The following is a 58,489-nucleotide window of genomic DNA, read 5'->3' on the forward strand; positions in this document are numbered from 1 at the left end:
TGGAGGTGTGCTTTGGATCATTGTCCTGTTGCAGGATGAAATTGGCTCCAATCAAGCACTGTCCACAGGGTATGGCATGGTGTTGCAAAATGGAGTGATAGCCTTCCTTATTCAAATCCCTTTTACCTTGTTCAAATCTCCCACTTTACCAGCACCAAAGCAACCCCAGACCATCACATTACCTCCACCATGTTTGACAGATGGTGTCAGGCACTCTTCCAGCATCTTTTCAGTTGTTCTGTGTCTCACAAATGTTCGTCTGTGTGATCCAAACACCTCAAACTTTGATTCATCTGTCCATAACACTTTTTTCCAATCTTCCTCTGTCCAATGTCTGTGTTCTTTTGCCCATATTAATCTATTTCTTTTATTAGCCAGATATGGCTTTTTCTTTGCCACTCTGCCCTGAAGGCCAGCATCCTGGAGTCGCCTCTTCACTGCAGACGTTGACACTGGCGTTTTGCGGGTACTATTTAATGAAGCTGCCAGTTGAGGACCTGTGAGGCGTCGATTTCTCAAACTGGAGACTCTAATGTACTTGTCTTCTTGCTCAGTTGTGCAGCGGGGCCTTCCACTTCTCCTTCTACTCTGGTTAGAGCCTGTCTGTGCTCTCCTCTGAAGGGAGTAGTACACACCATTGTAGGAAATCTTCAGTTTCTTGGCAATGTCTCGCATGGAATAGACTTCATTTCTCAGAACAAGAATAGACTGTCGAGTTTCAATTGAAAGTTGTTTTTTTTTCTGGCCATTTTGTGAGTTTAATCAAACCAACAATTGTAATGCTCCAGATTCTCAACTAGCTCAAAGGAAGGTCAGTTTTATACCTTCTCTAATCAGCAAACTGTTTTCAGCTAGGCAAAACTACTTGCACAAGGGTTTTCAAGGGTTTTCTAAATATCCAATAGTCTCCTTACAGAGTTAGCAAACACAATGTACCATTAAAACACTGGAGTGATGGTTGTTGGAAATGGGTCTCCATACATTATGTAGATATTGCATTAAAAACCAGATGTTTACAGCTAGAATAGTCATTTACCACATTAATAATGTATAGAATGTATTTTTGATGCATTTAATGTTAGCTAAATTGAAAAAAAAACTGCTTTTCTTTCAAAAATAAGAACATTTCTAAGTGACCCCAAACTTTTGAACGGTAGTGTGTATATATATATATATATATATATATATATATATATATATATATATATATATATATATATATACATACATGCAGCATAGGACAGTGGATGTTTGCCAGCACACTGTATGTTTTTGGCTCAAATGCAGATTCCTGATGTGCTAAATTTAAATTTCAGATTGAGAAACTTTATATTGGGCTCGCCAAATGAAACTGGGGGATCCTTTTATGCACACACACACACACACGTGTGGTGTGTGTATGTATACAAACATATACGCTCATAGAAAAGAAAAACAAAATAAAAGTCATTTTCACGCATCCAAACAAAATACGTATATACTACACTCTAACACTAAAGCTGCCTGGAGCGACCCACCAACTGAGTAAAAATATAATTTTGCTGAGCTATTTCCTTTATTGCCATTGTGATCTGCTATGCCAAATAGACCTCTGCTTGGGTGGTTTGTAATGTAGTTGTGTAAGGTTTCCTTGCAAGAATGATGAGCTGAAAGGACTAAACATGCCTTTGAAAGAAAGGGTCAAAGTACGCAGGCATCGAGTGACCCTCTCCAACACCTTTGGTTCATGATCTTTCCCATTCCTGTCACTGTGTGTTCAAACATGGTAGTAGTCGAGGGCAGCCAGCCGAGGACGTTGCTTGGGTGACCACCACCCTCCTCCCCATGACCCCCCCCCTCCCCTCCTGCTTCAGACACTGCAGACAAAATAAACTGTGAATCGAAAGAAAGAAAATTCAAATCTGAGATGACCTAAGAACAAGACCCTTCTTCATGCAACTATACCCAGACTTGATTCTTCCTGTAAGTGGAAGAATAGTTTGTTGCCTGAAAGGAAAGGAAATACTGTGTCTCATTGCCTTGTTCTTAGTGTTTAGAAAAAGAGTGATGCTCAAGGCACTCGCACTATTAGAGCATAAAAGAAAATAATTTGATATTGGCAAATGAAAAGTTCACAGAACACAGGAACAATTTGTAGCATTGTGCAAAAGGAAACATGTGTTTGGTTTGGTCTTGTGTGTGGTTGAAATCACCAGGGTGAAACAAATGTTAGTGAGTTTTGTAAAATAGATGCCTTAGACTTTATGTGGGTTTCATTTGTTTCAAACTGACTGACCTTTCTGGGGATTTGTACTCATTTGTGGGTCTCCAGGCTAGAGCAGTAAGTAAATATGTCATTTTAATGAAAGGAAAATGCATGTATTTGTGAAGAAAGTCTGACTAATCAAATGTATCTAAATTTGGCCATTTAAATTATCTTTCATTTAAGTATTAAATAAATATACAGCTTTGCATGAATATGGTGATGTTGCTGGTGACGGTAGATGAGGCCCTCATCTTTGTTTCTAACATTCCTACCATTAAAGTAATGTTAAAGTAATATAATATGAATCTGTTTCTCACTGAATCCAGTGTTAAGGCCTTGAGCAAGAAAGGAACTGTATCTGAAACATTGTTTCTTTGTGATTGGAAAAGTTGTGTTTACTTCTGTTGGTGCTGTGCTTTTTGGCAGTGAACTCTGGCTGTATTTGGATTATGCTGTTGGATCTCTTGTCACAAAAAATAGATTTGATATATATTAGATTTTTCATCAATTCATTTATTGATAACAATGTCTTATCAATACAGAAGGCTATGGGTTCGTATTAATATACTTTAGTTTTCAGATTCATAGTGGATTTTATGATAATTAAAATTTAACATTTACATTTTAGGGGTAAGGCCTATAATAATTATGATTAATCAGGTTAATGCTCCATTTACAAAAAAAAATGCTAATTAATTAAAACTTAAGTGTGTTTTAGTCATAAACATCATTAGCAAGGTGTTTATTTTTCTTTTTTAGGTAGCTGACACAATTTAAGCCAGCCTAATTCAGAGCTGCAAGTAAACAAAGCACTTACCCACATGTTGGTCTCCATTACATCACCTGACTGTAGTCACTCAAAAATTCTTGAAATAAACCACAAAAATGTCCCAGCAAGCCTTTACCTACCACCTGGGTTACAGATTTAACCCAGCGTGTTTGAGTGTAAGCTTGAAGGGAAGCCACAAGGTTTCAGTTTTAAAGAACGTGAAACAAGCCAGATATTGGGTAATATACCGCCATAATGGCCCTTCATCTCCTCTAACAAGGCACTGTATATTTTACTTCTTGCAGTCATAAATTGTATAAATGGCAGTGAAGGCAAGGATCTGCAAAATACCAAAAATTCATGTCGAACAAAGAAAAGCTAATTTATGCTGGCACATCCAGCTGAATTATTCCACAAGGTATTTGCACGTGACCACCAGGTTACTCTAAAAGTAAGGTAATTGAATTTCCAGACAGCATTTCTTGGGCTCATAGAAACCTTTGCAGGGGTTCCACTGCAGTGAATTGCAAGGATGCTAGAATTACAGGCCTCCCCCAAGTCCCTGTTGAGATATTCCTGTAGGAGATGACTCCCAGAACAGAGACCTTGTTCTCCAAACAGCAATGCCCATACAGCCTTGCAAAGAACCACATATACTTCCCAAGCACAATTGCTTTACATGCATCTTGAAACACAAATGAAAGAAATGCACAAAAATGTCAGTTCGTCCTGCACACCACTGCAATCTGCCACACCACATTTATGAAGTAAGTTAAATATAGCATGATATTGCAAATTAGGACCTTATTATTTTGATCAGACACAGAAAAGAATGGTGTGAACAGAATAATAACATGGTTTGATTACAGTGCCAGAGGCCAGTTGGTTTGTGACTGGTTGCCTATTTAATTGCATTCTGGCAAATCTCCCAGCAAGGGATCTAGGTTCCCAAGGTCAGAGGGCAACTGGACATTTAAATTCAGAAATGTAGAGTGAATGTAGAGATCCCCTAAAGTCTAATTGACTTTGAAGGGTCAGCTGGGCTTGTCTTTTAGAATTAGCACACAACATACATTACCCACAACTGAAGCTGAAAGACAAGAGGATTAGTTAAAGTTAAAATATTGTAACTGAGTAAAGCAGTTACTTAGTTATTCTACCAAGGTTGTGAAAAAATGTTACGGTGTAGGATAAACACAAAATATTAACATGGAAACAAGAGATTCTTGGACTGATATTCATCTCACTCAACATTTTACAGTTAAAGTCCCCTACACAGTACCAAAGCTCTGTAAAATATAATCCCTTTCTGAGGTTCAGATTACATTTCTAAATTTGGGTAATTAAGAAAAGAATAATTGATAACACTGAGACGGCACACAATAGTATCTGTCATACTTTAAAGAACCTAAAATAACAAGGCTGGTCTTTATGCAAGGAACAAATTCTATAGCCTGAAGTTAGGATGTTATTTTTATAGGTGGAAATTCACAGAGGTCAAAACACCTCGATCATAAACATTAGTCTAGGTTTGCCACTGTGGAATAGATTTTTTCTCCTTTTTTTGCTTAATATCATGTTGAGTCTGGTGTCTTCCTGCAAGTCCATCTTACTAAAGATACATCTGCTTCATATTAACCTATCCTCCTGAGGCTTCTCCCTGTTCAAGATATACATATCTAATCAGATCCATACTCTCTCCAGTAAGGAAAGTAAATCCATGTAAGTGAGCCTGAGTATTTTAAAAAACTGTTTATAGTCATGGGTAATGAGAAATTTGTACAGCCTACAGCTTTTCAACTGTTTGTAAACTCACAAAGAGCCCACAGTGACCTCTCTGCAACCACCACTTAAATCAGTTAAACAGTCGAAAATAAAATGTGATGTAGCTTGATGTGCAGTACATTTTCTGGACTAACTAAATCCTAAATTTACATGCATTGCTACATTGCTGTTGTTAAATAGATTGAAATTTTAAATCCTAAAGTTTTATTTAATAATAAAACATAAAATGTAGGAAAAATAGGAACAAAAATTATTTACTCCAATTTATAATGAGTAAATAAACATAAAAAAGCAAAGAATAGATAGGAATAGACCTTCAGATTCATCAAATAGTTCCATCCACCTGTTTTTGACCATCTCTTGATGCCCAAATATTATGTACTCAGACTATAAAGGACATATTCAAAGAGAGCAATACATTGTACAGTTCAGGTTACAGTGACAAACACCAGCTTACGTGGACATGTTTGCCATTTCTAAACACCACAATCATGTGAGGAGTGCTGGCTATAAACATTAAGCACCATATTATGTTGGCAATAGCATGGCAACCAGCTTTCCAAAGCAATTGTGATCATATTAACCCAACCCAAGTCACACGCTCATTTAGCAAATGCACGTATCCAGAGCAACTTACAAAGTGCACACTAGTGATCACTAGGGGGCTGTGGTACCCTACCCCATTGGCAGAGGAGCAGCTGGGGTTAAGTGCCTTGCACAAGAGCACTTCAGTCATGGCCTTGGGCCTGGGAATCAAACCCACAGGTCACAAGACCAGTTCCCTAACCACCAGACCATGAATGCACTCATGTCATGCTGAGTTCTGGCTGCAGAAAGAGCAGCTATGTTAGGCTAATACAGGTACTGGTTATGCGGCCCTGTTTAAAACACTAGGGTCCAGGTACAAGTGGTTGGAAATGTTCCTTTTCTCTATCATTTTTGGAAATCTGTATGTCTTTCCATCCTAAGGTCAAGTGTAAGAACAAGCAGCTCTTAATGAGAACTAACCAAGTTGGTAATATGATGAACTATGAAGCATTCCCAGGGACCTTCTGACTTACAGGTACGTTTTGCACTCCTCATGATACATTGACTGGTGTCTGTGTAGAACACAGAGTGCTGTAATATCAGTTTACCTTACCTTGCGTTGTTGATTATGGGATGTCCACCAAACATTCAAAACAATGCTTTGCGCACATCATAAGTTAAACTGATGAGGGGGTGCAGTAGGACTATGATGTGCAATTCTGAAATTTTCCTTTCCTGCACTGTGCTAGCATTTAAATTAAGAACTGCTGAACAATGGCATGATTGAGGATTTAGGCTTCTAAAAACTCCTCATTGTCTATTAATCTATGTGTAAAAATGTCTGTCTAGACAGTTAATGCACAGAAATATTTTTATTTCTCAAATGTCTATGGATTTTAGATGCTTAATGTTGAATAACAAAACACAATAACAAAAAATACTTAAAGTATGTCACTTCAAATACTGTTTCTACCAGGAAAAAAATCTTTAGTTTCCTGGTGTCTCCACAAACATGCTGAGTGAGTCATGTCGCAGTTCACCATTTCACCATCACTTTGCTGTGCTCTGAACCTATAGGAATAATAAGGGCTTAGGGACTGACGCTAGCTGGGGAAATGCAGTGTAAAGGTGGAAAGCTGAAGTGTTCTGTGAGCTTGGAGGGGGTGGAGCTGATATGCCAAACCTCACTGTTGAACAATCTATAGGTGTCATGGGTTTAATTCAGAGAAATGCAGACAAAGTGAGGTGCCTGTTTGATGACCCCTGTGAAGCGCTTGCAATGTTGTGGTTTCTGGTAAGACGTGAGTGGGTTGGGCCCGATGTGAAGCTCTAATGGTTTGGCACAGGATATTGGATATTTTATCCTGTGTATAATTATAATCTAGGAATCGGATTATTCAAAATGCTGACATATTTCTGCTACGTGTTTAGAGAGTGACTCACTTCTCATGCTTAAATTAAAATTAATGCAACCTTGCTCCGCAAGCAAATGTTTGGTACTGATCTTTATCCAAGACAAATGAAATTAAACTTTTGCTTCCAGGCGAATTGACAAGAAACACAGCTGAGCAAAAGATTGGATTTGGTGTGATTATCATGAGAATTATGGGAAGGAGCAGTACCAGTTCCCACCTGTCAGAGTGAACACAAGAATGGGATTTTCAAAACAGTGTGATCTCTACCAGCATATCCATGGCCAGTTTTTTGAAAAGGGACCCCAATCCAAGTGACCGTACTCTATGAATCTACATGATGTGCAAAAGAGTTCAAACTAACACTGGTGCCCCTTCCTCAAAACTAGTGCCAGATATATAAATCCCATGGTCTAAATCTGCAGGGTTCATTTTAACCTCATTCTTCCCCTCTGTGCAACAATGGAAATATTATGATTAAATCTAAATATTAAAGCAGACATGTTCTGAAGTGTGTGGGTTCTTCTCTGTTGGATCAGTTAGATCATGGTTCTAGTAACACCAGGGTCATGGGTTCAGTTCCCAAGGAGTGTGTGTACTATCCCTCTGATAAATACGTAAGTCAGTCTGGATAAGAGAGTCTGCCAAATGCTGTAAATGTAAACACCCAACTTGGAGAGGCAGTACTCTTCCAGAAGTACCCAAGGGCCTGGCAAAGGTTCACATGGTAAATGGATGCTGGTACAGGCAGGAGGCCTTATTTAGTTCAAATGAGAAGTTGTTAGATGTTCCCACGATAAAACACAAAGGAACAAATAGGAAAAGCACAAGACAGCTGGCATAGATAAACTCTGCTCTACACCCCCCAAAGACACACACACAGCATTTTTAGGCTACCCTTTGAACCTTAATTCTGGTAATGTACAATTATTTAAGTGAAGCAAGGCAAGTAGTTTCTGCCTATAGCAATATACGTGAAAACTTTATCGTCAGTTATTACTTGGTTATAAGTTATTACTACTGCTATGTTACATGGAATCTCACAAATTTATAACTTAAGACATTTGCAACTTAAATCCTTGAAACTCAGTCAAGAAGACATAATGGGATGTCTTTGCCAATAGCAATGACTTTTTCTTTTTCTTATGGAAGATTTTTTAAGCATTTCTAATGTTTTCTCAGAAGGAAGGAACATACAAAAACTATTCTCTGTTCTTTTCTTCCTTCTTTGAAACTGCCTGGTGTCTGTGAGTTTCTGGCACAGATGAATCATTGTACTTTTTTATTTCTCACTGGAAAAATACCCCAGTGTTTGTATAATATGCCACATAGTAATCAATCGTGTCTGTCCTCAGTTACGGTTTAGCTATAATAAAACCGTGCTGCAAACTTAATGACAGTCGTGTAAGCAGGTGCAAAGGCACCCAGGTAAACTCAGAAAGGAAGTTTGCTTTGAGTAAACTTTCCTTTCCTCTTCCCATCAGCCTGGTATCTGGGAGGATATGGCACAGATGAATGCTGAGCATTCCCATGTTGAACAGGAAGTCCAGTGTCTATTTCCCCCCTCCTTTTTTCTCTATTCATTTCCTTTCGTCTTTTGCCCCTTTTGCTTTAGTTTATGTGTCCTAATTAGCTAGATGCTTCAGGCTGAAGAAGCACTTATCTGTATTTCCTCTGTTCAGTCATCTCTCAACACCTCCTCACAGCCCTCAAATAAAAACACAGGCTGCATAAGCATTCTGTGGTTTTAAGGTCCTGGTCATGGAAAGTGTATCGCACATTGAGGTTAAGGACAACAATAAGAACAGGCTCTAGTTGTCACGGTGAATGACCCCCAGCTGAGACAGGAAAGGAGCAAGGGACAAAAATCACAAGGCTGAAATGGTGCCTTCTCCTCAAAGAGTGCTTTTAACAGAATTCAGCCTTTGAAACGCACACAATGTCCCACAAGTATGTCGATGGAGCAATGAAGTGTCCTTCAGCCTGACAAACTGAGACTGTAGACTCTTTCAAGTGATTTATTAATTAAGTGATTTTTTTTTCTTTCACTTTTTGACACTTTCATGAGAAAAGAGAAACTGCGGACTAGTGGAGGTCAGGATAGTGAAAGACATGGGTTATTCTATCAATATACTTCTGACCAGTGCATGACTGCAGCATGAATGTGACTTACAAGAACATTTCCAGACTAGCCCTGCTAATTCCATGTCCTCACCTGCTTTTATGGTTTGTTGTTATTCCAGTAGGAGAATGGTCAGCATTCCTCTTCACAACACAGGAGAATAATGACAACATTTGTTTTTATGCTTTTCTGCTTTTCACTCTGTAAACATCCATGTCCTTACCTGTATACATTAATTCTTGGGTTACACCACAGCTGTCTTGAGTTTAATCTTTTTTTAAAAGCACATTAGAGCACCTCTCAACCTACCAACTCATGTTAAGGATCACCAGATGCATAGGGTAAACTTTAATATTGTGTTTCAGTACATAATGACGTAGCAATTACTTATTTTGCAGTATGTTCTATATTTTAGCACTTATCTGAAGATTGGCGACAATCCATGGGAGATGCCAAACGTCTGGCCAAGAAATGGTGGTGGAGAAAGATAAACAGATTCATGGCATCAAAATGGATTGTAAAGAAAGTACATGTAAACAGATGTTAATTTTGCATGTCAATATCTTCCCAGTGGTCAAATATTTCACTGTATCCACAGAGCAGACAGCTTGGCTTACTGGATTAAACAGTCGGTTAATTGTTATGAAAAAAAGAAACATGAAATAGTGGGAGAGGTTGCACAACTGTAGAAGTCTGTGGGAAAGCTTCAAAATACGGGATTGTCCCAGAAAAATTTGGCAAAAACGCTGAAGAGCCTCAGACAGAAGTAGATGTGAGCTTATGACAAACTAGTGGAGACAGATGGCATCTCTATGATTATACTGCCCCCTATTGGCATGTGATCAGTCTAGTTGTGACAGTGACTTGGGATGAAAGCAATGGCTCAGTGAGCCCTCATGACTGTGGTCACCTCCAGGCCCCTCCCTTCAGTTATGCTGCTATAGATAAGCCTGCTGGAGCCACATGCTAATCACTGGCACGTGAGTCATCCAATCAATGGTTGTCTAAATTGATGTTCACATACTCAACCTGTATTTTATATCTTGGTTGCACGCTTCTACCAAAGACAATTCCATACAGGCACCTCAGAGATGGTCTGGCTTGCCAGTGGATGTGCCGATGTCGTGGTTGGATTGATTGCAGCAAGAGGACACATTGATGCCAACTCCTTCCTGAGGCTCACCATCTGCATTGAAGGGACTGTGACTACTTGGCCTGGATTTAGAACTACAACTATAGAACTATATTTGAACTATTAATATGTACTTCTGCTACCGGGCTGCCCAATGGAGGATGGGTTCCTTTTTGAGTCTTGGTCCTCCCAAGGTTTCTTCCTAATCCTTGCCATCTTAGGCAGTTTTTCCTTGCCACTTGTCACCTTTGGCTTGCTAATTAGGGATCTGGACCCATACGATTGTAAAGCTGCTTTGTGACAACATGTGTTGTAAAAAGCATTATATAAATAAATTTGACTTTCACTTTGACTATTAGCTGGTTTAAAAAAACCATTACTCATCACACAAGATTTTGAAATTTTTCAATATGAGAAAACCAAATGGTGAATCATCCCCAACCATAGCTTGTGGTGTCTGGTAGCACTTCATTCAAAGGCCATGCAGTTGGTCCTTAGGAATAAGATCTAGGTGTCTAGACCTTGGTTCTTAGGGAGCTAAAGAATTCATGGAGCCACTGAGACTTTATGTGGTTAAAACATAGTGTTGTAATCTCTATCTCCATTGCCCATTTTCCCCTCTTCAGACCATTTTTGCAAGAATGGGAGTGACTGAATTTTTAGCTCTGAAAATGTCCCTTTATTTTAATGTTCTAGTCATGCTTTATGGTTGTAGTAAAAGAATCACAAACTGCATACACAGAGTATATGGGTTAAGCATTTCTAGTGTCTGGGTTATATGGGTTAAGCATATGTGTTTGGGGGGGGGGGGGTTGGTGACAGCATGTATTTGTTTATGTATATGCCTTCTAAATGCACTGATTTGTTTAGTGCTTGTGCTTGTTGAGCCACCATGGCTTCGGTCCAAGAGAATGTGTGTGGCGCAGTTTGTGGTGGGAAACAGCGGCTCTTGTCTACTCCTGACATCAATGCTACAAACACATTCTAGAACTCTGTATCTTATTTGAATCCACTCAGTTCTATTTCTTTCTTAGTGTCTCTTGATTTTGCAGCAAAACAGTCTGTAAGCATTTATATTACGTCTTTCATCTGGGATATATTCCAGGCGAGATTTAATAGACACAAACAGTAATGGGCATCCAGATAATTAGAAATCCCAATGGATTTAGACCACATTTAATGTTCGAAGTTTCACTAATTAATGACGTATACCTGGAGCCCTATTACTTACCATTGGAATTAAATCTATGCAGTGTCGTGTTCTATCATTGGCTTGGTGTCAAAAATATTTCCCAAACTCTCATCCAAAGATAAAGCTGGAAGGACATGTTTGTTCCTGTCACTAAGCAACATTACAAGCTTTGTGTTGACATTTTGCAGCAATATCTTTAAAATGAACTTGGGTTAAAGTCTTGGACTGTGACAAGCCTTGACAAGAGCAAAGCCAAAACATTGCACAAATTGAGCGAACCTAGACAGAAAAAGGGAATACGCTCAGCCCGAAAAGCCCAAGCTCTCGGCAGTCTAGTGGTCAGTGTCTCTCTGCTGATGCATCCTGCATAACATTAACTCTAATGGGGCTTGCAGACATCTTGCTAGATGGCAGGAGAGAGAGAGAGAGAAACAGAGCAAGGGAGACAGGGAGAGGTCTAAATCTCCGGAGACCTCTCAAAGCACATTGATTCTTTCAGAAGAGACTCTGCCACTCTGCACGTACACCCAAAGCCCCTCCAGCTGTCTGGCCTCAGATTGGGAAGAGGAGAAGAAAGGGAATGATAGTGAAGACATGGGGGGGGGGGGGGGGGGGGGGTGAAATAAAAGGGATGAAAAGGAAACGTTTGTTGGTACACAGGTGGGTGAAATTTCATGTGAATACACATTGTGGATATTATGAATCCTATCATTATGTATCTTGCAATCTGAATTTGAATCAAACGGATATCTATGAACAGGCCTTTTCTGCTCAGCTAGGTCTGTAGCACACTGAGGTATGTGCCTGTGTGTGTGCATGTGCATGTTGGTTCCTTGCATGAAACATAAACAACTGCATTCATATGACTTCCCTGAGTGTACTTCCGGGGTGCAGACTTCCCTGTGTGGAGACTTCCCTATGTGAAGAATTCCCTGTGTGGAGACTTCCCTGTGTGGAGATTTCACTGTATGAAGACTTCCTTTGTTGAGACGTCCCTGTGTGAAAATCGTCTTGTGCGAAAACTTCTTGTGTGAAGATGTCCTTGTGTGGAGACTTCCCTGTAAGGAAATTTCCCTGTGTGAAGACTTCTCTGTGCGAAGGCGTCCTTTGTGACCACTTCCTAGACAAAAAATATATATACTGACACATTAATGTCTAAGGCATTATTCAATCAGCTATAAACAAATAGTCACCCTTCCAAATGATCAGAATCAGGTGTTCCAATCACTTCCATGGCCACAGGTGTATAAAATTAAGCACCTAGACATGCAGACAAACATTTGTGAAATAATGAGTCGCTTTCAGGAGCTCAGTGAATTCCTAGCATGTGGATGGCCTTCCCAGAAGAGTTGAAGCTGTTCTAGCTGCAAATGGTGGAACAACGTCATATTGAACTCTATGGATTAGGAATGGGATGTCACTTAAGCTGATATGTGAGTCAAGGAAGGTGAGTGAATACTTTTGAAAATATTGTGTATATACTGAAACATTAATGTCATTTTGTTATGTATATTTGACTGACATGATGGTGTTTCTTTCCAATTACCTGTTTTGTCCACTTCTGTGACGTGTCTCTGCCTTTCACACACAAAACATCTCGGCATGACCCTAAATCAACATGTAGCCATTGTCCACTGTTTCTGGTAATGTCAGAGGTGCTCTTTTCTTCAGATGAAATGCTGATCTGATTTACACTCTGCCAGCTTGCCCTGAGCTCAGCCGGTTTGTTCAGATCCACATTTCATTTGAATATCAACGCTTCTTTACAATGTGGCCAGTCAATTTAAATACCAGTTCTGGGGGCATTCTTTTGTGTAATAATGTGTAGCATGACAATGCGTGCTTTGTGGAGCATCCAACATGCCTAAAAACGTAGAGGCTAACACGGTATGTGTCAATAATAAAAGTTAAAAGTAAACCTTTTGATGAAATGTAGTAGCTGGCTTTCACATTCCAGTTTCGGATCTTAGGAAACTAGAGAATGTTTGAGAATGTGTAGCTACTTTTCTGGCTTGCGTCCAGCAGCCCTGAATATCTGGCAGGCATCCCTAGTCCCTGCATAAACATACATGCTGCTTAGAACATCCCGCGGTTTAGCCTGAAGTGTCAGAATCTATAAATCGAATCATTACAACCATAATGAGTAGTGACAAAAAAAGACTTCAATTACTCAATGTTTGTGGTAGCCTTCCAATTAGCCTTTAAGTAGTAAGGCTAAAAATATATGTTTTTGCATCACAGGACAGTGGTTTTGAGCACTTGTTACATAAAAATTTTAATGACTTCAGATTTGATGTGTGGTGACACATTTTGAATATAAATAAGGAAATATATAGAAAATAAGAGTCCTACGAAGCTTGTTACATGAAACTGTAAAAATGTCAAATTCCTAGATGCACTCTCTTTTGAAGTGGCCCTGAAATTATTTAATTCTCAGAATACCTTTCTTCATCTTGGGGGACATTCTAACTTCTCTTAGAAACCTACTAAATCACTTGCACCTGTAAATTAAGAAAGAGCAGTTGTGGCATTCAAACAGCCTTCGTCTTCATCATCATCAAATCACAGAGCAAATCTGACTAAATCAGAATGCACAAATTTACAGGACAACTGTCTTCACCATGCTGCCCTTTTAACATCAGCCCTTCTTACTACACAAGTTGTCTGAACGAACTGTGTAATTCACACTTTATCTGATGGGATGAATCAAAGAGTATTCAATGTTAATTGTTCTCTTCCAAGACACATAACAAAGCTTCCATTTACTACAAAGAGAGGCTTGGTTACAACAAAAATCAAAAGACAATACAATCAAACTTTTGATATCTTGATAGCTTTCCCAGGATTTTTTCTTTTGTTAGTCTTCCTTTCTTTTCTTAATCAAACATCCTTCATTTTGTGCCTTGAAGTGGAAGGTGAAGGTAAAACAAAGAGTCATGAAATGCTTGTCGGGCCCACTAACAACATGCCCGCATCTTCTCTCGGTGTCAAGTAGTGTTCTCTTAACCAGGATACCAAACCCAACACAAAGCCCCAGTTAGGAAATTCACAGCTCATCTATACAGCATAGACCCTTATGCAACAACAATAACTGAACATTACTAGAACTTTGCTTTGGGTAAGATGTCTTTAGAGAACATAAACTCTGTGTTATAGAATTACTTACAACTTGGCAGCTGAGAACATTCTAGATATTTGGGATTTCTTTCTTTTCAATGCGTGTACAAATCATGAAGCTTTACACAAAGTGAAATCCAGGAACCATCTGGGGAGGAAAGGTTACTTTGAACTACTCATAAATTCTGAGAAACTACACAAAGATGCAGGAAGTCTTAGCTCATTCCCCAAACCAGTTGAATCTGACCGTACTACCAGTTCAGCATTCAATGTAGAATGACTAAAGATGAAAAAGAAATGGAGGGGGAAAAAATAAATGGTTGTGTCATGACAACTACAGAGCCAAGACTATTCCAATAACAAGCTTTCATTTGTGCTATTTACTGCTTCCTTTGGAGTGGTTTTAGGTTCTCACAATCAAGTTAATGTTGGAGAATGGCACAGAAAATAAAGACTGCAACATATTTCAAAATGAAAGATAACAATCACCACTAAATGTCATAATACTTCCTGGTTGAGAAATGATTTTAAAATGTTATCAAGAACAAGAAAGAATAATTACATTTTTCTATTGATACATGATCAAGTTAAGGGACATATACCTTTTAGTACATAAATCACCACTTCCATTTTTGCACTCCAAATGGTTATTTCATTGAGACCACATTAAACAGAAATGTATATCACCACTAGATAATCTTGTTAAATATTCTTTGCCACATAGGTATTCAACTAAACCCGTGGCTTTATTCTGATCATTTTATGTATTTAACATGTGTTGAATTTGGATTAAAGAACAAGTAAAGTAAATAATACATGAATTCTCTTTCGACATGCCTGCGTACTGATATATGTTTTCCAGGGACATGGCCCTGTCTGTATACTATAAAATGCTACACAGTGATTATGTAGTCACTGTCTTTAGATAAATGTGACTAAAGGTGGAATTTAAATTATTGCATATAAGGATTACTTCAAAGACATATGCCCCTTAGGTGCATAATTATTGTAATTTAACACTTCTATCTTTGCACACCTGGAGAAGTTTATAACTCAAAGTTAATTATATGATCCAGTGATCTACAGGCTATTTCTTTAATCAATCAGGTGTTCAGAACCTATGATATATATTATAATTAGTTCCCAGAGGCCTGTGCTCTGTTATGCAGCAAATGTTGAAAATAAAATTACTTTATCATATAGGCCTTATATATGGGGTAAGATGATCCAACAGCTCCAGGATGTCTTGCTATAGCTCATTTTACCCTTCCATAGCCATTTTGAAGAAAAAAAACACCAAAACATCTAAGACTATACTGGTTTTCTTTAGATCTTGCATCACAGTTTATGAGAAGAACTACAGTATAACTTCTGAAATCCGAAACATCTGAAATCCATCTACTTCTTTAGGGGAGGTGGGGTAAGGTGTTGACTACCAAAGTCACAGGTTCTGTTATCTGGGTCCACACATGTACATGATAAATACACTGGATAGGAGGATTTACCAAGGGTTGAAGGTGTAAATGCAGTCATAATATACTCTTTTTTTTCTACCATAGACTTGAAAATGCTGTCAGATGATTTACCTTGTAAATGGTTGTGTAGATAATCAGGATGAATCAGTAAAGCATGGTAGTATGTATTATCCAAAGAGGATCTCCTAATCCCACTTTGTGTTTGTTGGCACAGCCAGGAACATTTGAGAACAAAGTGACACCAGCTGAAAAAGCAAAAGCACTTTTTCCTTGCAAGTTAATCAGATATAGGATTCAGTTAAATATATTTAAGGTTAGGCCTACATAGATTTTGTACACATGGACTGGTGGAAATGTATTCATACACACTTGTGTTTTGCTGCTTGTCTCACAAGTCCTTCAGAATCTTTTAGAAAAAGCTTCAGATCATGCTTCCACATCATGTGGAATACAAATTTTCTCCAAAAATGAAAATAAATAGGCTACCCATTTATAGCACTGTCAATAACGGATTATGATGAATCCGCAAGCTGAAAAAAGATTTAAAAGGAACCACGTTAAGACATTATGAAAAAACACACTTACATGAAAAGTTAAATGTTTGCTTTTTATAATGAAAACATAATGGATAAAAAAATTAACAGGGTGAACAGTCAATCTGTAGCATGCCAGCTCACTACGGCGAACCGGCCGTTTGAGGAAACGGAAATACGTAAAAACGAGTAAAGGAGGGTCTTGAGTAATATGGCGAGCTTCGGTGTTATGAAGTCCGTTAGGAGCACATTCTGTGCGCTCCAGTGTGTTCTGACCAAAAGCGCTTTAGCTGTCCGGTTGTCTAGTTTACCCCAACTGTCATTTTTCGGCTGTACTCCTAATCGTGGAATTCGGCAAGGTGAGTTTTAATGTGCTTTTTAATCACTTTTGCTGCACGTGTGTCTTTCTGTCTTCAATTACGTTAGCTTAGCTGCTAGTTCCCTCTGTTTACCTGTCAAGGGTAACGTACTTACCCCGCCGAGCCATAAGTCGCTACCGAAAAGACCGTCGAGGAAACGATGCATATTACGTGAATTGTCTTCATTAACATTGCTTGTGTGGTGGGTTGCTGTGTGTGAACAGTTGTCATGCTAATGTGGCTAGTTAACTGGTTAGCTTATTTATGCATTACCAGTTATTTTTTTTCAGCTTTTAAGTACCCAACCAAGTGATTCGCTCATCTTGACTATCTAGTACAGATAGCTAGCTAGCTATACTTGATGTTGAATTCAAAAAGTTGTTTATGAACTGTTGACGGCCTTCTACCACTTATACCTTCTACCAGTATTTTCTTCAGATGGACCTCACTAGGTTATTGAGATTGGACCACATGTAAAGCGCCCGTTTAGGTTAAACTATAGTCCCCTCCACATCAAAATTTGACACCAATGACTTTTAGACATTGTCAGCAGCTACACGTTACATTTGTACTGTTGTGTGTTTTTCAGTGGTGGAGAAGCAAGAGGGTAAAACAACTGTGGTAAGTATTTGTAAATGCTCGGCTTCTTGTTTCACAAGGCCTGTAGTAGCTGATTTACTGCTGTATATCATAAGAAACGTCTTACGAGTCACGTGACCTAGATTAACCTAATTGTGCATGCTTGTTTGTACTTCGTTTAGATAGAGGGTGTGACAGTACCCACAACAGGAAGTCCACGGCCTCCTAATCCAACTGCAAAGTGTCCTATTTACAGATGGAATCTACAGAACAAGTACACGTACACGGTGCATAACCTTATCTATTACATTCTCATCTGTCTGCTCCTGTCACCTGTGCTAGCTGGAGTTCTGAATACGTTAGGTTGGATACTTAGGTTGTATAACGGGTATCACCAAATGGCGGACCGCGGTCCGGATCCGGATCCGGACCCGAACGCCGTCCTGTCCGGACCCAATCGCATTCCTGATTAACTGGATACGGACCCAAATGCCAAAAAATTTTAACGGGAGACTATATTTTAAACCGGAGAATTTATTTTCAGACGAGTGTTACGTTCACCACCCATTTGAGTGTTACGTTGCCCCCCCCCCCCCCCGCTCAACAACTTTCGTTCGCCACCGCGGACTCGGACCTAAGGTCTGAGCTATCTGCCAAAAATGGACCGCGGAAAGATTTAATTGATTACCCCTGTTGTATAATGTTGTCTTATAGTAAAGTCAGACAAGCACCCCCAAAGGTAAGGTATTTTTCAGAGTTGTCAGTGTTTCTGTTTGTCTGCCTCAGTCTGTATGGACTGCTCTGCACAGCTAACTTGGTCTGGAGCTGGATGTACTATGTTAAGGTGCCATATTGTCAGTTGTGATTTTCACCCCAATAAGAATGAGTCCTCTGCATTTACCCATCTGTGCAGTGAGAAAACACACACACACACACTAGTGATCACTAGGGGGCTGTGGTACACATGTGCCATAAGAAGTGGGCAGCCCTAGCCCATAGGAGTTCAAGGGTACTTCAGTTTATGGTAAATGTCTGTTTCTCATTTCAGGTTAGGGTTAGCAGCACTGCCGCGATCCTCAAAGATTCAAAAGAAAAAAAACATGCCTGTTCAGATCCGTGTGGTGGAAATGTTACAGTTGCCTTGCTAGTCTTTGTAAAAAGAGCTTCGGCATGCATCATACGCTTGGCAACCACAGCAGTTAGCTGAATGAACCTCAAACACAAATCTCTCAGCATCAGAAAACTCTTATTTTAAACTTTGAATGCATGTAATTTGAAATTCATTTGCATCCAAAATCAACAAAATTTGCTTTATTTGTACTTTTCACAGGCCATTTAAAGAAACGGGAATAAGAATTAGCACAAAGTCAGGAATATTACAGATAAGCAGTATATTGGGCAGTCATGGCCTGGTGGTAGGGAACTGGTCTTGTGACCGGAGGGTCATGGGTTCAATTCCCAGACCTGAGGCCATGACTGAGGTGCCCTTGAGCAAGGCACCTAACCCCAACTGCTCCCCGGGTGCCAGGCTAGGGCTGCCCACCGCTCTGGGCACGTGTGATCCACAGCCCCCTAGTAATCACTAGTGCAGTGGTTCCCAAAGTGGGGGGCGCGCCCCCTAGGTGGGGCCGGAGCTATTGCAGGGGGGGCGCGGAGCTTGAAAGTAAAACGTGCACGTGTCAATATTAGGGATGCACCGATTCTGATATTAATATCTGAAAAAAATTCTAGATCGGGTATCGGGGACAATGTGACCGATCCATAAAAACAGATCTATTCAGTCTAATTCTATGCTTGTATTGCTTGCTTTTCGGAGTTAGTTCAACCTTAATACTCGCGCTGGTGGTATTCCACTTAGTCCGTTTATTTGCTGGTTGACCAAAAAAAACCTGGGCTCCAGCAATACTTCACTGTTCATACATGAACTGGTGAGTTGTCCAAAGCCCATTTAATGCGTTACTTACAGAAATAAAGAGCAGTGGTCTGACTCGGTCTACGGCAGAAAGCTAAAAAAACAATATTTCATATGCGCGCTCAACTCGCTCCCTTAAAGAGACAGTACACATATTTCTGGCTGTTACATGCTTTGTGCTCTGCGTGATGTCTGCGCTTGCAAACTAGCCGCATATGTATTGCTGTTTCTCTTATTTCATCTCCTTATTTATTTTAAATTATATTTAGAATTCTTAAACCATTTAAAAGGTTTCTTGCAGTTTATTTTTTTTCATGTTTGACCAAAGTTGTGAACCTATTGTTTTTGTAAGTTTTCAACACATCCCTAGTCAATAGGGGGGGGGGGTGTAGGGGGGGCGCAAAAATATTCTCATCTACTAAAGGGGGGCACGGCAGAAAACGTTTGGGAACCACTGTACTAGTGTGTGTGTGTGTGTGTGTGTGCGCGCTGACTGCACAGATGGGTTAAAAGCGGAGGACAAATTTCGATTGGGGTGTAAAAATCACAATTGACAAAATATGGCACATTTATATTGAAAGGCTGCAACTATTTTGATGGCCAAATAATCTAGCGATTGAAGTGACTATTTGATTTTAAAAAGTTTGCACATTTATTAAAAAATTTAGGTCCTTATTTAGGTTTTGTTTTTACTATAGCTTGAGGTTGTTTAGACATGTGCAAACAAAGGTTAATACTTCAAAAGTTGCTTTACAGATATAAAACATTAAAATACTAGCATGAAAACATATCTAATGCACATACTTAAAACATAAAACACCTAATTAGACCAGACAAATAAACACTATATGACCCTGAACCTCTCGCAGGAAAAAACAAGATGATAAAAATGGATCTTTTAACCTAGTTTTTTAAACTGCAGCCTTAATCTCCAGGGGTAAACTATTCTACATACAGTAAAAGCTTGATCACCATTAAACTTAAATCTGTCTGAGGAACAGTTCGAAGCAATTTATCTGCTGGCTGCAGTGGTCTTTGCTGCACAAGAGTTTTAAGTATCTCTTTGATATAGGACGGTGCCTAACCATTAGGGGTGGGAATCGTTTACCATCTCACGATTCGATTCCGATTTGGGGGGCCACAATTCAATTCAAAAATCGATTTTCGATTCAAAAAACGATTTGATTTATAAAAATGTCTGCTTCAGTCTATAAAATCTGCATGATCTACTACAGTCTGCTTTGCAAGACAGAACGACAAATACAGAAAATAAAGTGTCTTTCACATTTAATTAACAAAAATTAAGTGCTTTGGTAAAATAAAATGGTTTTTGTTGTTTCAAATTCTTGAGCTTCATTTTGCGAGCTGTCAGGGCTGGCTCTGATGCAGTTCCCCCAGCCGTGGCTAGGGGCACCAGAGTCAGTCCCAGACTAAACCGACGTAACCGTACGTTCTCAGCCAGTCTCTGCTTTCTCTGTGATTGCTTATTGTTTAATGGTGTCTTGCCACTTCTCTCTGTTATGCTTTCTCTTTACTTATTCGAGTATCTCATGCGTCGCTTCCTGACCCATCTCAAGTTTTCCCAATCCTGTATGTCTTCCTATCCGTTTTGCCCTTATTTTTGGGAAGGGTTTTATTTTGCTGCAGCGTTTTTTGCCAGTTACTTCTGCTGGTGTCCTTGGTTTCATTTTCGCGTTGCATTTATCCGCGCTGTTTTTTAGTTACTGTTTTGTTTCTTCCTCCCATCTCACTACGGTTGAGTGTTATTTTTCACGCGTGGTATTTTCCGCATTGGTTTTTTGTTTCTATTTACTTTGTGCCCTCACGGTTTTGCTTTCTATTCTCTTGCTCGTTGAGTCTTCCGTGTTTGTTTTGTTTGTTCGTTCTGGGTCGCTGTGCGCGTTTCCCTCTCACTAATACATTTGACGAGTGTCAAACGTCTTGCTCTTGCGAGCCGGCACTTGGGTCCACCCTTCTCTATTATTTCTCACCCTTCTCTATATTAACGCTCCCGTGCTCACCGCGTTACACAAGCCTTGCACACGAGCTACATTGTGTCCAGTTCGGTCTTCCACGGCATTCGGTAAAAACCAAAATGAACCCATATTTTTGCCTTAAATGAAGACCGGACAGGTTGAATATCTCTTTCCTCCATGTGTTTTGAACCTTTTCCGCACATGAGTGTGTCCCAGAACATGCTGCATAAAGTCTCGCGTAATTTTGTAATTACGTAACGCGAGACTTAGAATCGATTTTGGAACATTTAAAATCGATTCTGAATTGTAGTAAATGAGAATCGATTTTTGATATATGAATCGATTTTTTGGCACACCTCTACTAACTATGCCAAGCCTTTGGTAGCAAAAGTATCTTTGGTAGCAAAAGAAGAGATGCCAGAACTAGAGAAATGTGCGCTCTCTTTGTAAATCCAGTTAGGATTCTTGAGTCCAGTTAGGAGTCTTGGTACTGCGTTTTGTACCTTCTGCATGCAAGCTGTAGATGCATTTTTATGCCCATATAAAGGCAATTTTATATACAAAGGACATTACAATAATGGAGAAAAAAATTTAATAAACTGCTGTGTCCAGATCTTGCCGAGTGAGAACACCTTTTGTAATCACTCTTAATTGATAAAAACACCACTGCACCACTTTTTTCACCACTGCATTAATTTAGCTATGGAACTTAAGGTCTGACTCAAACATTACCACAAGATTACTCACTTTGGGCTTAACATAACCAGATAAATCACATAAATTGTTCTGAAGCACACGGGGTTTTGGCGTATCAAAAAGCATAATCTCAGTTTTTCTTTCATTCAATTGAAGGTTATTTGACATATATTTCTAAATCTAGGCTAAGTACTCCGTCCCATCGAGCATTTCTGCTTAAAAGGCAGGTAAAATTGGGTATCAGTGAAGCAGTGAAATAGGATATCATGTTTCTTAATAATATCCCCCAAAGGTAGCAAATAGAATACAAACCGACCCTTGACTTATTCCATATTTCCGAACACTACTTCTAATATTTGCTGTAAAAGTTCTGTGATGCAGATAAACTAATCCATAAAGTTTTCTGTGTTCATTTAAACCAAAGTTGAGCAATTAACTCTGATTTTAGCACAGACTAAATAACAGCTTCAAAAGTTTTCCCTTAATCCAACCATCCATCTAAATTTTAAAGAAATAAAAAAGATGGCAAACACATAAATGTGCATTGTGTCCAACAGGCACAGCTGCTTTTCAGTTATCACTTGATATAAACAGACATTTGGGATGCAAAAAGCATTGTTGTTCTTTTAAACTTCATTACTGCGTAAAAAAAAAAAAACACGTCCCAGCCAAATCTTTTTGTTCTTGATTCTAATATCTTGTTTAGATATTGCAATATGCTTAAATAGAGCTCATCCATATGTCCAGTTTTACAAAGTTGTGAAAGTTGAACCGAAAGTTATTAAAGACTTTTGCCCAAACCGCATATGTGAACAAAATCGAATAAACCAGTAAATCAACCCACAGTCGGCAGGCATACATGGAAAGGAGTTGTGTGCGTGTCTGCATGTCTGCGTGTGTGTGATTAGCAAATATCCAGAAAATCTCAGTTTCTTCCATGTTTATCTAAAACTGTGCAACACATTCTCTGGCCACAAATCTCATCATGACGATGCAACATTTGAGATTGTACATTTAAGCGCTACTTTATTAGTCATGCAAGTAAATAAATATATTGAAAAGACTCCCCTTAGTCTAGAAGTTTAAAATGTTTTGGACTGAACCATGTGGAAGCCCGAATTCATAAAGATACTGCGGTGTTAACAGATATTTTATTACTGTTCCCACGGGAACCCCATAATGTTTATCTCCATTCCTAGAATAGTTTTATCTCATACCAGCAGATTAAGTTAACCGAGAAAACCCCATAGTGTTGCCATTATACCCATTCTCATGCAGCTGTCTAACTTGTATGTTTGATGCCATCAATTCATTGATCCAGAGACTCATTTCAAAATGGCAAAATTTATAGCTCATATTGCTTTGAGCTGTACATTTTTGAAGTACTTTTTCTCATTTGACATTAGCTAGAGAGCCAGCCAACAGAGCCAATTTGCCTCCTTGTCGGATGCTCCAGCATAACTGAGCTATTCCCACACCAGGCAGGGTCAGCTTTGCAAATGATGCAGTTCACACCCTTTTTGGCAGAGGAGTGATGCTCCAACACTCGAAAGTTTTGGCATTGCCATTGTGCTATTGTTCACTAAGCGGTGAGAATGAATGCCTACATGCCGGGGCATTCTCAGCATGGACACTAATTGAGGTGTTTTAATTAATCGGCAACTAATTTAGCTGTCAATTTTACTCAACTGTCGGTTGCTGAAATAGTAAAACTAACCAGAATGTGGTGTTTTTGAATATTTTTTGTCAACATAAGTATAACTATTTCAGAGCTAAGGAGATTATACATTTGTAAACCAGGCAAATCTAAATGTAATATGCATTCTTATCTAAAAAGCTTTAGCCTATATTAAATATAGAAATTTTAGCAAATGAGGGTTTTTATCAATCCTACTCTAGCCACCTGATACATAGATGTTGGCATCAAATTAATTATATGTCTTAACTGAAATCTTGTTTGGGTTATTTTCATCTGTATCTTCACTAGCTGATGCCAATATCTTACAAAACAAATACTGGCCTGCTGATATATTGGTGGACCAGTACATTCTGTAATGTTTTGTACAGTAATGTTTTGCTTATTGCTAAATAAACTTTCATAGCAAAAACAGGAAAATTTAAATCACTAACAACCTTCACCAGTCCATAAGAACACCACATGGTTCTTATGTGACATGATTGTCACATTTCCCAGTGCAAACATAAATGCATTTAATTGTACAAATACAAAGCCATTATACACAGAATATTACATTAAAAAGTGTTTCAGATACAGACAGTGATTTTCTCCTAAAATCAAGTTTAAACCAAACCTACAAGGCCAAATATCCATATTCACCTCCAAATCTGCATAAAAACACGGGTTACAAAATCTATACCTCCATGCACAATCCATGCACTATATTATCTCTGCAGTTAACTAGGAAAACTAAAAACAAGAATGTTGCAATTACTTTTAGATTGTAGTCCTTATAATAAATCCATTTTGCCACACATTATTGTCCATTAAAATGGACAACGCTTTTCTTACATCCCCTTCTGTTCATGCTGGTGTGATCCTTCTTATAGCACAAAACATCAGGAATTTCCCTCTGGGATCAATAAAGTATCTATCTATCTATCATTGTGTCCAACAGACTATCATTGGCTTCTTTATTGCATCTGTCAAGTGGACAGTGGGGATCGGCCTCTTTCCTTTCCTCTTTCCTTTTCCCTTTCCTTTCATTAATCCAAATCTTACATTGTTACTGCTATACTGAATTTCACAAGGGCTGGAAAAGTCTATTTACTGGTGGTGATCTCTTTGATTTTGTATTCCTTATGTGTGACGGTGCTGTCAAAAGGCAAAAGCCAGTGATGTGGTCGAGGGTTTGTGATCTTGATAAAGCATCAGAGCTTACCATTTGATCCCTATGATCAAACCATTGTTATCTTATCTGCTAGAAGGACTTGTCAGTGTTTGTTGTCAGAGCTGTGGTTGCTGACCTTTAAGAAAGTACATCTGATCCTTGTTTAACTTTTCTGAGGGCAAAAGAAAAAATGAAGATTACTGTTGCATTTGGTGGGTTTTCTATGAGGTGGTATATAGTGATGTATACAAGTAATGCTGACCTATCTAGCTCATTATAAGAAACTCACTTATTGTCTCACTTTATTCAAAATAAAACATTGCTGAAATGTAATTTGACATGTGCGTTTGACACGCACGCAATAACAATAATGCATGTATATCAACTTTAATACAGAGTGAGTTTGTGTCTTCTGTGAGTTTTGCTTGGACTGTTATAGTTACTTTAACCTAACTGAAAGGCCCACATCAGGCAGCCCTAATTCCCTGTGGATTCTGTGATGCTGTGCCTGTTTGCTTTGTCCTATGATTAATAATGCATGCCTCCCTCCTCCTGCCATCCCCCAGGATGTGCTGCTGCTCAGCCAGTTCATTCGTTCAGATGGAGGGATGCTGCCGAGGCGCATCACAGGCCTCTGTGCGCAGGAGCACACCAAGATTGCCATTTGTGTGCAGATGGCCCACCGTGCAGGTCTGCTTCCTAACTGAATTGAAACCGTGTCACATTGTTGCTGTGGACAGTGTAAATATTTGAGATATAGTTTTGTGCAAATGACTGTAAAGGTACAGTTCAACTTCATGATGTTTAGATTTGTTGTGCATTCATTGTTGCATTCTTCCTGTCACATTTCAGGTCTCCTCCCAGACCACAGACCACGCCTTCCTGAAGGCTACACCCCAAAGCCCAAGCCCAACCTCCCCCTCAATAGGTAGTTCTTTATGCATTTAACAGTTGTCATTCACTTATGGTAAAAATAAAGAAAAAATAATAAATGAATAACAATGAACATTTTAAAGGCCAAACCATTGTATTTTATTGGATTTTTTGCTGCTTTCTCTTTTATAAAGAAAATGTCTCAATTTAAATTTTGTTAAACTTGTCATTCTTACATTAGCTGTTTTAACCTATTGATGAAATAAGACTATACAAAGACTATATACATTTTTATTTATAATAATGTTTTGGTGAACAAGTGTATCATTCTGGGGTATGTTGCCATAGCAAATGTAGAAAATTTATTGATTATCTGACATAAATATCAGGATTGTTGCACTTGTTGAGGGGATATAATAACTGCTATCATTTTGTGCAGGTATCTCACACGTTACTCTGTGAAATCTGTGAAGCCGATCTATAAAAAAGGATTGAAGTGGTGTAAGGTTCACATGCCCGTTGGACACCCTGCTCTCAAGAACAACATCAGATACAGCCTTAAACCAATGTACATAAAGCACTGACATGCCCAAACACGGCAATGACCTAATTGATGGAGCCCACTAGCATCTGCAAAGGGGTGAGGACTTCCACACCTTGGCTCTTCATCATGGGTTTTCCTTAATCATCTGCCCTGATGGACTGATGTTCATGTATAAGGGTGCTACCTCCTGGTGCCAGAAGAGAACCTCTTCCTGAGCATTACATTTGTAAGGACCATCTTTGTGCCCTAGAAATGAACTCATTCTTTTTTTTTTCTTTATTTAAACAAGGTTAATGTTAAAAAGTCATTGCTAATGGGATAATGGCCCAGCAGATGGCCCAAATAATAAATAGTTTCTACTCTATACCTCAGCGAAGCAGCTGTTTTGTGTGTGTTTGGAGAAGGGCAGGGGGGAGTTGGCTGCACTGCATTATCATACCTTCCTTAAAGACAAACACCATGGTAACACTTGTTCACTTGAAGAATGTTTTACACAAAATGATTATCTGTTTTCATCAGCAGGAAAAATAAATGAATGTACAGGGCTCTTGAGTCGGTGTCCCATGTAGATGTAGCCATGCTGTGGGGTAACGGACATGTGGTAGAAGGTCAGGCCGAGCCGTTGCTGACTCCGTATCACACTGTCGCCCTGTTCAGACTGCACGCTCTATGATCCTGTGATCACAGCACAGGGTTGCAGTGTGTGTGAGTGCAGATGGATGGGGTAAGAGCCCTCAGCTGAGGACATGAACTGATTAAGATCATAAGCCTTCCAGGGGATTTTATATAAGCCTGTTTTCAAATCACTGTCTAAGCTCTAGTTACTACCATGGCTAGGTAATCTAAATTAATATAGGAAGCACACGCGTACCTCAGCAGCTTAAACGTGAACTTGCCTTAATAGTGTACAAATGCAGATTGAAACAATTGTATTTAAATACACATTTCAGATGTACATGACATACTGCCTGTCTGTATATGTAAATCAGCTTTAATACACTGGCAGTTTATATCTACTTTCAGTTTTGCATGAACCATTATAGTAAAGTTACAGAAATTCATACGGTTGTATAGCAAACAACAAACTATATTCCCACCATTTTTTGTTAAGTTCAGCACATCCACTGCATATCATTTGTGATTAGTTATGGAATTATTGGCCATAACGATACTAATATTGTAGATTTTCACTGCATGCCATGAGAATCAGACATACTGAATCAGTGTTCCATGCATCATATGATGAATTGATAATTTCACATGACCTATGTGAAAAGACCATACATCTTTATTCATTCTTTTTATTGTAACATGATACTAAGGGGATTTTTCACATTTAGGCCGGCCGTGTCAATGTTTCAAGTGGGCCCAGACTGCTTGTCTTTGCATATGTGAACACGTGAAATTAATTCAGACACCTCTAAGTGGACCCCAAACCAAACTCAGAGCAGCTCCCAAGGTGTTCTTAGTATGATTGATTTGTGGTCTCCTTAATTCATGCATTGTGAAACGGACCATGTGTGGTCCATCAGTGGTCCATTTCACGTATCTGATTATGGCAAATCTTAAGGATTGCCATACACAAAGCGACAATCTTCATGATTAAAACCAAACTTGAAAAAAGTGGCTGTTTTTCATCTTTTTAAATTTGCTTTATGAAAATACCAGCAGCTTTAAATGTGGTCATCTTAAATACACAAGCCTTAATGTATTGTCTCACAGATGGTCTGAAGTGTGCAGAAGCTATGGTGTGAACAGCAAGAGATCTGTGATTTCATCACTGCTAAAGAAGACCAGAAAGGGAACTGAGTCCTCTTCAAATTTCTCTTAAACTTAACATAAATTAACTGAAGTCAGTTGCAGCTGGGATCCCATTGTTGTTCACTTTAACAAAACCGTTAATTCATTTAAAAACAAGTACGTGTGAAAGCACGGTTTTAACCTATTGAGAAGCTTCATATAAGACATACAAGACAAAATCTACATTAGTGTATCTGAATCTTGTACATTTTACCATAGCTAATTTAATAAGTCGTACATGTCAGATATGTCCCACTTTTTTGAGGGGCTGTCATAACTGGTAATTTTGTGCAGGTACCTCATGTATTACATTTACATTTTACATTTACGGCATTTAGCAGATGCTCTTATCCAGAGCGACTTACAAAGTGCTTTGCTTCTGATCACAGAATACATCCTAGGTAATAGTATGGATAGGCCAGAATTCAAGACACCATTGAGTCAGACTACTACTAAACTACAAGAGCCAATATCATTACCTAGTGTTTTGCAAGTTAGATGTTTGCCAAGAAGCACAAATAACCATAGACAGATATACAATTTAAGAACAACGGTAAGTGGTATCAGCTGAGTTAGTGCTCTGGTAAGAACTCAACAAACAGGTGTTACAACTGTGAAGTTCTTTATAGGGCAAGACTGAGGTGGTGTAAGCTTCGCATGTATGTGGGATGCCATGCTGTTAAGAACAACATCAGATACAGATCAGAACATCAACAACATAGAAAAGCAAAGATCCACTGACATCTATAGAGTGTAAAAGATTTTCAGGTTTGGTTCCTCATGGCTGCCTCCTCTTCATGGTCCTCCGCCACTGATGTTCAGGCATTGTGTTCTGAATGCTGAATGTTCTGTTCATTCTATTCATTTTGGTGTCAGATTGACACAGAACCTGTTGAAGTCTTAAATTTGAATAGACCACACTTGGACAGACTGGAATTGAATCAGTGTGCAACTTTCAATTTTTTTGGTTTTTTGGTGTTAATGTGTTAACACAAAAGCAGATGTCCCAAATAATAAATAGTTTCTACTCTATACCTCAAAGAAACAGCTGCTTTGTGTGTGCTGGGGGAAGGGAGTGATTGCACGGCTGACAAAGACAGCATGTTACATTATTATACACTCTTTAGACAAGAACACCATGGTAAAACCTTCAGTTGAAGAATGCTGACCAGTGTTTGCTTTATCTGTTCTGTTTTCATCAACAGGAAAAAAGATTACAAAAATAAGGCCATGAACTGATCTCTGAATGTACAGGATTATTTGGGCATTCTATGGGGTCCAATCCCACCCCCTACAGCATGAAAGCCAGGTCCAGGTTCTTTAGTCCGTGTCCCATGTAGATGTAGCCATGTTGTGGGGTCGCGGGCACATGGTAGAAGGTCAGGCCAAGCCATTGCAGACTCCGTATCACACACACTCTGCCGCCCTGTTCGGACTGCACGCTCCATGATCCTGTGATCACAGCAGAGACAAGCACAGGGTTGCAGTGTGTGTGAGTGCAGATAGATGTGCCAACAGCTGTCGTCGCATCTAAAATTAATCTTAGTCCATAAAGAAGCGTCATAAATCCTAGGGAAGATTTTCAAACATTTATTGATAAAGAAGGCATGCCAACTGTGTGGATTATTTAGATGCTGCTTTTGGGAATCAGAGAAATGCTTGAGAAACAACAAATAATGTGTAAGCACCATTATTTACATGTACTATAATAATAACATTTCATGAGCATGAATATTTTTGGTAGTTTTTTTATGTAAATGCTTTGATTTTTTTTTCAGTAAAGATAAACAAATCTTTGATAGGTTTTTTTAATCTATATTGGTCTATTAAAGTGGTTGTTGGCTTAAATATCAAACCATTCAAAGTCTGAAATTAGCTCTAAATGAGCTGTGTACTGTGTTTTCAGTCAACATCAACTTTGCCGACATTACATAAAACCATGCAGAAAAATGGATATAAAATTAAGACATGGGAATTTTCACAATTCAGATTCAGTTATAACACCATACTGAGTTGTAATAACATCCAAACAGTCCAAATGAACACATTCACTTTAAGAACACTATTCCTCATTGTGTATGGGGATCCAACAAATATTTGGATTAAGCCAACTTCTTTAGCAGAACGTTTTGAGCAAACATATTAATGCCTTTTGCCTGAGCCAAGCCACTGATTAGGTTCTTCAGTGGAAGACATGATTGAAAGCCAGAATTCCTCAACTGAACAGTCTGTATAACAGCTTTTTTTTTTAACACAATGAATTGTATTAAGGGCTAGAGGTAAAGGTTTGGGTGGTATGATGGTTCACAGTGCTTCCTTGCAATCCCTGACCTGGTTGCTAACTTGGTGGAGCTTGTGAGTTTCCTCTGGGTATTCCTCCCACATTCCAAAGATGTGCATGTTAGGTTTATTGGTGTAACTAAACTGGCCTTGTGTGTGTCCTGTGATGGATTGGTGTGGTTCCTGTTTTGTGTGCTTGTGCTATCAACCTGAACTGGAATAAGTGGCTTTAGATGAATGAAGGAGTAAAGACTATTGAATTGCATGAAAAACCATGCTTTCATAGAGGTTAGCATTTTGTTCTTCAACATGGGCATGACCGATTAGCTGTTATATGGTGGATTATGTGCTGTGCCAATTTTATATCCTTATTTTCCAGGCAATGTTAAATTTATGCTTTCAAATTAAAATCCATTTCCACTACACTTACATGAAAAGTTAATCGATACATCCTCCCAGGAGTAATTCAAGAATAACTAACTCTGGAATGCAGAGCTATCAGCATTTTCTTTAGCATAGTGCCAAATCAATTTCACACTGAAATGGATACAGGCATTACTGCCGAAATCTAGGTATCATGGCTGGTGATCGGATACAATGAGTGACGAGTACCATCTAAATACACCCTTCCTAATACCTAACAGCAGGGATGAGGGCAAACTGTCTGTCTTCTTCAAAGACATTTAGGACTTTTAAAAAATCTTAGCAGATGCTCCAGGGATTCCCTTCACATCTACTATTACTCAAATTGCATCTGGTTAAGGCACATGGCTGCTACAGCATAGCACATCACTAAACGAGGTGAAATTCTGTAACAGCAAGTTACAAGTTGCAATTCCCTCTGGATGCTCCTTCCCATTCTATGCAGCCAAAAGCATTTAGAGTTTTGCAAAGTGTGTTTGGTGCTGAGTGTCAGTAATTCAGCTTGTCAGACAGAGTAAAAGCTGAATGCGATGAACAACAAATCGCACTTCAAACAATGTTGTTCTCTCTACTCTCTCCCATATGACAAGCAAAGTTGTGAGAAACACTAAATATGTGGGAAAAAGAAACATCACTTCTCCAGAAATCTCCGTATCATCCCTGTAGAGGAGAATATGAACGTGTGAAGACAGAACAATAGAATCTCAGTTCACAGAACTAGACCTCAATTGTCTTCTGGGCTTTGGTTTAGACAGCTGCCAAATGTGAAAGTGAGAGGTTGAGACAACCAACAACACAGAGCAAGAATACCCAAGTTCATTAATCAAGGACATACTTAAGCCATCATCATGCTTCTCTACTATAATAAGGATATCATTTATCACATGATTTCCTGGAATGATGGGTGAGGGAGTGATTAGACACTAGGCTAAACATTAGGACACGAGTCTGAGAAGTTCAGCCTATTTTTTCTGTTCTTTTCCTGCTTCTTAAGGTTTTGCCTTTAGCAAAAAGGCTCCTACATGATCTAAGTATGATCAAAGATCACTTGTAACCAAAGCTTTGAAGTGCCATTAAGAATTTGCCATTAACTGCAAAAACGTGTAGAGTGGAGACAACTAGTGCAAAGCCTACTGAACAGTGCTGAGCTTCCAGCGAACAGTCCAGAACAGGAGAACAGGAGTTATTCACCTTTGGGACTGTCTTCACTTAGAGGATTCAGGAAGTCGATGCAGGGATTCAGATCAGCCATTTCCAAAATGGATTTTGTTTTCAGTGTTCTGGGCTCAGAGAAGTGGTAGTAGTTACTTAACTTAGCTGCCTCTGAGGGACTCAGACCTGCAGGGACAGTAAATGAAATAATGTGGTCTGACATGTTCCTTGGAAGAAATTAAACCACCATTGTTGTATAAAATTATACACTTTGACCCAAACTGCATGCCCAAACTGAGGGCTGCATATCCAAAAGTAAACACAGGCACACAGTCACAGAGTGAGATGCTGTGTGATGGCCATACCCTTGAAGCTGTTGTTAATCTGTACAGTGCCATGAGGGCTCTTAATGTATGCACCACGTGGTACAACAGCCACCTCTTTATCAATGGTATAAATCGTCACGGCCAACCTTTTCTCTTCATTCACTTTCACCTACAGGCAGAGGAGACACTTTCACCATTTTATGTTAACAGTAAGTATGCAGCTAATGTGGACTTTTATCCCACACTGAGTTGAACTGCATGCGTTAAACTATAATTACTATACACTTTACAGATTTTCCCCACACATTTTAATTCTCAAACAACTTATTTTACCTACTTTTAAACACTGCCTCCTACCACTCAGCATTCCAAATTTGTTTTTCAGAGAAATGTGAGCGCATTGCAAGATTCTGTGAAGCATGTTTGTTGACTGCTAATGAAGACTACTGGGTCAGGATACTGTCCATAATCGGTAATAGCATTTCTTAGCCTCACCGTGACCACCTCCTCCAGGGTCTCATCACCCTCGCTGTGGTGCTGGATCTCCGTGTGCTCATATTCATGCGACGGGTCACCCACGAAACGACCCTTCGCTGCCACCGCCACCTCTGCTGTCATAGCCTCAGTGGCAGGAGGGAGCAAGTGCCAATCCATGCAGTTAAAACTGCATCAGAAAATGTATGGCATGTCATAATGCACAGCTAACCATTATTATACTAATTTATTTTTACAGAATCACAATGAAAAATGTATCAAAAGTTTTTTTTTACTGACCATATCCTAAATCCTCTTTAACAAGGTACTTAGCTAGCTAGCTAACCTAGCTAAACCTAGGAACTATGCAGAGGTGCCATGTAGCTGGGTTTTGTGCGTGATAAAGGAAAGAAAAAAAACAAAAATAAATATTTGTTACCTGTACAGACACTTTTTGCTGCTCAGTTCATCATCTCCAACCCCCTGAGCTATGAAATAATCATTTTTGATTCCCAAAATTTTTCCCCAAAAGAGGACTCGACTGAATTTGTAGTTTCGTTTGAGAATGACCATAGAGGTCTGAAGCGCTGCTCTCTGCTCTGCATTCAAAGTAAATCCGTTTCCAGACACTAAATCCAACGAATAGTACAAAGTATTTGACTCCATCTCGACCACCTTGCCGTAATTATACTAGAACGTTATAATAGATGTATTATAATAGACTTATACTCATCGTATGCAGTTGGCACTCAAAGTTTAACTTGATTCCCGTTTCCTTCGCTCGAGGTTATCATGGTAAACAAATTTCCTGGTTACTCGTTGCCGTAGCAACAACGTTTAGACGCGCCTGGAAGACTTTAAACTTTACTGAAACTGAAAATTACAGGTAAACACTTCCAAGTTGAGAGCTGTGCGGCATAGTGATGACTCTAGAAACACTTCCTAGAAATAAATGTAAAAATGAAACTTGTATACGTATAAAAATGTAATATGTATCTTTTAAAATATAATTATTTTCTTGGAATTATTAGATTACTTCACACTACAGAATCTTGCATGTATGCATTCTTCACTTCTCACCAAAACTAGGTCATAAAAGCAAAGTGACCTTTCCTTTAAGACAAAGTTATAGTTTAATCACAGATGTGAAGCTGTAAACAAGCTTGCAAAGTTGCTAAGCTTTCCACACAGCTGGGAGATGTTATGGGTAAACTTGCATGACATGAAGAATTTTTGCTGTATTGTGAATTATACCACAAACATTAATTCATATTCACATGTGATCATGCAGTTACTTTTCTACAGCAGACGTCTCTGTGAGAGAAAACTGGAATATTACAAAGACATTTTACGGAGTAGCCTATATGTGATTTCATGTAAATATGCGTGTTGATTCTCCATGTGCATCTTTGTATGAATTTAAAAGATAGCATGTACAAAAGAATGTTCCTAAGTATAAGTGTAAAAAAAAACTAAATTCTCTCTCCCCCTCCCTCCCTCACTCCAGAATGTTGATTTAGAGTATACACATTGCTGCTGATGTCATCATGCATATTGCACATTGCCCCTGATGTCATCATGTACACACATCACAAAATGTCCATCTTGTTAGACGCCATCGCTAAAGAGCTTGGGCTTGGGGCTCTGGCTTCACTCTCTCTTTTAGACATATGACTGAAACCGAGCAACTTGAAGTTTCTTCTCGAATCTGCTTTGACCATAACTCACCACCCAGACCTCACTGATCTTTGACCTTAACTCACCACACAGACCTCAGTGTGCTTTGGCATATGGTGCTGAAGTGTGAAGCTTTCGGACAGGAAATGGGAGGAGAGGGAGGGCAGGAGCAGAACAGAATGCAGAAAGGGTGTATGGGAAAAACGTATCCCAGTACGGAATGAAGGAATTCGCCAGCGTTTATCAGCAACAGATGGAGACAGAAAGTAGTTTGGTGTCTGTAAGTCATGGGACTAGCTGGCATCTGTCTTCACGAAACATTAGAAGTAAAATGTAACGTATTTTCAGAGGCCTTGCTTTCATTGAGTAATTGGTAAATGTTCTGATAATTCAGCAAGAGATTCGAGCAATAGGATTGTTCTTTACTTCTTTACACTCTGTTGTCTACATGAGTCATACAGTGATGAACAGAACATTGGCAGTTTAATGAGGTTGCCCACTAAATGCTCTGTCACACCGAAGCTGAATAACCATAGTTTCCCCTGTATGGGCCGGTGGCTCATACCACAATCCTGCAACTTAGAATGCTATTGACCACCAGTGTTGCCATGGGAATAATCCCTCCAACAAAAGGGAGGGATCAGAGGGGAAGTGGGCTTTGTGGTTGGCTGGCAAAGAGATCAGTCATATACACACAGGGTTATGAGGTTAGAGCCATCAATCATGACCTGGATAAAAAGCAGAAACTAGCACCCCACAAAAACGACCACAGTGGTCCACTGCCATTCAGTACTTATTCTCTAGACAATAAAACCCAAGGTTTGAAGCAATGAATGGAGCATTCCTATATTTGTCTAAAAGGGAAGGAAGGGAGTCACAGGAGAGGACAGGAGATGAAAATAAACATATGGCTAAAATTTGCAGTTGGTCGTTTTGAAATGGTTCATAGTCAACCCAAGTACCCTGGCCAACCATAACAATAGTTAGCGAGCTAACAATATTTCAACAGTGCAGTTTTGGCCAAAACCAGCTGAAGCAAGACTGTCTACAGTGTGAATGGAATCATAGTGTAAACTGAGGTCTACAACGGAGTGCACACCATGTTTAAAAAGACCACATTCACGGCATGGCACGCGTTGCCGTTGGAGAGCTATCGTAGTAGCGGTTTTTAGACTATGAAACCTCAGCATGATTCAGAAGTGTACAGAGGCTATACTACCCTGAGATGCCCCCAATTTCCATGATTACACTTAAGTAACTGACATTTGCTCCACCCCAATATGCCAGAAACATTCACTAGACTTGGAAACTTAGACCACTGTTTCCAGTCAATGCCCACTCCCTTTCCTCCCGCGCACATCTGGGTGTCATGCTCCGATGTCTCCGCGGATCCTCTCTTTCCTTGACAAAGCCGCCAAACTGAGCAGAACGCAGCTTGTTCCTCTATCTTTTCTCTTAACTGTATAAAGAGATCCAGACTTATCCATAAATACAGACACGCCCTCCCTTCACCACACTCTCTCTCCTGAGTGTATTCCTTTGGTGGAAAAACCCAAGTCTTCAACAATGCACTGTGTTCTTTCACATCTTCCATGTTTTACCATCCAGGACAGTTTCAGAAATATTTTCTGAAACTCAGAAACGTGCATCATGTACACACATACATATCAAATGTTCTGCATCTTCCTCCTATAGTTAAGCATTCTCTGTACTTCTCAGATGTCACAAATGGCGTATCAGAACAATACAGTCTGCATTTGAAAACTCAAGGCGCACACACACGTAACTAAATAGCCACCAAATAACTCCAGGATTGGTATGACTGCAAGTGCCCTTTCCACCCTGAAAGCATTACAAATCCCAGAATGCCTCACTTGTAGTCTGGGCCTCCTGCCACTTCAGGTGACCTTTTCACCCCAGGGCCAAACATTCTCCCTTATCTACATTTGAATTTGATGGGGTATGAATGTTCTGAGGTCAGCAAATATCCTGGAGCTTTTATAAAACTGTCCTTGACTATAAATACTGGTCATCACATCTCATATAAATAACACTATAACAATACATATATATATATATATATATATATTGTCATGAAAATTCTCTGTCATAACAATCGGGGTCTCTCTGTAAGGATGCGAGCGCATGAAGATTGGAGGTGAAAGTAACACAAGCTGTCACATCACTAGACACAGTATATAATTATAATAATAATGATGAAATTTTTATTATATTGCCTTCTCAAGCAATGTAATTCATAAATTTGCCCCTCATCCTATGAGTACTCAGCATATATATATGTGTTATGTTGATGTTGCGTTCAAGTACTCCAAATGAAACGGAGAAAATGGACGAGCAGTCCAACTTCTCTTTACATACAGCCTTCATTTCTCACAGTTAAAAAATCCTGTCTTGGAAGCCAAGTAAACCTAGTGACCTTTCTTAGCGTCTGAGAGGGAAACAGCACAGTGGAGGAGATTTAGGAGGAATTCTGCAGTGCACACACACACTCACAAAAAAGAAACAGATTCAAAAAGTGATATGTCCTTTTCAAGGATTTACCCAAAGAAATGTCTGTATATTTCCACTGTTATGCAATGAATTCAGTAGGGGTAAACTGGCAGCCTGAAAATTGGTTTAATTGGTTTGAGACTCATGATTTACCAGTCAAGTTTACATCAGAGCAGTTCATAAATGTAAACTTCAAAGGCCAAAGCTTGCACCCTACCCCCTTCTCTTTCCCTCTCCCATTTTTGTGTTCTCAATGAAAATGGGGCTTTTATCCTGAAATATCTGTTAACACAATAGATGGGGGACACAATTCTGGAAGATTTTGTGTTCATTTAAGAGGTTTGGGTTCTAACTCCACTAATCATTGTGGCCACCAGACTGCTGCAATGTGTAAATCTGTTTGTATGTTTAGTTGGACTAGCGCTGGTTCTTTCCTACAATTCCGAGCAAACCTTTATGTGGGTTTATGAGGCACACTGTACATTTGTTAAACCGCTTAGGAAGCCCAAACCTGTTCCTATTCTATTGAAATGATTCATGCAATTGAGAACAAGCATGCATGCATTCTTCTTCATTAACAAGCTTACCTACGTACACATACACTCACCCATGCATCTGTTCTGCCTTTAGCAGCTCATTAAAAATCCCAGTGTTTAGGACAAAGGATCTAATCACGAACACATACATACATACATGGACCTCTCGGAAAGTCATCCTTGGATTACAACGCCATCTACTGCCGAGGATTTGAAATGGCCACTTATACAGACAGACACACGTACGCCCTCAGACATACGTGTCTAAGTGCACGTGCACACACTCCCATTGCACAGTATGAAATAAACACTCATGAGAAATTCAGACACTGTACTCATGTCATTTTTTTGAAGCACAAAAGTAGAATATAAAAATTAGAGCATACGAAAGTAGTTGTTTGATGATATATGATTTACATCTGTTATACTGATAAAAATGTATATGCTCATATAAATCAGATGCTCTTAATACTCCCATATTGCCTCAGTTTGAGCTCATTGTGGCATTTGGGTGGCATTTGCATAAAGCATTAATTGACCAACATCAAACAACAGTCATTGATTACGTGGCTTCTCCTTGGCAAAAGATCCATAAAGCAGAATTTGTGGAGCTCCATTTCTGACCCACACTTTACTGGAACAAGTGTATGGGGAACATAAAGATGGCTTTATTCCCAAAGATACCCAGAACCATCAGGTCAGCAGCTGTGATGATTTAACTTGTGGTCCCTTTAGTGGAAGGCTCTTTTCCTTCCACCGCAGGTCTGTGTGGTTTCACCTGAACTTGAATGTTTGAATTTGAGTTTGTCCTGAATTAGTATTTCTCCAGTGCCAGCTTTACCTTTTACAGTCAGAGCCTTTAAAGTCAGAGTACTGTTTGACATTTAAATCTCTTGATTGATGGCGCCGTTAACTGTCCAAATCCTGCAGGTCTTCCTCAGTGCCAAGGAACGGTGGGCTTGTATCACTTGTGCCGTAGGAATTGTGCGGGCTCAACCCCCTAGAGGACTCAGAGGCAGTGTCAGGATTCAAAACCTTAGGAAGATATACCTGAAAAAGACAGACATTTTGTAGTTGTACATATTCCGTTAGTTAAAAGGTGCATTTTGGTAAATAATTTCCTAGGTCATTATCCTAGCAAATATATTTATTTGCCTTGAAAATTTACTTTGTTTGTATGTGATGACTTTCAGCGAAAAAGTCAGGACTGCGCCTTTAAAACCAGCAAGATATTCTGTACATCATCTTGATTGACATTTGCAGCATTTTGCTCTTATCCACAACAACATATTCAAAAGAAAGTCAGTTCTGTTGCTCCCTTAGGAACTGGATCCATGATCGTTTTGTTGGTAGTGGGGCCTTCCTGGTGAGCTACAGGAGCTTGGGATCTATGAGGCTGTGGCCCCCACTGGGACTGTGTCACAATCTGGGAAGATCTATTACCACAACACGCATTTAACTCGCAGTTAACACGCATGAACAACTGCTGAGGGGCTCCTGTTTGCTAGGATGAAATGATCTTCATGTAATGGTGTTATGAAGAAAGGCTGTTTTCACAGCAGTGGTTCTAAGTATCCCCGTGTTATTGCTGTTTATCCAGTGATGGAGACTAATATACGTTTGTAGTTTTCTAGCAAAATGGACAATTCTGTAGCTTATATTTGGAGTTTATATTTATGAATGAGGTCTGAATGAAATTCAAACTCACCAAGCCACAGGAGCTTTCTGAAGATTCATCAATAGGTTCCTTATCTTCCTCCTTAACCTGTGAGGTGTTAAAATATAGAATATTGCATACATGGTTGTTACTGTGGCATTCTACTGTGGGGACACCTAAATCAAACACAAACAGAACTGCATTAAGACTGTGAACTTACATCATAGGTATGAGGGCTGAGATATTTGAAATATCCAAAGCAGGTATAACCAATGCAAATGAAAATCGTTAGACACAGAACCACCAATGTGAAGAGAGTAGTAACAGCCATGAAACCTGAAAGTGCATGCGCACGCACGCACACACACACGCACACACACACACACACACACACACACACACACACACACACACACATATATGTACAAAAAAAAATATTACAGCTCAAATAAATTATCATTAGTTAGTAATTAAATTGGTGGGTTTTTTACCTGCCCTCAGGACGGAGAAGAAGTAGAGCCAAAAGAGGCAAATGATTGGTGCAGCGAAGGCTTGATTGACAGCTCCTGTGTGCACCTTATGATCGAGGCAGGCAGGCAGGTAGGCGAAGTATAGATTGTGTTTGTCCACTAGGTGTTTTAAGATCATGTACAAAAAACCTGGACACACACACACACACACACACACACACACACACACACACACACACACACACACACACACACACACACACACACACACACACACACACACACACACACACACACACACACACACACACACACACACACACACACTTGTCTAACAGCCAGAAAAAAAACCTGCTCAAACAAAGACTTTCCAAAGCATACATCACACTGGCCAACGGTGCTGTTCCTGCATAATCTGGAACCTCATTTATAAAAGGAACTGAATGGATAACATTAAAACACTGGAATGTTATTAAAAGAAAGTTATTAAGCCCCATTAGCTGAAAAACAAATAAAGCTCCTTTTTATAAATTTTTCACCCATAATCCCTTTTTCTGTTTGTACAGAAACAACTAGCGCATCAAGCCAACAGGGAGGATGGGCGTTGCGTGTTTGGAGCATGACAGCTCCGTTCTGTAGTTTCCTCTCTGTGGTTTATTTGGAGGCACGTGCTCTGTTAACCGGTCGCCTGACTCACGCTTACGCTCTTCCCAAAACAGTGAAGCCTCAGCGCAGGCCCCTCCAGCACCGGCACACCACCAGGGTCTGACGCAGCACAGCACGGAGGTCTCCTCCTTCCCCCTGCAGTTCCGCTTGGTCGCCGTGGCGCTCATCATGTTGAACGTGGTGGTTGTGTTTTCGTTTACGTGTCCCACAGCTTACTCATGTTCCCCGTGAACGCAAAACATGCCAGTAAAGTCCTGGGCAGTGTCCCAGTCAAAAGTGCCTTTCTGGTCTTTCTGGTAGAGTCATGAACACCGTTTATGGCTTAGGTTAGATATAAATATATTACTAATAAATTAATAATTTTATCATTCGGTTATATCATAACAGATTTATTACTAGCACTAAATGCCTTTGGTAGACATTAATTTCACTGTGTATCTTGTATTGCCACAACTTACACATGTGACAAATAAAGAATCTTAATCTTAATCTTCAACATATGCATAGCTTTCTTGGGAACCTATGTAAACCATTTATAAATGTTTGCATGACAGGACGTAATGTCTAAGTTTTTATTTAAGCAAGTACATTATGCAGGCACTGAACATCTTAATGCTCCCTGATTAAGCAAAACACTCATCTGATGCAGGGGACCAGGATCATTTGTTCATTAGGGTGGAAAACTGATTTAGATCATACATGTGCAGCCATCCTGATTCTACTTGTATGGGACTAAGGCATCCGTATTTATAATGTGCAGTGACGGTCCACATCTGACCCATCTGTTTATAAATGTTTTCTCGAACTCTGTACAAACAAATTCCCTTCCCAACTTCCGTCTACTCACAACCCATACAATAACCGGACAGAGTCAAACTATGAAAATTGGGGGGGCAGTTCTCTTACCGAATGGTACTATGACAGGACAGGTGATGCTGTAGGCCATGATGACCGTGAAGACACACAGAGTCCATCCATACATGGCCCCATACTCAAACTCGTATGCTTGATTCTTCACACAGAATATAAGCAGAGATGGCATCAGTTAAGATGATACAAAAGCTTGGATCGGCATTTCAGCACTTTCTGTCATGAAAAATGTAGACCAGTGATATTGCTGAAGTGGAATGAAGGGTTTTTCCTAACATTAGAGGGTTTTATAAAAATAGAGTAAGAGTTAAAGGATAAAGTGGTGAGAAATGTCATGCATAAACATGAAATACTTCAGCTTTGTAAATCCATCTTAAAATTTTGCTTGTGCTAGCCCACTGGACCTGAGCCCTATGTAAATGGGCCCTGGGGGATTCACAGCATGAGGAATAACAAAAAAAAAAGAGAAAGAAATGTGTCAAAAGTCATTGGCTAACCCGTTTCACATATTTCCTCTCTGCAGTTGAGCGTGCGATGGCGAGGCGCACTGCGTAGAGCAGTAGCCCTGGTAACCGTAGCAGCTCCATTCCGGAACCCACAAACGCGGTGGCGATGACATAATTGACGAAGAAGGCACCCTGGTCCGGCAAAAACACACACCTGAGGCAGAACACAGGGGAATTTCTTAAGGGATCAGATTCAGAGAGGATCATCCTCACTCATCCACAGATATAAAGACAGAGACCTGAAGCTAAGGGCGAGTGGAGCACTAGGGGAACACACAGCTGGAGAGTCAAACTCTGAAGGACAGCAAAACCTCACTTACTCAAATTTCAGCTTCCGCTTCGACTGCTTGTCAAAGAGCCACTGCATAAACACATCTAAACTGTTGGATGGAAAAAAGTGATATTCAACACACCTGATAACCATGTGACACTTCACCATCACTACGACAGTGTAATGGCAGTAACTCCTAATGTGGTAATGAGCAGGTGATTTCATTGTTATGTCACATGGGAAACCCTCTCAGAGCACACTGGTGAAACAGGCAGCGGCATATATATGGGAGGAGACGTTAAGAAGCAGCCATCTGATGGCCATGGTGATTAGATGGGAACAGACCTGGTCAGGCCCAGTGATGGCAGGATGAGCACCATGAAAAGCAGGAAGATGTACAGCTTATACATCATACTCATGTTCTCACTCGACCTACGGAAAGAGTTTGGCATTTAAATCTGTGTGTGTGTGCATGGATGAATGTGTATATATGTGTGTGTATATGTGTGTGTGCATGCTCATGTGTAGTATCTACTTGGTCCAGTGGGCCTCCATCAGTGTGGAATAGTAGACCACAGTAGGCAGCAGTGCAGAAAAGGACCACAGCAACAAAGTTGGGAAGAACTGACTGATAACAGCACTCTGGTGGGTCACAGATACAAAATACAAGCAATAAAGGGTCAAAAGTTGCTGTGCAACTATACCACAGCACATTCTAAGTCTATTGGTCTATATTCTGGCTGTTTCTGTTGTTGAGGGTGTGTGAGTGCATGCTGAGGTCCACTGTAGAGTTGAGAGGAGTTATATTGTTTGGATGCGAGCTAGATTGCAATTATACAGCCACATACATTTAGGTACTGAATGGGCTTTGTGATGTTTAACTTGTCCATGGTGGAGATGATTATTGAGGGAGTGGTGAAGAAGAAGAGCAAGATGAAGAGAAAGATGTTGATCAGCAGGCATCGGGACCACCACCACAAGCCCTTGACTGACAGATTTTGCCTAAAAGACAAAACAGCAATTGTATGCTACTGCAATGCTGTGCAAACTATTGGGGCACAGCCATTTCAATCATGCATCACAACACTGCCTAAGATTTCAGGGAAGCCACTTCATGCATGACCTACCAGTAGATGTTATTAGGGTGGCTGGCGTAGCTCACTCTCCATTTCTTCACATTCAGTTGTTCACTAGCAGATGAAGACATAGGCTCCGCACCACAGCAGCATGCTTGACCTCTGACTGGATGTTCTCCGAACGTCTCCCCGGGGGCTGCTCTGCACTTCACAGGATTGAAGTCCTGCAGGATGCTGAGAGGAGAGGGGGGATGGAATACTGTCTCACCTTCTCCGGTCTGACCCCGCAGCTGTCAATTTTAGGATGCTATAGTTCTGTCAGCAGTTTTTATGCTGTGTTGTTTTTTTTTAAGATACTTGTTTCATCACAAACTGTAAATTCATGTATTGTGTAACACAGAACAAAAGCTCAAATCTAGAGGGGGAACGTCTCTAAGGCAGAGGTCACACAACACGGACCTCAGCGTCTCCACAGAAATTTTACTGATGAACGACGACAGGCAAAAATCTGTAAATATGTAAACAATGCATCACTGGAATGTTTCAGTGAGTTTGCTCATGCTCTTAATATGCTCGTTTTCAAACACTGTTTGTAATTTTTCATTCTGGTAGATGACCAGCTGATAACGCACTGAGCTGCCATGGCTTCAGCCTGCAGAGTGATGAAGGCCATTCCCAGAGGACGCGGCGGGATCTCCTTCATCTGATTCAACCTCACGTCCAGTCCTGCCACATGAGAACTGTAGTACTCTATAGCATCGACCTGCACACACACAAACATATGGGTATGCTAGTTTTCACCCATCTCTTGATAAAATGGGGGTAGGAAGGATTAGGCAACACTGCTAGACATGATACAGCTTACTCCTATCACGCACACCCACAAACATGCACACTCCCACACACAAGGAATGGTTTAGTCCACGTTACCCTTTCGCATCCATGGCATGTGCAACAGCAGCAGAGGTGTCCACCTGGTCTGGAGGGGATGACCTCTGGCCTCCTGGAGCGCTCCATGACCTTGCGGTAATATTGCAGGTTTTGCTCTGCACGCTTCCTGGATGAGATCACCCGACAGTAAGAACCTGACAGGAACCCAACCCACTCTTTCCAAATAACTGCAACTTCGGCAGAGACACAGAGGAGGTGTAAGAACACGGTGAAAGGTTAACAGTCAAGCTTCACGCTTGGACCGTCAATTAAATTGTGTCTTAAAACGCTGTGCGATGTTAGCGAATTGTGAAAACAGCAACATTACATTCATTTTTCAGGTGAGAGCATAGAAGAGCCTTGTCTAAATGACAATACTAAGAGAGTTACAATGACAGTAATAGTTACTGTTGCATAAGGGCACTGTCATGAGGAACTGATGACAGAGATACTACCTCCATACTTAGAGGAGCGAACTGTAGTGAAGCAAACTGTGCCCATAACCAAAACAATAATGGTTTTCATTTAAGTGAATAATTTTAATGAATCCAAAAACTGAGCTGCATTGTCTGATTCAGAAGTTGTACCACTTATGTTTTAAAGGCACTGACGGAGTGAAAAAGTGTTGGATGTGCTTTTAAGATTTTCCTTACCTCTCCTTTGTCAGGTAGATGAGCTTGGTCACATCGTAGCAGAGAAAAATATCTGTCACAATGCATCTTGGGTATGCCTCCCTGCAAATGCAGCAGAAAACAAGCCAGTTAAAGGGGAGTACATGTACAACACATTCAAAACTATTTGATTAAAAATAAAAGTAAAAAAAATTAAAATTAAAATAATAATAATAATAATAATGTCACAGATTAAGGGAAGTTTACAATGCAGTCCATACTATAACTGATCTTATAAATATTCATAAGATCCTAGAAAAAATATTGGCTTTTGTTGGTCAGTTCAGTTTTATTATCTGCAACATTCAAAGTATTAACTGTTGTCAGACTTATTCCCACTTACGAAAAATGTGTCCTTAAACTCTCTTCTTTGGCTGTGAGAGGGATGGAGTACACAAACAAGGTTCTTCTGGTCTGAGTGAAGCAAAGCAGAAGAAACTGCAAAATCTAAGGTTGTGTGTGTACATGCATGTGAACATGATAGTTTTTATCCATGTCTCTCTTTTCACCTATGAAAGAGATAGTGGTGGATGGTTTTACAAACAAATAACTCAAATAACAGCAAATGAGCATTAAGACATTTTAAGACCATAAAAAACAATGAGATTATGTTTTACATTATTCAAACTATTACCTATAAAACTAAAATAATTGGCAAAGAAAGTTTGAAGGGCGATTAAACACAAAAAATGGAATAGCCAATCAGCTACTTGTAGTAACCACTACATTGAATTTTGACATCACTAGTTGTTGGATGTTGTATTTTTATGAATGATATTCATGATCTGGTCATGATATCATATGATGTCATTTCTCCCTATATTGATACTGTATCATCATATCGCCCACCTCTTAGTTTGAGAGAGGAGTATGTATCTGTAAGCAGCTCACTCACGGTCTCCCTTCTGGTGCACTTCATTGACGAGGTGTGATGCTTCAGCAGTGCCACTGTGAGGATGAGGTAGAGAAGTGCAAACACTGTGTGCAGCCAAAGCAGTTTATCTCTGTAAAGCAAAAGCAATTTTGTTTTCACAAAGGCATGTGTGGTTCCTTTTTTAGGCTCCCCTTTGTGATGCTTATAGGGGGTGAATTTTGGATATTCGAAACATATTCAACATTTTGAGAAAAAGTTAACATTACATTTTCATTGAGAATCATGAAGCTGCACATAAATTTGAGGCTACAACAAAGTTGTCAAAATTAATCCTATTTCCAGAAGATACAAAATTCATGTGTATGGCATATTTCATAAGATCTCACATGTCTAGACAGGGCCTTGTTAGTACTTTAGGGATAGTCTGTGTTGTTGTTCAGGGGTACTGTATAACTAAATGGGTGTACAAGAACAAGAATGCTGAAGAAATGTAATTCAACACCATGATTATGAGTATAATACTATAAATTAACAAATCACACATAAGAGCATGAGCACGTTAGCAAGCTTACTTACCCCTGCTGAAGATTTGCAATAGTTGTTCTGCCAAAGTTATAAGCATCATTCCCTAGAAGAGAACACAGTCACTGGTCATCCATTACCTACTGTCATTGCTCAATGGGATACTGTGAGCTGTTGATCCCAGTCAACCAATGAGAGTCATACACACTCCCACTTATTTGCTCTGGGGTAATGAGAGTTAGCCTCTAAAAGGGATGCACTTTTCTCACACAAGTTCACTAGAATCATCATACACTCATAGATCTACTACTACTACCAGTTACTGCAAAGTATTATTTGCAAAACAAATGCAGTCCTTTTATTATATTATCATTAAGTCTGTGCAATTTTGCTTGTGACAGTGTGTGTATGTGTTTGTGCGCTACACACCCAACATATTTCCAGACAAGTTGACTGGGAGGATGACAGAGACAGACAGCACACACATGAAGAGTAGCAGAATAATAAGATGGCGCTGAAAGGACAGATAGTGCACCGCATCCATCCCACACTTCTCTTTCACCATTAGTTCACTGCAAATACGCACACACACACAAAAACACACACAAACACACACACACACGTATGATTCTAAACTTTCCGAGTTTCCGATGTGCTCAATGCTGCGGTGCTTTCTGGATCTCGCACCATGTTTCAAGGTTTTGATCCAATGTAAAATCTCATGGATTAGGGAATAAAACACTCACTCCATTCGGATGATGAAGGTGAGCCAAGAACACAACCCCTGTGAGAAAGAAGTATGACATCATCCAGGATACGATGAGAATGATGATGATGACAATCACAAATACTTTATAAGATGCTCAAACTTACCCTCTCGTAATCAGGCTCCTCCATGGACATGAATGACGTCATACGACTGTAGCGACGTCTAGAAATGTCACTGAACCTGTGGTTACCAAAATGTATTACGACATTCTGCAGCAGCGGGGTAATGTCCTGTGCTCCTAGTTTTATAATCTCATTCTTTCACTCTCATTATCTTGCACAGGATTAAAACCTTAACTTCATTAAGGTCATCAATAATTATCTAAAGCATCTGAATCTGAAGCAAAAACATTTTTACAGGTTTTCATATTAACCCCCTTTCAACCAAACACATAAAGTGAGTGTTAGCTACACTACAGCAGCAGAAACACGTGAAATATTACATTCGCAAAAGGTTGGTCACAGAGGTTAAACTACAGTTAAACTGTAGTAGTAGTAGATGAATGAAATGTGTGATGAATTTAAATGAAATGTGTAATGTTGCTACCATTTAGTAGTAACTGTCTTTTTCCAAAGAAGTTATGGACTATAAGTGAATATATAAATTGTACAATTATTGCAATGTGATTACACACCCTTCAGTCTCTGCTACTAGCGCCAGTCTCCCATGATCCCAAAGTCTTCGTCTGATGAAGGAGAACATCAGCAGCAGCACCTGCACACAGACGGGCTTCAGAACAATCGGATCAAACACCTGCACACAGACGGGTTTCAGAACAATCGGACCAAACATCTGCACACAGATGGGCTTCAGAACAATCGGACCAAACATCTGCACCTGCACACATATGGGTTTCAGAACAATCGAACCAAACAACCGCACCTGCACACATTCGGACTTCAGAACAATCGGACCAATCACCCACTGAAGATCATGCAGTGTGTTTGGACATTTTAATTTGAATTAACTTTTTTAAAATAAAGAAACAAATGCAAAAACATAACACAAAGGGGATCTGCATATTAATCTTTGCAGTTAAAATATTTGCAGTTATTCAATATTTCCGGTTTAAATTCTGCCACTTCCCCATTGTTGGGGCTGACACCTTTCACAAACTGCAGGGTGAGACAAATCAAAAGAACTTTCCTTGATTTTTTTTTTGTGAATTACAAGTCAGATATTTCACAGTGCACACTGCATGAAGCAGTGGCAAAATTACACATAGAATTAAGAGCATTGTAAAAAACAAACTGTCGAATGCCATGGACAACATTTTATGTGGTGCAGTTGGAGCTGCCGTGTGTATTCTGTTTGCTGATGTAGAGAAGTGTGGCTCGGATTAGTGGTTAGGATTAGGGATGCCCCCCCCCCCACCCCCCAAGATCTGTAGTTTAAAGGATCACTTTCTTGACTTTTCATCAAGAAAGAAAACATGTAAGCATTCTCTCATGATACGATTCTGGCAAAAGACTGAAGTATCAGAGAGTGGATACAATGACAGTCCGATGTAGATGTAAACCAATATAAAATAAAATGAAACGTAAATGTCTTTTTCACAATGAATTCTGTTTGAATTGGGGAAAAATGCATAAATAATTAGTGTGAAGAATTTGAATGTGGCTAGAATTTCATTGACTCCACTAGTCAGTGATATGGAAGATAGCTCTCAAATATTCCCTAGTGGGCTTCCTATAGCTGATAAACATCAAGACCTCACCCAGTCTTATAAAGAAGAGTTCTGAAGAGCACCAGAATAAAATATGTTCTCCGAGCCCTCCACTGGTTATCTGATTTCTTTAGATTCTATTATATTCCATTATATCTTCTTATTAGTTTTAAATGTATACACAGTCTTCCCTACCTTAGAAACGTCTCTCCTGCTAGAGCACTTTCATTATTATACTTCCTACTCTTAGCTATCATGGGCTTAAACTCTGGAATTTCCTTTTCGATGATTTGAGATCTACTGATACACTGAAGCATTTGTACAAAGAGAACTAATACTCGCCATCATCACTGCTTTTAAGAAAGACCTATTTTAAGTGTATGTATATCTACTTTTCACTGTAAAGTGATTTGTCTTTTTCATTGTAAAGCACCTTGCAACCCCATTTTTAAAGGTGCTATATAAATCTGAGCTCAGATCTAAAACTCACCAGGAAGACGATGAAGTCAAGCAGCAGAACTACGGGCACTCCTCCAAACTTCACTCCTGACAGCACAGTGCTCTGTGTGGCACTAAAACAGCTGTTGTCCGCACGCAGAGTACCGTTGTCCTCCAGCAGGTGGAACCGCTTCCACCATTCTGAAGCCATTTGCTATCCTATGAGTAAAAATGTAATCTTCACCCAGGTGCAAGATAAGAAAGCAGAAAGAAGTCGTAATATATATTGACTTGTTATTTTAAGTTTACAGAAGAAAACAGAAAAAAAAATTACATAGTGTGTAAATTTACGAATGTCCTTTAGCTACTTGTTGAGGAATTCATAAAATCAAAGAGGGTTTCTAGTAAAATTCCAACAAATGCTTTCACTTTGAGAGGCACATAACCATGCCTCCGCCTTCAAATGACTATGCCTGGCTATTAAGAGCTTTTAGGAAATGACACACAAGACCACATGCAGTCTTAGATTGTGCCCTTATAAAAGTCTGCGGAATTGTTATTGGAATTGGCATATTTTGACAAGACACTATTCTTAATAGTACACTTTATCAATAGTAAACCGGACATTTCTTCTCCTTTCATAGAACTGAAGCAGAACCGTAATGGAAAAGTCGTGGTTATTCGTGGGCACAGGTTTCTGGAACATAGGGTATGTCACAGCCAAGCCGTGTTTGCGTGTCTTCTCATGTAGTGGCTAGACCAGCCAAGTTCCCAAAGGACATCATATTAAACCGATTTCATTTCAAGTCAAATAGGGCTACTGATATATTTTAGTAACAGTAGCAATAACAAACTGCTCTGACGTTCTGTTGTATACACAAGTGTAACAAGTGTATCTGTCCTAAACAAGTGTATCTGTCCTAAACTACAACACATGTACAACCAGGAAAGTACACTGGTAACAGCTGTTGCAGTAACAGCGCTTGAAAACAAAGGTTCGAAAACCAAAACAGGTTGATTAACAATGTCATGTGTCAAGCTGTAAAATGTACCAACTAGGTTGGGAAAACCCTTCCATAACTTTACAGTATACATGACAACAAAGACGTAGTACAGATCGTAATATATTTAGCTTTAACACGGATATGCGAGCGTCCAATAAAAATACCTCGTTTGCTCTGAAGCTGGGAAGCTGGGGAAGAGCCAGAGAGTCGTTCTCTACTGAAGGACGAAGTCAGTGAAGTTGCACATCCGTATTTTTGCAGATATTTTATGCCGCCACTCATATGGTGAAAGATGTTGTGTTGCGCACAACTGTGGTCTACTTCGCAACTAAGGAGCAACGCGAGGACTAACACACTGTTCTTCCTCTTCTACAGTTTTCCTCCAATTGTCAGTATCCAGCAGTAAAACGCCACCATAGTTTAAAACTATGTAACCATCTAAGGAAAATTAAATAATTTCGAATACAGTCTCACCTAGATAAGGGGCGTATCGAAGTAAAACAGACGAAATGACGACATCACATCCGTTCACTTGAAGCAAACGGTCTGAAAACTGACTCGGCTTCCGTACCTTTCTCTGTAGTTAGTCAAGTCCGCTTCGATTTGCATGTACAAACTGATCGAGACACATTCCTGCTGACGAATGTTTGTTAATTTCAGCAGCTGGCCCACATTCGACGGTGACCTAAAGCATGAGGGGGGTCTAAGACCCCGACACACTTGTTTGGAAAGTGTAGCTCAGTGATTCCGAATCTCAATAGCCTACTGGAAGCCCCACCGGCACATTTTACCAAACGCAACGACTGCCAAAACGTACGTCTTCACAAGCTTGTCGTCACATCGATCGGTGGCCTGAGAGCATGGACGTAGTTTTGATTTCATAAGTGGGGGGGACACAACCTGGGGTGGCGAACTGTTGAGCGGGGGGGGTTGAATGAAAATTGTTGAGCGCTGTGAACAAAAATTGTTGAGCGGGGGGGGGGGGGGGGGAGCTCGGAGCTGCATGATCCTAGTGCTAGATTTGTCGCTATTTGGATATTGTTTTTTTAAAAAGTGGGGGGGACATGACTTCGTCGCTACTTAAATATTTGGTTTTAACTGTAAAAACTGGGGGGGACCAAAACCGGCTTTTGAAAAAGTGGGGGGGACATGTCCCCCCCGTCCCCCCCCAAAACTACGTCCGTGCCTGAGAGGAATACCAAAATCTGTGCGTGAGGTCGGAGAGTTTTAGCTTTAAAAAGACAAGCTACCAAAGACACTATTTTTATTCAAATTTTTGGGGTGTTGGACAACAATGCTTCAGAATCTCCGTTAGGATCACACATCTAATGAGCTTTTAGATAATGGTTAGGATAATGGTTTTCGCTTCTCATGTCAATGGTTTCTCTTCTCACGTCTCATGTCTTCTCATGTCACCTCATGTGTTTTACTTCCTCTGTTGTTGATAACTAAAAAAATTAAGTTAAACCAAATGAATCAACTTTACTGTGTGTCATACCAATGAATGCTAAATATCTCACAATATTATCTAGAACAATGTTCATTTACATCAATTGGAAAGAAATATCTGATTATCGGAAATTTAGAATAATATAATTTAGTTATGTGACGTTAATTTTCATTAAAATATTGTGCTTTGTGCAGTCATTTGTGGCTAGATATAGGTTACTAACATACAGCCTGTAATTATTCACTCACATTTTTTACATTTTCAAAAATATATATATTTTCATCCCTTTTATATAGGGTGTTTGGGTAGACGCTAAGTAACTTTTAGCACGTTTTTTCTAAATTCAGTTCAATTTGATATGATGATCTATTAGATATGATGCACCCTTACTTTGTCAATCAATTCAGAAAGACAACACTCAATGCTAGTATATAAGGATTATAGCTGGAGTTGGAATATATAAAATGCAAAATCAAATAATAATGTAGACGTGAAATGCAACTAATGAGATGCTTTTAACCTTATTTTTTTTCTTTGTGTCCTTTGTACATGAACAAAGGGTTTTGTTTGTTTGAATTGGATATGGTTTCTTCTTCTGACAAGCTCCTCACATTTAAATTGTATATCAAGTAGATTGAATATTGAGAGAGAAAGAGAGTGAGGAAGAGGGTGAGAGAAACAGACCGACAGCAAGAGAGAGACGAAGAGAGACAGATAGAGAGACCTGTGTTCTGTGATGATGTCTCTTGTGCATACAATGAGTCTTGACTGATTGACAGGTCGGCTTTATCTGTGCAATCTAGTCCTGTGCACGTTTTCATTCGCCTTTCGGTAGCCTTCCGCGCCACTGTCTGACGAGCAAATTAACCCCAGCAGCAGGCTGGAGAAAGGGCCCGAGTCAGCTAATCAGTGCCTGATTACAGTGGCGACGCTTGGGGAGATGCTCAGGCAGAGGGGGCTGTGGGTGATTGGGCTTTCACTGCTCTGCTTTGTGTGTGTGTGTGTGTGTGTGTGTGTGTGTGTGTGTGTGTGTGTGTGTGTGTGTGTGTGTGTGTGTGTGTTTCAATCAGCCGACAGCTCAAATGACAGCCAAGGAATACCAGCACAACACACTCCTAATCAACATGGCCATGATGCTGTCATGAGTGGCAAATGAACAGTCTCAATGTGCGTGAGAACATGCACGTGCATGCACACGCGTGCGTGTGCACACACACGCAGGTCCAATTACATCCAGTCTTTCACTGGTTACTATAAACCATAATGCATAGCACTGACTGTATTTTCTTTTAATTGTAAGCTGTAGCACTAATTGAAGCCTACACTAATTTGGACAAATGATGGTTTTCCACTGAGAAGGCTTTTAGTACAGGCTTCTTATGAGACCAGATCCTTACAGGATGCATTTCACCCACAGAGCAATGGAAATGTAGTGTGAAGACCTGGTAAATTAATTCACCTTGTTATTATCTGTTGCACTATATTAATCATGTCATGCACATTCCCACTGCCCTAACATATATCAGATGTCAAGTGTTCTCATTGTGTTATTATAGCACTGAATTCCTCGAGAATACTTAACCAAACAATTTTATTTGAAAATTTGTTTTCCTAAAAGCTTGAAACTGCTTTCGATTAGATTCCATTATCCAAAGCCTGAAAGCACCTAAACATTTTTTACAGAGATGTTTTGTACACAAAAATAAAACTAACCTTTAGCCAAATCTAACCTTTTTCTTTTTTTGCCCAGAGATGTGGAGCAGAACAACAGTTGTCTATATCTCTATATGCAGACAAATTAATGCAATTTATACTAGAAAAGAAATCTAATGCTGAGAATGCATGCTTTAGTCATTTATGTAATGTATGCTTAATCAGTTATGTAATGTATATTTTAGTCAATTATCTGATGTATGCATTAATCAGTTATCTAATGTATGCTTTAGTCAGTGATGTAATGTATGCTTTAGTCAGTTATCTAATGAATACACTCACTGGCCACTTTATTAGGTACACCTGTCCAACTGCTCATTAACACATGTCGAATTACCCAATTACATGGCAGCAACTCAGTGCATTTAGGCATGTAGACATGGCCAAGATGATCTGCTGCAGTTCAAACCAAGCATCGGAATGAGGAAGAAAGATGATTTAAGTGTTAAGCAACAATGTGGCATGGTTGTTGGTGCCTGACAGGCTGGTCTGAGCATTTCAGAGACTCCTGATCTACTGGGACTTTCACGCACAACCATCTCTAGGGTTTATAGAGAATGGTCCAAAAAAGAGAAAATATCCAGCGAGCGGCAGTTCTGTGGGTACAAATGCCTTGTTGATGCCAGAGATCAGAGGAGAATGGCCAGACTGATTCGAGCTGATAGAAGGTCAACAGTTAATCAAATAACCAATTGTTACAACTGATGCATGTAGAAGAGCATCTCTGAATGCACAACATGTTGAACCTTGAGGCGGATGGGCTACAGCAGCAGAAGACCACACCAGGTGTCACTCCTGTCAGCTAAGAACAGGAAACTGAGGCTACAATTCGCACAAGCTCACCAAAATTGGACAATAGAAGATTGGAAAAAACGTTGTCTGGTCTGATGAGTTTCGATTTATGCTGCAACATTCGGATGGTAGGGTATGAATTTGGCTTCAACAATATGAAAGCATGGATACATCCTGCCTTTTATCAACAGTTCAGGCTGGTGTTGATGGTGCAATGTAGGGATATTTTCTTGGCACACTTCGGTCCATTAGTATAGTGTCAACGCTACAGTCTACCTGAGAATTGTTGCTGACTGTGTCCATCCCTTTATGACAACAGTGTATCCATCTTCTGATGTCTACTTCCTGCAGGATAACATGCTATGTCATAATGAGCGAATGATCTCAGACTGGTTTCTTGAACATGACACGACATTGTACTTGAATGGCCTCCACAGTTGCCAGATCTCAATACAATAGAGCACCTTTGAGATGTGGTGGAACGGGAGATTCACATCATGGATGTGCAGCCGACAAATCTGCAGCAACTGCGAGATGATATGTCAATATGGACCAGACTCTCTGAGGAATGTTTTCAGTACCTTGTTGGATCCATGCCACAAAGGATTAAGGCAGTTTTGGAGGCAAAAGTGGGTCCAACCCGGTACTAGCAATGTGTACCTAATAAAGTGGCCTGTGAGTTAGTCAGTAGTCAGTTATCTTATTTGTGCTTTAGTCGGTTATCTAAGGATTCAAGGATTTTTATTGTCATTTCCGTCACATTTGAGCCATGAGGTGGAATGAAATTACGATCCCAGCGGTCCCAGTTACATCCAAAAAAGAAATAAAATATAAGTATAACAATCTCTTATATATACTGTAAATAAAACAGAATAGAATGAAATGCAATTAAATATATGAATAAAATGTAAAGAAAAGAGAAGGTGAGAAGAATGAGGAATGAGGTAGCAGCAACATGGTCACAGTGTTAATGTAGCAGCTTGGATAGTTTGACGATTGATAGCGTTAAAGTGATCAGTTGTAAATAAAGTGGCATTGTGCAAAAGTGTTTAAGTGTCCTGAGGTGTCAGAGCAGTTGCCATGTATCTAGAGAATAATGATGCTTCAAAAATACAGAGAAACTTCATTGTTTTCTTCATGTTGTTATAATCTGCAATCCTAATTTCTCTCATGGCCATCACTAGTAAATGACACACAGGATCCCTTAAAATGTATGTTCAGCTAAAGAATTAGTTGCATGTCTACTTAGTGTGGATTATTGCACTTTCTCTCACTTCTTCAAAATGGGGAAACAAATAATCAAGTCATTTCAGAAATGTCTTTCTAAGGCATTATACTCACAAAACAGTTGTCTGTAACATCCCATTACATGTATATTTCTGTTCTGCAAATTCCTACGAATCTATATTCCTCGCATCCCATGGTCAGACAAATGAGTGCATTACCAGCTGTTAAACTATGCAATTGTAAAATTATCAAAGGTTTATGACAGCATCCCTCAGAGGAAGGTGTGATCATTAGTCAAAGGTCATGAAGTTAAAGTTATGAAGTTCAAATTCCATCCTAAAAACTGATCCTTACTGCCACAGCTGCTGAATCATGAGGTGCACACACAGGCGTCAAACTCATGGTGGACACCATTTTATGCACTATGGAGTCTGGCGTGGTTTATTTCCAAAGGGGGACTGCAACACCCCATTAGATACATGTTCACTAGGAACCTTTATATTCCAGAGGCTTCTACTGGAGTGATTATTAGACCTGTTCTCATTACTTTTCCATTTCAGTAAAACTGCCTGGGCTTATTAACATGCTGCTGTATGTGACACATCGTACACAATTAACACCATGATGATGGAGTGTAATTGCAATTCATCTGATGGTCAAAATAAGTCTATATTGGGGGCACCAAACCTGTAGGTTTGATATGGTCCCAAGGATTGCAAGCTTAATGTGGCCACATATGCTTTAGAAACGGCAAAATACACTTGGCACTATAATCTTCTAAGGGCTTTTTAATATGATTAGGTTTGGCATGTTGGAGATCGGTCTGTCAGGTGCTTATAAGTCTGTCATTTGGCAATAAAGATGTGTAATATGGGCATGGTTTTAGCAGAGTGAAGGGTTTTTTGCCTGAGAATTTTGACACACTATAGATGCTTGTTATGAGATATACAGCCCCTGGGATGCCTTACACTGGCCTTCATACACATACATTACATTGCAGCCACAGAAAACACACAGTATACACAGAAGTGAACAAAAACACACACATAATGAGGTGGAAATGCACAAGCATGCAGACATTTCAGAGGGCACCCACAGAACACACAGTCAGCAATCCACACAAGAGAACAAGCATTTAGAATCGACTCAGCAGACCTGAGCCAAATCGGTCCTTGTCGGCTCAAGATCGGCTCTATAAGAAAAGACTTGGATAAGAAAGTGTGTTATTCATAGGCAATTGTAAGAATACCAGGTTTAAGCACGCTGCAGTTAAGTGCAGTTTTACCATGTTACGGAAGTTTTACAGGTTCAAATCAACCATTTTCTGTCAGACCACGAGAGCTCTTGGATTATTTATTAAGCTCCTCTTCTTAATGTCCTTCTGTAAATGATCCTTTTAAAATATCAGAAATTATGATAATTGTACTTAACATAAATCTTATTTCTGCTATCATGCCATAGGATACATGGTTTTCTAATGAATGTGATACAGTTGTGCATGGTCACCACTAGAGGACAATATTGCGCCGGGTCTGAATGACGGCAACAGCAGGGATGTAAAACTGGAAGTGCCTTTTCACTGCTTTATGGGCGATTAAACTGTTCCTTTTATTAATGGCCTATTCTTTATTTTGGTTGTTGGAAAACATGACTGATACTTTTCAGATTTATTTGCAGCACAATCAATGATCTCTGAACTCTGTCAAAGATCACTTCTTTATAGGTATAAATGCAATAAGGTGAAGTGCTGTGAATATCTGTTTATGAATGCAGCAGTTATTAATCAAACCTCATGTGTCTGCTGGAAGAGAGTATCAAAATACCTGACCTTAGCCAGCTAATCTCTTTGGGATTAATATCAGCAGTATGCCTAATAATGACATGATTTGTTGTTTGTTTTTGTTCATTTGTTTGTTTGTATGTGTTAATTTTTGTTGCTGCTTTGTGTCTTTCTGTTTGTTTGTTTGTTGGCTTAGATTCTTATGGTGCATATGTCTCTCTCTGTGTGCGTGTGTGTGTGTGTGTGTGTATGTGTGTGTGTGTGTGTGTGTGTGTGTGTGTGTGTGTGTGTGTGTGTGTGTGTGTGTGTGTGTGGTTTTGTTTAGAGCGTGTGCCACTTTGACAGTTCCTCGGCCGGATACCTACTCGCCTCGCTCACTCTCTGGTGTCGAATAACTCCACCAGATTACCATGTGATTACCATATCATTACCATCTCATTATCATACCACGGCTGGTGATGATGTCTGTTGATTCAGTATCAGATAAACTATTTCTACTCCCTCTTTTTCACTCCCTCTCTTTTCCACTTTTAAAAATGAATGTTGATTATTCAGATTTTCAACACATCATGTGTTGCATAAATGACAATGGATACATTCCAAAAAGAATAGACAAATTGCACAAGGCTAATGCAAACAGCAAGAATAACATCATAACATATTACCAATGGCTCTGCATGCATGTAAGGTATATAACCTCCGGTCTACACACTAATGTAACCATCTGTATCAGTATCTATTAGCATTTGGGGCTGACAACTCATTTGTACTATTGGTTAGACAATAAAAACGTTCTTGTTGGAAACAAAAAATAGTCTAAAGCATGCATCAGGTATGTTGTCATGTTGCATAGAGGGCAAAGAGTCTCTACGCAAAGCTTTTGAGGTTAAATGTTCTTCAGCTTGTATGAAAGCTTCCTTTGGGCCTTATGCAGAAGGTCTGCAAAGAAAATACAGAATACACATATATTCTGTAGTCAGCCAGTGAATTCATCAGTCTAATGCTCACAGGGTCAAGCTACGTTTTGATCATAACATGGAGACATGCCCTCGTCCGCTAAGAACAGAAAACATGGCTGCTCTATTAAAGGATGAACCCATCAGAGCCAGAAACTCCACGGTTATGGAAGTGAGACACTTGAAATCATCATAGCCACCACATGTGACTACAAATCCCAGAATTCTTTACATGTTATTGCTATGTATTTTTGTTGTGCCCATGTGGCTGTTCAGATTGCAGAGATAAGAGGCTAATAGATTTTTCCACTTTGTTTCCATACAGAATATTTAAATCCTGTAGGAAAGAACTTCTTTTAACAGTGCAGAGCACAGCTGTTCCTTCCACCCACCCTCTCTCTCTCTCTCTCTCTCTCTCTCTCTCTCTCTCCATTTCAATACTGAAGAGAGTTTTATTTAAGCATGAGCTCCAGAGTGGCCGTGAACTGCAATTTTCCTCAAAGTGCTCCAATCCATCACAGGGACAGCAGCAAGTCCCGCCTGCTATGTATCATCTCAGTGCACAAGGGGAGAGAGAGAGAGAGAGAGAGAGAGAGAGAGAGAGAGAGAGAGAGAGAGAGAGAGAGAGCTTTGTACATGTGTAGGGAGTATCAGAGCAGTGAATTGTACAATATCATAATGTTATTGTGGGTTTTAATTTGAATTGCATGTTAATTTATGAATTACATTTCTCCAATTAGAATGTTTCCTTCCCGGTGGAGATGAATGCCTCGATACATTTAGACTTCTTAAATGTAAATATTGCTAAAGAAGCCTGTGTTACCGAAAGACTTTGTATCTGTCTCGAATATGACGGAGGTGAGGCAAGACCCTCTTCATAGCTCCATGTGATTGAGGAAATGAA

General features: G+C 39.6%; 3 protein-coding genes and 1 long non-coding RNA gene across 11 annotated transcripts; 2 read left to right on the plus strand and 2 right to left on the minus strand.

Moving 5' to 3' along the window:
* The first annotated feature begins 5,590 nt into the window (after positions 1-5,590).
* Positions 5,591-10,277, plus strand: LOC143513867 (uncharacterized). Its single transcript, XR_013130693.1, has 3 exons — positions 5,591-5,660; positions 5,769-5,862; positions 9,928-10,277. It is a non-coding gene; the product is annotated as an uncharacterized LOC143513867 (long non-coding RNA).
* Positions 10,278-16,487: 6,210 nt separating this feature from the next.
* mrps18a (mitochondrial ribosomal protein S18A) lies at positions 16,488-26,469 on the plus strand. Its single transcript, XM_077006330.1, has 6 exons — positions 16,488-16,669; positions 17,259-17,290; positions 17,431-17,535; positions 25,248-25,371; positions 25,534-25,609; positions 25,994-26,469. Exons 1-6 carry the CDS (start codon positions 16,522-16,524, stop codon positions 26,136-26,138), a joined length of 630 nt encoding a protein of 209 aa, XP_076862445.1. The 5' UTR covers positions 16,488-16,521; the 3' UTR covers positions 26,139-26,469.
* A 2,583-nt stretch (positions 26,470-29,052) lies between these two features.
* rsph9 (radial spoke head component 9) lies at positions 29,053-33,473 on the minus strand. 2 transcript variants are annotated; one of them, XM_077006329.1, is made up of 6 exons: positions 33,283-33,473; positions 32,993-33,182; positions 32,575-32,743; positions 32,119-32,248; positions 31,793-31,939; positions 29,053-29,350 (listed from the first exon to the last, which is right to left on the minus strand). In XM_077006329.1, the coding sequence occupies exons 1-6, from the start codon at positions 33,284-33,286 to the stop codon at positions 29,190-29,192; spliced, it is 801 nt and encodes a 266-aa protein (XP_076862444.1). In that variant the 5' UTR covers positions 33,287-33,473; the 3' UTR covers positions 29,053-29,189. The 2 variants fall into 2 exon arrangements, with proteins under 2 accessions (XP_076862444.1, XP_076862443.1); XM_077006328.1 differs by having other exon boundaries at positions 32,993-33,470.
* Positions 33,474-37,604: 4,131 nt separating this feature from the next.
* On the minus strand, positions 37,605-50,498 carry tmem63a (transmembrane protein 63A). Of its 7 annotated transcripts, none has more exons than XM_077006333.1 (23): positions 50,239-50,498; positions 48,716-48,882; positions 47,194-47,312; positions 46,664-46,739; positions 46,537-46,574; positions 46,220-46,362; positions 45,845-45,896; positions 45,290-45,398; positions 44,738-44,808; positions 44,377-44,457; positions 43,724-43,850; positions 43,426-43,556; positions 42,845-43,027; positions 42,566-42,719; positions 42,253-42,359; positions 42,063-42,149; positions 41,767-41,826; positions 41,438-41,600; positions 40,977-41,082; positions 39,426-39,593; positions 39,155-39,270; positions 38,986-39,042; positions 37,605-38,327 (listed from the first exon to the last, which is right to left on the minus strand). In XM_077006333.1, exons 2-23 carry the CDS (start codon positions 48,872-48,874, stop codon positions 38,187-38,189), a joined length of 2,448 nt encoding a protein of 815 aa, XP_076862448.1. In that variant the 5' UTR covers positions 48,875-48,882; positions 50,239-50,498; the 3' UTR covers positions 37,605-38,186. The 7 variants fall into 7 exon arrangements, with proteins under 7 accessions (XP_076862448.1, XP_076862451.1, XP_076862447.1 ...); XM_077006336.1 differs by lacking the exon at positions 50,239-50,498 and adding an exon at positions 49,832-50,203 and having other exon boundaries at positions 39,155-39,170; XM_077006332.1 differs by lacking the exon at positions 50,239-50,498 and adding an exon at positions 49,832-50,202 and having other exon boundaries at positions 48,716-48,901.
* Between the last annotated feature and the right edge of the window lie 7,991 nt (positions 50,499-58,489).

Source organism: Brachyhypopomus gauderio, chromosome 5, assembly GCF_052324685.1.
Source record: "Brachyhypopomus gauderio isolate BG-103 chromosome 5, BGAUD_0.2, whole genome shotgun sequence".
NCBI lineage: Eukaryota > Metazoa > Chordata > Actinopteri > Gymnotiformes > Hypopomidae > Brachyhypopomus > Brachyhypopomus gauderio.

Bases quoted from the DNA above. Each gene is read 5' to 3' on its own strand.
- rsph9 (XM_077006328.1), bottom strand. From the start codon at position 33,219: ATGGAGTCAAATACTTTGTACTATTCGTTGGATTTAGTGTCTGGAAAC. The intron at 32,249-32,574 runs GTGAGGCTAAGA...CTCTGCCTGTAG, and splicing joins CCCTGGAGGAGGTGGTCACG to GTGAAAGTGAATGAAGAGAA. The intron at 29,351-31,792 runs GTGAATAACTCC...CTGTGATCACAG, and splicing joins AAGTGAAGACAGTCCCAAAG to GATCATGGAGCGTGCAGTCC.
- mrps18a (XM_077006330.1), top strand. From the start codon at position 16,522: ATGGCGAGCTTCGGTGTTATGAAGTCCGTTAGGAGCACATTCTGTGCG. The intron at 17,291-17,430 runs GTAAGTATTTGT...TACTTCGTTTAG, and splicing joins AAGAGGGTAAAACAACTGTG to ATAGAGGGTGTGACAGTACC. The intron at 25,610-25,993 runs GTAGTTCTTTAT...CATTTTGTGCAG, and splicing joins CCCAACCTCCCCCTCAATAG to GTATCTCACACGTTACTCTG.
- tmem63a (XM_077006333.1), bottom strand. From the start codon at position 48,874: ATGGCTTCAGAATGGTGGAAGCGGTTCCACCTGCTGGAGGACAACGGT. The intron at 42,360-42,565 runs GTATGTGGCTGT...GTGACCCACCAG, and splicing joins AGCCCATTCAGTACCTAAAT to AGTGCTGTTATCAGTCAGTT. The intron at 39,043-39,154 runs GTAAGTTCACAG...AACACCTCACAG, and splicing joins TCAGCCCTCATACCTATGAT to GTTAAGGAGGAAGATAAGGA.